Consider the following 71,901-nt stretch of genomic DNA (forward strand, 5'->3'; position numbering starts at 1 on the left):
TTATATGCTGTAAACATGATTAATTTGCTTTTCTGTATAAATGAACCCTGTGATTCATTGCTGTCACGCAACCTGCTGAGACTCTCGGTTCCAATTGAATTTTTAAAAAATGGGTGGAGCAAATTGTTGGTGTTTTCTGACCCATGAGGCAAAACTGTAAAGTCAAAAAAGGGTTAATTTTTGAAACAGCTTCAGAATATTACAGAAGTTGTTATATTACTGCTGCTTGCTGTGCTCTGCTATGGGAGCAGAAGTGGCATCTGTGAGTGATGGCAGGTCACTCCCTCACAGCAGGGGCAGCAGGACCTGTTGAGGCACTGGAACTTGACCCCTGCTCCTCCAGCCTCCATAGCACATCATCTTCAACATGACATCCATGGGCCTGCAGGGACATAGTCTGACAGCCTGTATGTGTGCCCTTGCTCCAGATTTCCTTAGGAAGCTCAGGAAAGAGCTTTTAACTGCCCCTGTTAAAAGCAGATTGTCTCCTCCTGGCAGTCAAGGTGGAATGTAGGGACAGGGAGGGTCTGGTGCCCTTAGCAGCACGGAAACGAGTCCTTTGAGTGCCAGGGTGAAACCAAGGACAAAAGCAATTTCCCAGGGGCATTCTTGTACCACCTTCTAAGTGCCCTGTCTGTTTTATGTACCCTGAATCTCCACATCACACAGATGGTTCTGGATGAAATTGGACCCAGTGAGCTAGACAGATAGAAGAGACCATGGTCTAGATGACAGTCTTGTGGTTTATAAGTTCCAGGTCTCAGCCAGAGAGTGTATCTGCTTAGGCTTCCAAGTGTTTATCTTCTCAATGGCTTTATAGCAGGAAAGTGCAGATGGACAGCAAGGTATTGGGAGCAGAAGTGACCCACCAGCGTTCTGAGGACCTGCTGCAGAGGAAGGAGTTTTGCCAGCTGCTGAACCACTCTTTCAGCCGTGGCTGGGACATTTTCAGGAGAAAGAGTCTTTGGTGGCACTGAGAACAGAGTAGATAATTGCCCCTGCAAAAGTGGCTCAACCACTGCAAGGCCCAGTAGTCAGGGCACTGCCCTGCAGGAAATGCATCAGTGAGCATCTGCTGTGCTGGGGCAGACAGCCTGGCATGTGCCCCATCACCAGGCTGGTATCAGCATGGCTTTTTTTATCAGGATGGTGCTCACAGGTGACAGCCCAAATAGTTGCTCTGTTTTTCCCCAGAAGTGGAAACCCAAACCGCATACTCCCCCACCCTCAGTCACTGTTCATAAGCCAGGTGTTTTTTAGAAAACATGTTGTTGGAGTGTTTGAGAGAATTTTATGGGTTTTTCTGGTACTGTTTTTCACCTCTTGTGGTAATTCAGGTGTGTTAGTACCCACCAAGTATCTAACTGTGACATAGTTAAATGTTGGAAATCCTGGAACATCCCAGAAGCCATTAAAAGCATATTTCTGTGTTTCTAAGGTGGTTTATAAAAAGAGATTGCAATCATACTATGTCATTCCTGACCTGCTCCTCAAACTGGTAATGGGAGCTGAAACAACCTGAGAATGGGAGCAGGAACAACCTGAGAGGGGAGTGAGAAGAGGCGCAGTGCAGTGGTGGGAGGGCTGGGAGCAGCTGAGGAGCCCTTGGTGGGAGCACTGAGGAGACAGAGGGCAGAACCCTCAGGGTGCACCTGGTGTGGGTGAAAGGGCAGAACGTTACCTCGAGAGGTAGGGGCTGGTGCTCCAAAAACTCATCCACTGCCTGGGATGGGATCCTCCCAGAGCCGAGGATGTGCTTCTCGTGGCTCTAGAGGGATGTCTGAGGGAAGGCTGGAATTGCACCCCCTACTTTTCATAGCAGTGGAAACCACTCAGAAAGCCCTGCTTACTCTGGCAGCACTCAGGCTGACCTGGCAAGCAGTGTCCTGCCAAAACCAGGGGCTCGGCGTCAAGTGCACCCTGCCTGGTGCCAAGGCAAGATCCTGAGAGTTCCTCCCTCAAGGATATGTGTACCTGGGAAAAAGGGAAAAGGAAACTCCCTCAAGCTCCAAAGCTGTGTTTTTGCCATTCACAGTCAATGTCAGTCACTCAGATAATCCTTGCATCTAGGTGGGCACTCCCCAGCCAGACTAGAGGCAAATAAGCTGTCTCTCACCCCGTACACTGGCAGAAATAACTGCAGTGACACCAGCCTGCTCCCTTCAGGCTCCACCGAAAGCTCAGGCCAATCCAGGAAGTTTTAAGTGGTTTTTTTTTCCATTGGTAGTTCAAAGGAGTGTACGTAATTCTCTTTCTCCCGTCACTACCATTTTCGTGTGTGCTGGAGCTTCTGGTTTCCAGTTACCACTGAAAGCAGAAGTGAAAAACAGAAAGAAAAGCTGTTCTCAGGGTATTTTAGGTTCAAGCAAAGTCAGGAGGTTTTAGAAACAAAACAGGGGCACTATGAGATAATTTGGCTTGTGCTTAGCTAAAGGCAAATCAAACTTTGACACTTGCCTATCCTGTGAACTAGCCACAAATTCTCCTCCCTCTCAAATATCTGCTCTGTATCAGCACCCACAGCTCAGTCCCAGTTTTGCCTAGCAGGTGTTTATGAATAATAATATTCTGCTCTTCAGCCAGAATTTCTGTCTGAAGTTCTCAAAAGAACTGCAAAATTTACATTTTGCCTAAGTAAGAGCTGAGTAACAGAGTCACTCTTTTGAACAGATTTGTGTTAGCCACCCAGAGCTGCAGTGGCAGAGATGAAAACAATGCTGAACAGCCTCAGCTAGAGGCACAGCTGTGCTTCAGCAGTTCACCCAGCTCTCCTCCCAGTTGTTCTCCCAGTTGTCCTCCTATTACAGACCAAAGATGTGCAGGGGGACCAAGTCTCTTCATACAGCCTCTGGTAACTTCAGTCACTCAAATATTATGGGAAGTGTTGGAATAGATCAGACAGAAAGGCTCTGAATTTTGCTATTGCTCTAAATCAGCCCAGTGTAAAACACTGCCATGCAGTGACAATGGCCTGGACCCAGAAATCAAAGATGGACAAAGATGTTTCATGAAAAAAAGCCCAAAAGAACAACTGGTCAGGATGGAGACATGATACCCAGACCCATGTGTCTGCCTGTACACTTCTTATGAGGGAGGATGACAAGTCTCTGTGCAGAGCAAACATATTTGGCAAGAGGAATGACACCACAAGAAGATTTGAAAGTGCAAAAGTCATCTGAGAGCAGTGAAAGCCTGAGGGTTTTCTTTGTTAGACCAAAGGACTGTTCATACTGGAGTAGGTCAGCACAACTACAGCAGATTCACAGCAAAGAAGTTTAGGTGATGTCCAGTGGAGTTTTCTGGCCACAGAAAGGAGTGTGAAGCCCTGACTACAAAGTGAAAACAAAGAGATATTTCAATACTTCATGCTGTAATGACATTTTGGCAATGTGAGAACTTAAAAGACATTCACAACATGAAATCTGTGTGGCTGAAAGACTAAACTTTAGGGCTGGATCTGCTCTAGGTGATCCTAGTTGATACTTCAAGTTAAAAAAACTAAATAAAACTTTGAAACTTAGATCTGGACAGGGAATTATTCTTGCAGGCTCTGACCTATCATCACAGGAACTTTCCATTCAGCTCCAAATTTAAATTGATGAAAAACTTAATTTGCTGTGCCTACTCTTATTACACAGGAAGAGAATAGTAAGATAGAGGAGTAGGATATACAAGTATAGAGGGTGAGAGAATGTGCATCAAGGAGAAAGGAAGTAGTCATGCTGACAAGGACAACTATTAAGGAAATGGTACAGAAAATGAGAGAATTGTGCCTGTTTCCATTAAGAAATATGGTGATGAAAGAAAGAAGGAGAGAGAGAGAGAGAGAGAGAAAGAGGAAAGGAAAGAAAGAAGAAAGAAAGAGAAAGAAAGAAAGAAAGAAAGAAAGAAAGAAAGAAAGAAAGAAAGAAAGAAAGAAAGAAAGAAAGAAAGAAAGAAAGAAAGAAAGAAAAAAAGAAAGAAAGAAAGAAAGAAAGAAAGAAAGAAAGAAAGAAAGAAAGAAGAAAGAAAGAAAGAAAGAAAATAATCAATCATACATATATGCAGTCAGCCCAGGTAATAAAACAGAGGAGAATCTTGATCTTCCAGTGAAAGGTGTGAAATCAGCTAGTGCAGAGATAGCAGCAAAAATCTGACTTGAAGCTGTAGGGTCAATACTGAGCAGGGAAGAGAATAGTACAGGTAAAGGATGGAAATATTTCCTCACTTTGGGAATGGGAAAGAAAGTTATTTTGATGTGTGTAAAAATCAGTTTGTTGCACTGGTCATAAAGAAGTTCTAGCAGGGCAGTATTAGGAATCTGATATAAATTTCTTAAGGTTAAATTTGCTTTGTGATAGAACACTCTCAAGAAGGGTCTCAATTTTGGAGACCAGCAGGGTTTTTTTCCCTTGTGTATTGGATGTGCCAGGGAGCAGGGCCAGTGTGTGACATCCATCCCTGCTGTAGAACCAGACATGTCATTGCCACAGTTCACCTCTTCTTCTAGGGGAAAGCTGTTGTATGCCCAAGAGGTGTCTCTTTGGATTCACAACAGATGCTCACAGGTCTTGTAGAAGAGAAAAAACGCAAAGCCCTTGGTAGCCAGAGCAGCAGAGAATGGGCTGTGGGCTGGCAGGGCAATTCCCTATCCAGGTGGAAGTGTTGACAAGCTTGCAGGCTATATGCTATCCAAACCTCCAGCAAGCAGAACATGCAGAAGCTGTTTGGAGAAGCACCCCTTCAGAGAAATAAGAAGGTGTGGAAAGATCCAACCCTAATGGGATGAGTTGGTAGCTGAGTGAGAGTTTCAGGTGTAAGCAGGAACCTACAGAGGCAAGGAAAAGGCAGACGAGTTCATGCCTTGGGCAGCTCCCAGTGCAAAGGGAAAGTGAGAGAGGTCGTGAGGCATGCAAGATCAGTCAAAGGATATCAAACAGCAAAGTATGGGTTAAATGAAGCCGAGAAAGAATTCCCTGGTGGGAACTCTTCCTCTTTTGTGCAAGGGCTGCCCTGTGGTGCAGCAGTGCCGGGGGCGTTGCACAAAACCAGCACTACTGCACAGACATTTTCCCTGACAGTATTTTTACTACATCCTCTTAGTTGCTCTGTAGTTCTAGATTTCCTCCAGTTTCTAGGGAAGTCTGAGCATAAAGAAAAAGTAGACATCATTTAGACATGATCAAGGGCTGGCATCAGCTGATCAGATGCTGGACACCAGTTCCTGTGTCCAGGATCTGGCTTCAGACACCTTCCTCCTTTCAGCTCTCAGGAAATCCCCAGGCTATAAGTGTTGAAAATAAAACTAGCCTAGATTTACCAGAGTACAGAAGGACACTTGAAAATATAACACAAAAAAAAACAAAAAACTTTTCTCTGCATTCAGCTAAGTCTGAAAGTGTTTTTAAAGCAAACTTTCCTCACTGTCACCTCATTTCTGCATTCATCTCATGCATAGGAAAACATCAACCTGAAAGAAACTTTTCCAAGAAAATTTTCGAGAAACTGCAAAATGAAAGAATCTCCTTGCTGAAGGATCACCTCCCTTTCTTCCTTCATGTGGTCTCACATTGTCCAAGAAAGGTTGGTGGTCAGGGTGGGCAAGTCACAGGGAAGGTGGGCAGGGGAGTACCAACACTTTGGAGCCCATGAGTGCTCATTCCAGCGGCTGCAAGCACACCAAAACCATCAAGCAGCAGCCTGGGAGAGAAGGCAAAGCCTGGATCTCATTGCTCCATACAGGAGAAGGATAACAGCAGATGGGATCTGGGACTCCAAAGACATGGAGACATGAGACAGATGGAGCCATAGACAGGGATGTGGCTCCTGGAGTGGCCAGCACCATGCTGGGAGGAGCTTGGAGTGGACCTGACACAGGCAACTCCTGAGTCCTTCCAACATAGCACTTCCCACTGCTCATCAGCAGAGGCAGGAGAGGACCTTCTGCTGCTCCTGCCCCAGCCCAGGGGTGCTCACAGTGCCCACACTGCCCAGCCCTGCTCAGTGCAGGTCCTCCTGCATTCCTGTGCCTCTGCAGAGATCCATGTAGCTCATGTCCATGAGGACAGTTCTTACAGCTGGGATCCCTCAGCTGTGGCATTTGGGTCTTCTTGTGTCTCTGAAGTATTTCATCCACTGCTCTCCATCCCTCTTGCTCCAGGGGCAGGGAGCTGAAGGAATTTCTGTGAGGAGTATTTTAGCTTGTCTTATGCAACAGGTTAGACAAAATTATAATTTTTCCTTTCATCTTTTAGTGTTCTGAACCATTTCTTGTCTCTATCTCACACATCTATTCCATTCCTTTTCCCCATGCTAGAGCTTTCTCTTCTGTCCAAACTGCAGCAAGGCCTGATCCCCAGGACATCTCCACCAGCCCTCAGGGACTCCCCAAAACTTCGCTGTGGAAAGCACCTCAGAGGCTGGGGATCCACACTGGGGGGGAGGCACAAGACAGGGAATGTGCCATTGCTGAAATACCCAGCCCAAACTGCCGAGAGCTACATTCCCCCTGGAGTCCTGAGGGCCGGAGCTTTCCTCTCAGTGGGGGAGACCTTTTAGCAAGCAGGACAAATGCAGGAAGATCTCCTGTTCCTGGCAGCAGGCCTGTGCAGTCGGTGGTGTGACACAGGGAGTCAGGGATGCCCCAGGAGTGAGCCTGGGGAGCTGTGGAGGTTCAGAACATTCCTGCATGCACTGCCCGGGATGGGAAGCTGTGAGAAGCTCACCCCCAGCAGCAGCAGCAGCAGCAGCAGCAGCAGCAGCAGCAGCAGCAGCAGCAGCAGCAGCAGCAGCACTCCTCCTTCAGTGCGCGTGGCTGCCTGCTGACGGGGGGCTCTGAGTGGGTTTCTGAGGTGCATGCCCAGGACTGTGCTGCCAGTGCTGGGCAGGAGATCATTGAGAGGGAGGGAGCTGCTGTCCATGGGTGACTCAGGGCTCAAGGAGCTGAGGGACAGCAGGAGCTCAGCTGCACGGCTGGGCTGGGGCAGGAGCAGGAGCAGGCTCACTGAAAGCAGGCAGCTTGCCTGTTCTGCTGCCTAGATTGCTCCATACAGACTGGTGGGATGTGGGCAGGGGCAAGGCAAGGGACATGAAAGCATCACCCTAGGAAAGGTTTATGTGCAGGGTAGCACAAACTGTACTGTTCCCTTCCTTAGAGAAGACGAGGGCTTTAAAGTGAGGAACACCAGCCTGCTCAGCATGGCACAGAGACCTGCTAGCTAGTGTCCTGAAAAGTGAGCAGTGCTAATTAAAGGCCTGAAGAGGTCTTATTTCAAACAAAAAATAAACTTATGTGGCTATTATTAGTAAATGCCCCAGGCAAATAAACAAACTCAGACTACATCCTGTGTCTCTGGTCAGCTTCTGCATCCCCATTTCCCTTTGGTGCATGCATCACCCGATGGCTCTGACTCACATGTTGGCACTGGAACAGCTTTGGATGTACTGTCTCGTGTCCTGAGAGGAAATGAGGTGGAGACACTGACATGGCTTGGAAAGTGGAAATAATCTTTAATCATTCTACTCTGTATTACAGCCATGTGCTGGTGCCCCCACAGGAGACACGCTGGGAGGCACACTCAGCACCAGCTGCAGGGTAGCACAAGACCTGATCCCAAAACCATTGCTTCCCAAAGTGTTTGACACCCAAGCCAGCCCAGCAATGCCAGAGCAGCTGTCTCAGGGCAGGCACAGGGCACAGGTCACTTCTGCCCTTCAGCAGTGCACCTATGCCAAGGACTGTACCTCTACCTAGGGCTTGTATCCTTCCAGGCTTTCTGCCTGCCTCCTCTCCCAGGAAAGCCCTGCAGGGGCTGGCAGGAGAGAGGAGAGTGGCTCTCATACCACAGAGCTATGATGTGGGCTTTACTACTCAGAAAGGCACTGAGGTCCTGGCTGTGCCTCTCCCAGTGACTCTAGGGGAAGAGGGGACAGAAGGTGACAGAGTCAGGCAGAGGAAAGCACGGGGGAGCAGTGCCCCACAGCATGGCAAAACTTTCCTGAGTGGGGGAAACAAATCTCCTTCTGTGGCTTCATTCAGGCACAAGGAAAGTCCTAGGGGAATTGTAGGGACAGAGAATAAAAACCACTGTGTCTTGAGAAGGTGAAATTTATAAAATCCATTCCTGAGATCTTGCAAGGTCAGGTAGGAAGCTGAGGTAATCAAGCACAGAAGAGGAAGGATCCCAATGCTCTGGGGCATCAGACAGAGGCAAGGTTGCAGGCAAATGCTGAAGGGAGACAATGTTTGCCTTTTTGTCCTGCTTTTTTTTTTTTTTTTGTGTGTGCTAACCTCCAGTCTGTCTCCAAAACATGGGTCAGTGGGCAACAGGGTACAGGGTAGCCCAGCTTTCTTCTGCTTCCCCTCAGGGTTCAGGTCCAGGAAGTATCTCTAGTCCAAGCCCTGCTCCACATGGGGCAGACTACAAGGTCACACTCAGTTATTTGGGCTATTCCATTCAAGCTTTGAAATATATGCCCATGCCTGTAACAATAAAGATTTCCAAACTTAAAGTGACCTTATAAATTAGGCTTGAATTTGTGTCTGCAATCTTATGCACACAGTTGTTTGCTTGTACTTTCAAAACTCTGGTGTGAAACTGTTATGTCACTGTCAGTGCATGACTTCAGGTGAATAATCCCTCAAGGGACTTGGGAGAGGAGCACCCGTCCAGCCGGGAATGTTCAGGAGAGGAGTCATCCTCAGCAGGCCCATATTTAAGAGCTGGACATGTTTCCCTGGTGTCTAACCTCTGCCTCATTTCTTAATCTTTCAGGGGCAGAGGTGTTCGTGCTGGGACAACGTTTACAAATACAACACCAAGAGTATCATTTCAGAGAAAATTATCTGTCTTCATGGCTTCTGGTACTAATCACTCCTATGAGAATCTTGACTCTGACATGATGACTTTTCTTATAGCAGCCCTATCCAGTTCAGTAAAACACTTCCTAAAGATGAATAAGAGCCTTTCGGATCAAAAAGGTGCAATGAAGTCCTGTGACCAGAACTATTGCAAAATCTGGAATAGTATCTACTGACATGCAAAGGCTGGGCATGCAAAACATTAGAGTCTAAGGGAAGGCAAAATTCCAGCAGACAACAGCTGGAGTTAGCTGAAGTTTGCAAGGAGTTGAAGTTTGGAAGGAGCACTGTATTTCCCTACATAAATACAGAATTTTCTTCCTTTCCCCATGCAGCTAAATGATGAAAGGTCTCTATTGCTGCCTGTCTCCAGCAGCCTTCCTAACATGCTGGTTTGGTTTCCCATGTGTCCTAACAAGTGGTCTGGAGGAAAAAAAATAGAAGTGGCTCTTGCCCAAGAGCTGCCTATGGAGGGGTTTGCTGGGTGGTCCCTCCTGCCCTCTGGTGTGCCAGAACAAGGGGTGTGCAGGGACAGGCACGTGCACTGATATTGGCTTCAGGGCTATGAATGTGCAATGCTGCCCCAGCAACCACCTGACAAATTAGCTTTGGAAGTCATTGCCCCTTCACCATGGAAGAGGGAATGCCTCTAGCCCCATTTACAAATTTCATGGATGCAGAATGAAATACCACACCTCTTTTTGAGATATGTGTGCTCAGAGACACACCCTGAGGCCTCCTCCTTCCAGGTAATTTCTGACTTCTTATCACATCTGCACTTACCCACACATACTACAGAGAAGGCCAAGAGAAGATGCCACAGTTAATACTAAAGTCTTGCTGCTGGGAAGTACAACCTAACTGGGGTACTGTTTGCCTAAAACAGTGCAGAAAGGGAGACAGATCTTCCCGAACATTTTTGACATTATTTGGCTTATTTTCCTTCCTGGAAATGTTGCTCTTTTGGCAAAATGAGTTGCTGATATGTGGTAGCCAAAGATGTTTTCATATTTCTAAGGAAGAACCAACTTAACCTCAAAGGGTACATGTTGCTTGCTTTAAAATATCCGTTCTTATGCAGAAAATGGTCTGATTTTCCCTGAGACAACCCAGCGTGTGCTTGGAAATGCCATGGTGTTTGGCCAGCCCTGCCTGAGACAGTGATGTCTGGTCTTCTGTTCTTTCAAAACCACCTACACCCAAACCCACAAGCATGCAGGAACGTGTCCCTCCTCAGAGGGTCTGCAGGGTGGGCAGGGAGCCAGTTAGACCAGTCATCCCATGGGATCTTTACACCACTTTTCAAACACATCCGTTAGTGGAAGCCTTTGCTGGCTTCTCCCCATCTCTGTATGCCAGGAAGTACAGCCATGGCCCTCACAGAGCCCAGCCCCAGTGTCCCTGTGCTCCCAGGGGTCCAGATTGTCCTTGGGGCCACCAGCATCTGGGGATGGCAGCACAGTGCCACTGGACTGCTGTCATCCTTGGGGCATGGCAATGCTTCTGGCTCTGCTCAGGACAACAGCTGGATCCAGCCACCTCCAGGCTCTGGCAGGAGCTCAGTGGGAGAAGGAGCCAGGGGTCCCTAGACACCCCCACCTGTGCCACTTCTGGCAGACACCATCCCAGGGGCTGCTGGCCCATGCAGAGGCAGATCCATGTGCCAGCCTCCCACAAGTCCCTCTGCATCCGTGCCACAGGGCCACCAGGCTGGCTGGCAGTGCAGGATGCGCAGTGCAGACAGTGACTTGGGGGACCAGACAGGGCTGCAGAGAGAGCAAGCACTGTGAGGTGGGAGGGAAGCTGCTTGGAAACTTCCAGCAGCCTGATGGGGACACCAGGTCAGGCTTGGAAACTGTCATTACACACAAAACTAAGGAGAAACAGTTAATTTGTTGGAGGGGATCTCTGTCCCACTTTGTGAATAAAAGCTTGTGAAGGAGCATCTGGAGGGATGGTGGGATAGCGGCACAGCCTCTGCTCGGGTCAGCACTGCCATGAGCTCACCTGTACCAGGACCAATGCAGCAGCTCCTGCTCACTTGCCATCTGAACAGGCAAGAGAGGAGTTGACAAAGGGAAAAGACCTACATTGGAAATTCACACAGGTTTTGTAGGCTTCCTCTTTGGGCAAACTGTGTTTGCTTTTCACCTTTTTTTTTTTTTTTTTTTTTTTTTTTTTTTTTTTTTTTTGAATGGGAGTGGTGTTCTTGTTTCAGCTGGAATGGAATTCTTTTTCTTAGAAGAAAACTGGTACTGCTAAGGTCTTCTTAGTGCCATGTTTTGGATTTAAAATGAAATGTGTGCTGATAACACACTGATGTTTTGGCTGTTGCTAGGTAGTGCCTACACAAAGTCAAGGACTTTCCAGCGTCTCATGCTCTGCCAGTGAGGAGGAGCACAAAAAGCTGGGAAAGAGCACAGCCAGGCGAGCTGACCCAAAATGGGCCAAGGGATGCTCCACACCACAGAAAATCATGCTTGGGATATAAACTGGGGGGAGCTGGTCAGAAGGTGTCAACTGCTGCTCAAGGATGGGCTGGGCATTGGCCAGCATGTAGTGAACAATTGAATTATACATCACTCCTTTTTTCTTCATTTTACATTTTCTTTTTTTTTTGTTTTAATTTTAATTGCAATTGTTATTATTATTATCACGTTTTACTTTGTTTCAATTATTAAACTGTTCTTGTCTCAACCCACAAGTTTTGGTTTCTTTTCCTTTTTCTTTTCTGAGTCCCTTGTGTTCTTCCTTTCCCTCCAGGGATGGGGAGGGGCTGAGCAAGCAGCTGCACAATACTTGGGTGCCAGCTGTGGTTAAACAATTAGGGAAGGGGGAGAAAAGTTGACCTTGGCTTACTGTGAGAGGCAGAGAAGAAGGCAACCCTTTGCCCTGCCAGCAGCCTTGATAAGGCCCTGGGCTGAGCACTGACTCTGTGGCACTTCACCTCTGGAGGCCTGAAGGACACCTTCCTGCCACCCTGTCCTCCTGGGCTGCACATTCACCTCGTGGAGTCCCTCCCTGCCTTCTCTCATTTCCATCTCTCGTCCTTCTTTGACTGCATGACACTTCATAGCATGTGACTTGCTATGAACACCAGGAAGGATTTAAACTCTGCAAACATCACTAATTATTTGACTTTTTCATAGTGACAAAGCTATACTTAATGTCACAGCCTGCAAGTGGGGTGTGGTCTCTGTGCAGGGACACCGTGGTAGCATCCCTCCTCTGACAACAGCCCTGCAGGAACAGGATTCACACTCGAGACCAGATCTGAGGCTGCCATTGCATGTAGGTTTGATGAGACCAGATACATCCATTTTCTCTTGCATACCTCACTCTGGGAGCATCCTCCTCCTCACAGCCTCTGTCTGGACCAACCCAGCTGCCCCTGGACATGCTCAGGCTGCCCCTGTGGCCGGGCTAGCTCCGTGCTCAGGTGCCACGTGCTGCTGCCTTGCCAGGAGGTGTGGGTGCAGGTGAGCAAAGCTGTCACAGCAGCTCGCCTCCTTCCTGGTGAGTCACCCCGCCCCAGTATCTGTCAGTGTGGCTTGTCTGGTGACCAGCCTGAAGCAGCGTGCGTGCACCCATGGGACTGTAACCAGCCACTCCCAAAGTCTGCCTGGAATTTTTTTTGGGCGTTGCTGAGTTCGGTCAGCACACAATTTATAAAGACTTGTTTTCACCTTGCCCAAATTGTTAGCTTTGGATGGTAACAGTTTTAGAAATGGATCTTGCTGGCCTTTTCCTGTAAGAAAATAAAGGGCTTTTCTTTTCTTTCAAAGAGTGATTTGGTGCTCTTGTGTTGGGAATTTGCTAAGTCCCTAGACATGGGATGCAAAGCAAAGCATAGGAAGCAAAGTCCTCATGGTGTCTGAGCCTGCCTGGGAAGCTGCTAGTACAGCCCCAAGGGAAGCTGCTCCCAGCCATGCAAATATTCCCAGTTTTTACACAGCACCAGGCTTCTCCCTACGCCCCAGTCCTTCCCAGACAACCAATCTGGCCCTGGCTGTAGCAGGGTCACACCACCAGTGACTCTTCCCCAGCTGCTTCTTTGCTTCTGCCAATTAGCCAGAGCAATGCACTGTTTTCCCCAGGGTCCCAACAAAAGGACTAATGCTTGGCCAGGAACCTCATTCCCCATTCCCGTCTGCTCTGCACATAGGGAGGGCTGGCAAACTGCTCTGTACTTCTCCTGCAGCTTCTGTCAAACTTCCAAACATCAGGCAGCCTTGCTGAGGAGCGTCACAGTGATCTCAGTCCCAGGGCCACAGGCTGAGATAAGAAACCTGCTAAGCCCAGGAGAATAAAAGGCACATTTGACTCCCTAATTTCATCAGCGTTGTGATTTACCCTCAGCAGGCAACCAAATCCTGCACAGCCACTCACTCCCTTCTGGTGGGATGAGGGAGAGGACTGAAATGGTACAAGTGAGAAAACTCATTGATTAGATAAACACAGTCCAAAGGGTAAAACAAATGCTGTGCACACAAGCAAAACAGAACAAGGAATTCATTTACAACTTTCCGTGGGCTGAAAGGTGTTCAGCCATCTCCAGGACAACAGAGCTCCATTGTATATGTGACGGTGACTTGGGAAGACAAACACCATCACTCAGAATGTTTCCCCTTCTTCCCCCAGCTTTATACCCTGAGACTGGCATTGTATGGCCTGGAATATCCCTTGGGTCAGGAGGGATCAGCTGTCCCAGCTGTGTCCCCTCCCAGCTCCTGCTGCATCCCCAGCCTCCTCCCTGGCAAGACGAGAATCAGAAAAGGCCTTGACACTGTGAGCCCCACTCAGCAATAAGAGAAACATCCTTTGTTATCAACACCGTTCCCAGCACAATGCTGGAACAGCCCTGAGCTGGTTACTGTGAAGAAAATTATCTCTACCCCAGCAAAAACCAGCGTAACTTATTATTGTGAGCAGTGTGTTTTCCCATGCACTTGTGTTTTCCTTTGCAGTTTAGCATGAGTCTCAGTATTCCCTCAAGAGAAAATGAAACTACACACCTGAAATCAACATAAACAGAGGAAAACCCGTTGCAAAATCCCATGGCTCGGCACTGACCAGCCAAACCCTGGGAACTGCACTACTAGCACAGGGTTTTCCCACCATCCATTTTCATTCCCTCCCCCTCACCTCCAGCCCCAGTTGCTGTGAGTACACAGCTGCTCAGGCAACCAGATTAGAGGAGTAATCTTCCCCCTCCCAGGATATTTCTAACCCAGTTCATTTCCCTGACCTCATTCCCCAGGTGCTGGTATAAACAAGTGGACCTACACAATGCAGGGATCACTACTGTGGGATATGCTTGAGGGATGTGGGATGTTTGGGATGTGATGTATTGCTCCAGAGAGAAATTCCTGCTATGCTGCAGCCTGAGGCTCACCTGAGAAATAGTCCCCAGCTATTAGAAAGCTGACAGAGCTGGAAGCAATGCTTGGTGTTCAGCATACCTGAACAGCTGCTTGTTGCTTGTGTACCAGTCCTCTGAAGTGATAATTATCCTGAAGCCCTCCTACTGTTCAGACATGTGGATGTATCTATAAAGAGCTATTGGTTCACTCAGCCAAACCTCATTACTTATGTCTGGCAATACATAGACTGCAATTATTTTGGATAACCTGGTCACTTACTACTTTCTTAGTAAGAAGATACATAACAGCCATAACTAAACCCAAATATGAAATAGTGAGCCTATATTAAATGGTGTCTTCATATGCAGATTTATATGCTGAAACATTTAGCTGGGTGGGGGGAAAGAGAACTGCATTACAGAAAAAAAAATAGAAAAAGTCAGTGTAACATTTTTAAAGCAAAGGTAAAAGACCCCTAGCAGGCTGCAATTTTGACATGGACCTCATTGTTGAAGTATACAGGCATTCAATAAGCATTTGCATAACCCTTAGCCAGGTGAGAATAAATACCTTAATTTTATAGAAGGGAAACTGGGGGAGAGATTATAAACCCACCTCCAGTTATGTGAAAAGCTGCTTCCTACTAATTCTATTAATCTCCCTAAAGATCAAAAGCTATCAGCAAAAGATCATAAAACTGAACACAGGTCTCTGAAACCAAAGGTGACCATCCAAACCATTAGGTCACGTTTTCCTTAAGTCAGCCACAGGGAAAGTCTGATCCCTGAATATCCTGATATCACTACAGTCAGTATAAATACTAAGAGGGCTCCCTCATACAGCTCTCCTCGAAGCGCTAGAGCAAGTGGGTTATTCCCAACAGCATTTTTTGCAGCAATTAACATCAGGACTGAAGTGCTCCATACTGCACACAACTGCTGTGCAACATCCAGGCAGTCCATAAGGTATGTTGGCATGTGAGAAGGAGATTTTGCCAGAAATATTTACCATCTGTTACTAGAGTATAAAATCCATCAGCAATCACCTTCACCCTACTTCCTAACAAGTGGAATGGTGCTGTAGTGTACCTGGGCCATGGTAGGGGGTGCTGGCCCAAATGCAGCTGCAGCCCCATGCTGTGTTTGAAGATGAAGGAAGAATGACCACATCTCAAGGCACTGAGCTGGATTTATTCATTTGACCATATCAGTATCAAACTAGAAATCATCTGTTTAAGATCACGTGTTAGAAAGGAGCAGCATTAAATAACAGACATGAAAAAGAGACTGTGCTTCAGAAAAGATTCAGTGTACAACATACACAGTATGCCATTTAACACAAATGCTTATAAAGAGTCATTCTAAGCATCAGAAAGAGTTTTATAAAAGTTTACGTTCTCATCCCATGGGATGTACAGAACTATGCAGTTTACATAGTTTTACTATCATCCAAAACATCACGTTTCAAATGTATGAGGCACAGCAAGAACAATATAATTCCATTTCCATAGGAACATAAACACCGCTTGTCACTAATGACACACTTTCCAAACCGTAGCACTCACAGCAATTATACATGTGTACAATTTTAAAGTATTAAAAAGCAAGAGTTTGGAGCCTGCCCACTGTTACCAATAGGGAATAACATTTCATCTACCCTTGAAAACTATGACAGATACCCTTGCAGCAGTTGTGACATAGGAAGAAGTTGAAGTCACTGTCATACTTTGCCAGGGCCAACTTGCTGTGCAAATCCCAAAGCTAACTGATACTGCCAATGAAAGATTCCCTTGACCCACAGAGAAGTGGACAGCCTCCTCCTTAGCTCCCACTGCCCAGGGAAGATGCAAAGTTAAAACACATCTGCAAACAAGTGATAATCTGACTCCACAGACATTCTTAATTTTCATTAAGAATAGCTAGAGGCTGACCAAATCTTAAAGACCAAGAATGATCAAATCTTAAAGACAGAAAAAGACTGAACCAGTCTTCAACTGGTTAAATCAAGGACATCTTTTTTTTTTTTTTTTTTTTTTTGGGATGGGGGATTGCAGGAAGGTTTTTTCTAAGGACAGCTCAGAGAGACTGAATCTTACAGCCCACATGCTAAATTATATTATATTTTTTTCCTGACATTATTTGCAAGCATATATTATAAGTTTTACAAAAGTGCAAGGCCCAGCACAGGAAGATATCCTGGATTAAGACATTCCCAGCAGCAGTGTTCTTTTTGCCATCTTCTTGTTGGTCAACCAGCAGACACACAAACATCACTGCTTGGGATCAGCTTATCAGAGCCCCTAAGGGTTTAGCTTAATCATCTGTGCAATTAAACACTATTCACATTTGACAGCCTATAATGGCAACAGTTTTATGTACAAATTGGAAAATCAAGTCTTAAAATCAAGTTTTAAGAGGTAGAGGTCCATTTCTGACTCGTCAACATAAAATGTTACTGAGTCAATCATATTCCAAGGCCGGTGGTCCCCTAACAATATTGAAGTAACCAGCTAGAGCTCCAAGGTCTATGTAGAGTGATCTTTGTCTCTTTAGCAGGTCTGACTCTTCCATGCTCCCATTACACAATGAGGAATCTAAAAAGAAAATAGAGAACCATGTAATTACTGCAAAAATAGCTGTATCAGTTAATTTTCATATTTGTCAGTATTACTGGAATATTTTCCCTATTATTTGATATTATTAATCTGTGGTTTAGAAAAATTTTCAGTACAACATAAGTCAAACCTCAAATAAAATAAAATCTAACAAACCAACCCACAGCTCTAGGACAAAGAAAGGGAAGCAGTTTGCAACTGCAAACAGCAAGTGTGTTCAACTACTTTAAAAAATGTCTCCATCAGCTGGGACAGTTAAGCAGTGCTTTCTCATCCTCTGAGCTACAGTGCTGAAGGAGAGTTTGTTGCAAGAAAAAACCTGCTAACTTTCTGCTATCTGAGAATTCTGCTTCCTCATAGGGAAATTTTCATCTAAACAAAGGACATCATCTTTCTCTGGGTGTGACAAAAGATAACAAATACAGGACCATTTTTTATTCCTTTTAAATCAAGGTCTGGAAAGACAGATTGGGTTTGCAATGGCAGAATTCCCCTGAATACTTGTATAATGAGTGTCTTGGAAACTCAAGCAACTACAACGAAGTCCAAGTTTAATGGTCCAATATTCTCTTAATTTTCAAAAGAATTGATTCAGATGGTCTGGGCTGGTCAAAGGATTTTGCACCTCAAGGCAAAATCCAGAAGTACAATGCCATTCTAAATCCAAAAACTGTGACTGATTTTTTCACTGAATTTGTTGCAACAATTACGCATTACAGTGCCCAAAACTTATCACAGATATCTTTTGAAATATTTATCCCAATTAAATAAACCACTTGTTTGGGAAGGGCCTTTCAATGTATTTTGTCAGAACCCTCGTAATGTATTTGGTAAGTAGAAGAAAAGCATTTTGAAGCCTGTTGGCAGGTTGTTGGCAGTAAATCTCGCTTGGGCTTGAAAGGGCAGTTTCCTGCCTAGATAACGTATTATCCTTCATTAAGCACTTACTAATGCACAAGGGCAACAGCATTCTATCCCACAGTCATTTCTAGTTTTAAAACAAAGGGCTTTTACTCCTGACACACAGCAACATTAGTTATGGTTTTGTGTGTGTGTTTTTCCTTAAAAAGGCAAAAAGTGTTGGATTTGCTGGTGGTTGTTGGACTTCGTCGCTATTTACAAATCAAGAGTGTCTATAAAACATCTCTCAAACAGTGTCAAATTGAGTCCATTTGGGACAGCAATCTATACTTCATGAAGTGCCCTGAATGATTGCCATGGCTTTTCCAAGAGCCAGTCCTTCAGGAGCACAAAGTCAGGCTAGGTTCCTCCCCACTGAAGTCAATGTGCATTGTACAGTTCAGTCCATGACCTCGGGGTCTGATCTCATCTGATTGGGATTTTCACCGGTCACTTTCCAGATGTGCTGTGAGTTTCCTTGGTTCCTTACCACTCATTCACATAAAGATTTGACACAATGTAAAGTCTACAAAGTCCAAGGCAGGTGATCCCATTACCTGTGATATTTTCTGGCAGCTGCAGATCCTTCCTGGCGAGCAGTCTTTTCCTTTCAAACAGCGCCGAGTCCAGACTCTGGCACCGCGGCTGCTCCTCTGGGGGTGGGTGTAAGGCCTCGTGTTTCAGCAGGTCTGCTGCAGACAGCCTGTGATTAGGATTCCTGTCCAGAGCTGCTTCTAGCAATTCTCTCATAGAAGTGCTGCAGTCCTCAGCAATATCCTCTAAGGGAGGAGCTTGTTTGTGTATCTGTCAGAATGAAAAAAGACCATGGAAACAGTTATTCCAAAAACAGTGAAAGAGGAAGTCATGGATAACCACATGAGTGGTCTGGGAATTCCCAAATTAGGACTCATCACCTCCCTAAGTAAGGCTGATCAACTGGAACAGAACATGCAATTACACAACATCCACTTTTTAAAAATCAGATTTTATAATAAATTTAAAAACTCAAAGAAACTTCAAGTAAGCTAAAATCCAGTGCAATGCAAATTCACCAGATTTGTATACCACACTGGAAGAGTCAGAGAATCAAATCTGCCAGGCTCCAATTTTTATCTGCAACTTCTAAGGAAAACAGACAAGTAGAAGACAGATGTGCTTGTTTCAACCAAGTCTCACATTGATCTAACCCTGTCCTGTAAACTGAAACACAAATCACAGAGACAACTCCAGCCCAGTCTCTGTCTTCCCCTAAGAGATCAAAACCCACTCTTCCCTCCCTCCCTCCCCTGCCAGGCTCCAATTTTTATCTGCAACTTCTAAGGAAAACAGACAAGTAGAAGACAGATGGGCTTGTTTCAACCAAGTCTCACACTGATCTAACCGTGTCCTTCCAGCAAACTCAAGGCCTGTAAATTGAAACACAAATCACAGAGACAACTCCAGCCCAGTCTCTGTCTTCCCCTAAGAGATCAAAACCCACTCTTCCCTCCCTCCCTCCCACCCCTGAAGCAAAAAGGATGATATCATCTCTCTGACAAATATTTTGAGTTTTTATATGACTGGAGCTTTCCCAACAAGAGTACAGGAAACCCTCCAACGGATTCTGAGCTGGCTCTGCTGAGGACACTCACAATATAGAGGTAGGAGGGATATGCAGAACGAGGGTATCTGTTCACCCAGGGCGGGATGCCCGTTTGCATATGAATAATAGTAGCTCCCATGCTGTAGATGTCTGCTTTTGTTGTGTGGCCTCTGCAAAGGATAACTTCAGGGCTCATGTAGATCTGTGAAAAAGAGTTTAAAAAAAAAAAAAAAAAGATTACTCAACAGGGGAAAACAACAACCAAAGATGACTTAATGGCATTTTGTGATCCTGGAAACCCCGCTTGAAGGGATGCATAGTAGTGTATCTGCAAGCACCATTTGGGAAGTCAGATTGTTCTGCTCTGCATATGAGTACAGCCAAAGAGACAGTACCTGGACAAACTCATATTCCAGGCTTGCCTCCTCAGACAGGCCATAGGTCAGTGGCTATGGGCCTTAGCTGAGCTGTAAGAGGCTGAGCTTCCAGCCATGGCTCTGCCTTGATCAGATGAGAAGCCTCATCCCTCCACAGCAAAAGGAGGTGCCTGAATTGCCAGTTTGTTTTGTGGGGCACTGCTGGGACTGCTCCATTCTGCTTGAATGATGGCTGGGCATGAGCTGAAGAGAGAGGGTGAGCTGTACTGACAGCCACCCAGATGGGGATAGGAGTCCTCCCCTCAGATCCCTGTTACACAGAATACTACAGAACCCTTCTGAGCACAACTGACAGATACATACCTTCCTGTCTTCTTTACTCTTCTTACCCCATCCCTCTTATCAACTAACCTGCACGATGGAGCATTATCCTGAGAAATGGGATGATGAGGAACAAGCCAGGTCTAGGCAGTGCACAAATTAAAAGTTAGGTGCCCTTTCCACCAGAGCAGCTATGAAGACAAGAATCCCTCTTCTACCCTTTTTCCAAACCAAAAATTCTAATCTTTCTTGTTGGAAATCAAAATAGTTTCCATCCAAACATTTCACTGAAACTTTTGAATTTGCCAAGAGTCTAAAGAAGGATCTTGGAAGCTCCTGCCAGCAACAGGCAGCTCAGACTGTAGCTGGAGGAGAACCAGACAGGCAGGATGCAGGAGGCACACCCTGCACAGCTCTGCCACTGGTCTGGGGAGCAGGTTTCAACACCACAGGGACACAGCCCACAGCACACCGGGTTAGCAAGCTACCATATTTGCTTCTGGTTCCTACTTTTCCCTCATCCAATTTCCCTCTAAAGGATTCAAACAAACTTTAATTAGTTCAAGTCATCCTTGACACAAAGAATCACATTAAAAGACATTAAATGACACAAGGGCAGGAAGTTAAGTCATCACCACATGGTTTGACTGCTTATTACCACAGAGTGAGAACATCTGTAGGGCCCACCAAATTCCAAGGAAAACTTTCCAGTAAATTACATTCCCTATCTGCAAATAGAGCTTGTGATAGGAAGTGTGTGTAAAGGCTCAGCAGGTGTCTGCAGCTGCTACTGACTTATCCATTGCTTTCCTCATGGCTAAGAGAGAACCAGTACATCTGCACCCTCCACCTTTAAGTCTCATAAGGAGAAAAGAACAGAAGGTCTAATTTTGCAAAAATAAGCCTTTGGCAAATACAGTGCAACTTCAGTGAAATCTACATAAGCAACTAGCAGCTGCCTTCAAAAAAGAATGCTGGTACAAGAACCTGTCAGCAGCTAAGGTGAGATAATGGTCAAGATGCAGCTTGACTGCACTGTGACAAAAATCAAAAATGAGCTCCAAAGCTCTGATTTCAGACTCATCTAAGAGTCTGTTTTCACCAAAGCAGACAGCTCAAGCCATGGATAACTTCCCTTTCTCATTCCTTCTGACTGGTGGGCTGGCACTTGCCTGCCAGTCAGACCAGTCACAGCCCAGCAAAAAACCAGTCCTTTCTTCATGCTGCACTAGTTTTAGTTTAGCATTCCCAAAAATGGATCATACCTTCCACACTGGATAAACTTTAGCAGACTTTTTACCCTCAAATGGTTGTAACTGAAGCTTACATATTTTAACAAAGTGACAGAAGCATAACAGAAAGTGTAGCAACTGCCTAGAAAAAGTATTTCCTGCACAGCAGTTTCATAACCACAGTTTAATGTCCTGCATGACTTGTACACAAAAGCAGTAACACCAGTTCTCTTTCACACTACACCATCTAAATAAAATTTAACTATCTTTCAATCCCGCTGCCCCGAATTGTAACTACTAATTTTTTATCAACACAAAGAAGATTCACTACATTCAGACTTCCTGTGCTGTAGAAGTGAATAGAAATCCTAACTCCCAGAGAACATGCACAGGACAAAGCTTACTCCACCTGCCACTTCCCACAAGGACATAAGTCCCTGCCAATACCAGATGTAAGAGAAGCCAGCCAGCTCACTGGCACAATGCTGCTTGGCAGCGACAGAGCCCCAGCCAGGGGTTGCACAATTACATTCAGGAACAGCAGGACAACTGCACCACTGCTTAAGGCTGCATAATACAGGGTGCAAAACTCAAGAGGACTTTGGAGAGTTAAGATCTCACTTTGAAAAAAAAATCATCAAGAAAGCCAGACTACAGAGGGTCTTTGTGGGTGACAGGATTAGGCACTGTGGAGAGGAAGATGCCTAGAATGAAGACTGTGAGCAGAAAAACCTATAGAAGCATCAGGAACATTAGCTGTAAGTCTTTCATGGTATCTGAAAATCTCCTTTCCCAGTGCTGCCTTTCCAACCTCATTTCTGGCTGCAATGCTGCAGCAGGATTGCTGCTCACCTGAGGCAGCAAACACCAAACATGGCCATATTTCAGGGTTGGGGGGATTAGCTTTCTGAGAACAGGACTGCAGATGTTAAGGTGTGTGGAATTTTCCTCCTATCAAATGAAGAACTAAGTGTTTTTCACTTGACAAACACTGAAGTGTTTTCACTTTTCACTTGTTCTTACTAACACAACCTTGGCCTGTCCTTCAAGACCCAGAAGTGGATCCTCTCTAGTCTGCTCCACAATCATGGAAATGTCCTGTTTACACACATCTCAATCATTGGGAAATACCCTACCAACTCATACCCACCACTGTTCTTATTAACAGCACACAAAACCCCCTTGAACAAGTAAAAAGCCCCAAACCAAAGTAAAAACCCCACAAAGCTCATGCATGAAGTGCCAGAAAGCATGCTCCTTCCAGTTCAACAAACATTTTAAGCTCTTAACTGCCCTGACTAGAAAGACAGTGAAAACAAACATTCAAGTGTTTTCTCAATCATCTTGAAAAAAAATAAACAAACCTGACCTTCTGTGAAATCTTGATTTATCCACCCCTTCTAAAAAGTGAAATGTTTTTTGACAGTTACACAGGGATTTCCTCTTTACACATGTGGAAGACTATTAAAAGGGTAAGTGCCAACATCTCAGCTAAAGCATTTCCTGCAAACAATCTCCTCCAGCAACAGAGAGCACAAATGCCACATCTGCAGCAGCTATCCAAGCTAATTGTTGGTGCTTGGTTGTTTGCTAAAACTCCAGCCCTGCAAGCACCTCGGCAGGAATGCAGCCCAAGTGGTGTGCAGAATCTCAAAGTCACTGAGATCATTTAAAAGGACCCCACCTCCATCACTGTAATGTCTAAGCAATTTTACCAGATAATCATGAACTTTGCCATGCACAACCTCTGCAGAACCAAAGGGTTACATGTAGATGGGGAACAGAGCTTAGAAGGGTTAAGAGACGAAACCCAGACATCTGTAATTTCTGTGGTTTTGGAGGAGGACTCCAAGTACAGTGTTGAACAGGTCACCCCAGCCCATAGTAAGTATCTCAGAAGAAATCTTTGCTAGAGCAAAGAACAAATTCCTATTTGAAGTGTCTCTGATCAGCAGCTGAAACACTGCAAACAACCCTCCTCAGAGTACTGTTTGACTCCAGTGAACAATTGCTAACAAATGAGACTGCAGAGAAAGTGACACGGCTTTCAAAGCATTCCGTTCAGCAAGTTGAAAATAAAAATATAATTGAGACTCTATTAATGTTTGTTAAGTTTTTTTTAGGTTTTATAGTAACTATTTTACCCATGTTTTTAACCCTCCAACTTCAAATTTGAGCCTAAACACCACAACCATAGGACTAATGCAATATAAGGACTTTTGTCCCTTCAGCTTCTTACCTCTGTTCCTCTAAGATCTTTGGGATAGTAAATGTCTTCAGTCATTTGAACACTTAGGCCAAAATCCACCAAAACAGCCTTAGTTGACATAAAGACAATGTTGCTTGCTAAAAGAAAACCAAAAATTACATAATTTAAATGTCTGGCATGTTTGGTATTTATTTTACAACATTCTTTTTTCATTCAAATGCCTTCCTGAAAGGGGAGAGAGATTTGCACAACCACTCTCTACAGTTAATATCCCTTCAGCCAAAATAGGTGTGGTAATGATTTGGTTCAATTTTAAATTGTATCTTAAAAGACAAACTGGTCTGATTTATGTAAAATGTTTTGTCATCTTCTTAGCTTAAAATTAAAAAAAAAGACAAAGATTAAATAGCTGAGGGTAGAGGAAGAAGGTAGAAGACTGCTAGGCACCACAGCACAGTGTTCTGAAGATGTTTAAGGGTCTCCAAGGTGGAGATCATGCTGTGCAGCTCTGGCTAGAAACAGCACAACTGTTGCTCACCAAGAAGTTTTTCTAGAGTAACAATCTAAGTGAAGGCAGAAACAGAGAATATCCAGGGCCCCTCCACAGAAGCCACACCAGTCACCTGCACTGGTCCATGAGGGCAGCTCAGCATGACAACAGAGGACAGACAATGGCTGTAAAATTAATAGAAGACTGAGCATTTCAAACTCCCTCAGAATTGCAGCAGTATCTAGGAGCTTAATTTACTTTCCTTCATAAAACTCTGCCTGAGGCACAACTTTGTACTCAGAGGCTTTGTTTGCACCTGTATTTCTGATCAAATATTTAAGAATGTAGTGCTCGGTGTGAGCCTTTAGAAATTCTTGTTCACTGTTTCAGAAGATGGGGTAAAATGAAGCCTCCAAGTTACACAACAGAAACACATTTCCCTTACAGGAAACTGTGGGCCATTTTCTGTCTTGACAGTGCCTACCATGACCACCCAGTGGGAGGGCAGACTTGATTTCAGCAGTACTGATTCCTGGAGCAATGCTTCACACAGCTGCCTCCTTACCAGCACTACAGACTATGTAAATCTGTCATTTTAGGGATAACTTTGAAGATATAGATTTGAAACAGTCCATCATCCAAAGGGCCACACTGCCACAGTGCAGCAGGATCTGTTTCCTGCCTGGGACCATACCCAGCCCCAGCTGCAGCTGATTTTGGACTGAAGCTCCCCAGACCAAACAGCTTGATGGTTTAACTATTCTCCAGCCGAGGAGGCAGCACTGAACACCTCCCAAGAACCAGAATGTCTTCCTCCCCTTCCTTGTTCAGGGCATTTTTTTACTCTCAATAAAATCCCCATCTTCTGTATCAGCAGACTAGACTCAACTGCAGCTCAAAAGCAGCAGAAAGAGTGAGGAAAAAAAATCAGAGGTTTTGGGAAAGAGTCTTTTCTATTGATTCCACCTGGGGAGGGAAAACACACACTGCTCCCTGCATGGAGGCTGCCTTGCCAGGCAGTAGGGCATGGCTCCACCTCAGGCCTGGAGTACCCAGCTCACCCTGGCACCAAACAGGCAGGAGCATGGTCAGGGCTCACCCCAGGCCCCTCTGGGCAACCACATCTGCCCCAGGCAATCTCTGCCCCAACATCTGCCCTGCATCCACCAACACAGGGAAAGGCTGGAAAAAGCAAAACACACTCATATCCACCACATTCACAATGGGCTGGCTCTCCTATCCACTACCTAGATGTAGTAGGCTTTGGAATGGTTTGGTTTTTAGATTGTTTAATTAATGTCTTCGTTACTGCTAATTAAAATAAATCTATAGGAAAGACTCTTACTACAAATGAGAAAGAAAAATAAAGGGGAAAAATAAGCAGTTTTGTAGACCTGTCAGAATCTCAAAGACTTAAATCTAAAGTACTGACCCATACTAAATTTAAAAAACCCAAAAACCAAAAATGCAAAACTGAGATAAAAAAAATTAGCAATTCCTAATAGTTCACTTCTGTGAACTACTGTAATGCTTCAGTCTGAATACTTCTACTTTAAACCCTCAAGTTTAGCTACACAAACTCAGAGATGCATCTGTCTGCAGGCCAAGGTGATCTGGGAGAAACAGCATTTAATACTAATTTAAATGCAACACATTAAAATTGAATTTTAAACCATTTCAGTACCAGTGTATTTAATTTGGCCTTAACATCAATATGTTTGTTTATTTATAGATATTAATATCCAGAGTTTTTGAAAGCAAACATTTATTAAAATTTGCTGTACTTGTTAAAAAAAAAACAAAAAAACAGCACAAATTATGTATTTACTTCCAAGTGTCTCAAACTGAGGAAGAGCAGTGTAGAACTGTAACACCTAAAAGAAGGTGCAAGTTGAAGGTGAGCATGGAAACATTCAGGATGAATTTATATTAAAAGCAGGAAACTTCTGGCTGAACACAGGCTGATAACTTCACTCTTTAGGTTTTTATTTAAATTGAGTTGCTCTTGAATGGCATAGGATCTGACTTTCTAATTACCCTCTCTGCTGGAGTGAATTAATAAATAGTGTAAGTAACTATTACCTCCAGAACCTGTCCTTGCCATTTGTTAAGCATTATCCATCCCTCCCACTCAGAGCTGATAAGGCTGTGTGCCCCAGCTCAGTCCCAGGGACTCCACGAGGGCCCCAGCCCAGCCAGGACCAGAAAGCACCCCAAGGAATCACAGACGTACGTTTGATGTCATGGTGGATAATCCTCTTCGAGTGGAGAAAGTCAAGTCCTTTCAGAATATGCTTTGTCACCCAAATTATTTCAAACTCTCTCATAGGCCCACAGCTCTCCAGCTTTTCCATGACAGATCCTCCCTCTCCAGCTTCCATGAAGAGATGGATCGTCTCATCCCACAAAATAGCGCCGTATAATTCAGCAATGTTTTCATGACGGAAACATGCCTGTATTTCAACATCTGATGGTTTGAACTGCTCCACTGGGACCTAGGACATTGAAACAAAACCACAGTTATCCATAACAAAAACAAGTTAGCCACGTGCAGACTAATTATCCTATAGATTAGCAGAAAAGACGGAAGTAGAGCACTTGTATACACTTGTTAAAATACTGAGCTTTACTTTGCTCCTGTAACTTTTCTTCCTTTGCAGCTGAGAGACATCCTGTTAAAAGTTGAGAGACATTTTGGAATCATGCCCAAATAAAAAGTGCAGTCTTCCAGAAAAAGCAATGTAGCAAGAGTTATTCCCGTCAAAATCCAGTGATTACGCAAAAGCTTTATGCAAACTTCCTGGTGAAGGAGATAAAATTCCCACTGCTTTTTCCATTAGCTTTGTGCACCCATCTGCACTAGCAGAACTACACACCCACCTGACAGGTGGATCAGTGCTTGCAGTGCTCAGGCCCATTACTGACCTCAATTCAGTCCTTATCAGCACTGGTTTATGGCTTACAAGAAATGAAAGCAGCTTTGAAGGGAGCGCCAGCAGCACGATATTTCTTTAAAAAGTACTGATGGCAGATTGCTGAGACAATAAAAGCAGTGTTTGCTTACATACAGAAAAGCTACTACTACTCTGTTTAGTTTTCTTTCCTTGGACTCGTGTCTTTGAACCAAACAAGAGGGTCATTTATTTCAATGAGAAATACTGTTTGTATTTTCAGAAATATTAGGATACTTTAATTCTGCAGTGGGTTATGCAGGAGCAGCTAACACAGCTAACAATCTGTCCCCATGTGGACACACAGGCTGCAGGGGAGGGACACACAGCTGCCTGCCCAACTCTTTGACACACACAATTAATACAGGTACTTATTCAGGATGGGATATACGGGGATATAGACCAATGTCCCAACTGAGCTTTTACTGGTCCTGGTCAATACAAAATAGTATGTTAAAAGGCACAGCTGAAAGAAAATGTTGGCTTGCATAAAAGTTGGACAGCGCTCAGCAGTTCTTTTGAGGCACCTCACAACCCCAACCCAGTCAGTGCCCACAACACAGTAAGAGTTGCACATACTGAGTTCTCAGGGACTTTAATAGCACTGGAGGAAAGAAAACTGAAATCTGAGCACCTCAGTTAAAGGACAAGAGCTTCAGCAGGGACAGGATCTCACTCTGATATTTTACCCCGGGAAAAAAACCCTGCTGTTTCAGCAGGACAAGTAGAAAATCCACTCTGCACAACAGGCCATGTGCCAGTTCCACACACTTCTAGATACTTTCAAAATGCTGAAACATTTGCAGCTTTAGAGCAAAAAAATTTAAACAAGCTAACAGAAGTGTACATTTTCCCCACCTTGTTAAGGCCAACAAAATCAAGATGATCATCAGCCAATAGTGGAATTTGATGCAGACATCTTTGAAAATAGACTGTATGTAGTAGGTTATACAATATTTGCTCAGAGATAAAGCTACTGAACTAACATACCAATTTGCATGCCATTCGTTTCTTGGTTTCTCTGTCTTGGGCTAAGTACACTTTCCCAAAAGCTCCCCGAGGAATAAAATCAGAACCAATATTCCTGTAAGTCAACTTCCATGGAAACAGGAGCACATCCGAGTCAATCTGATAGCGCCCGTTCTTGGGTGTGATCTGTGGAGTTAAATGAATAACAAAAAATCACAGTGAAGTTAAAATCACTAAAATCTAATTAATTGTATACATATAGTGGGAAAACCCCCATATCACTAATGTGTATGATGCACATGATCTGGTTAGCAGTCTTTATTTAGTAACACCAAATGGGAACAGCATGTGAGGTGTGGCATTCATTCACAGCCTAGGCATCCATGTTTCTCTCCAGTGACTAACTTATGAAGTGTAAGTTGCAATTAATTGTCTTGAAATAACAACAACAGCAGCTGGGTTAATGAAATTACCCACCTCTCGTTATTAGATTTACCTGCACATGTTTGTCCTTCCTGTAATCTGTTAACTTGTTATGCCACATACCTGTTACTCATAGGTTATCTTATACAATGTGAGCAAGAGTTTCAGCATTTCCTAATATCACATGGACTGCAAGGAGTTTAATTTCCCATCTTGTACTGGAGTTTCTGCTGCTTAGTAAAAGGTCAAAGAAGTCTCCCTTGATTTTACCAGCCACTTTCCTCTAGTTTTATACCATAGTTTAAAAAAAAAGGGAGTAATATTGCCTCCTCTAGGTGGGTAATGCTGGGAGCTTTGCTTCTTCTGTATCACCAGCTAGGCAAGGAGGGGATTCAGGCACCTAAGACAATATCTTGCTCTAAATCTTTTTCCCAAACAGTTCCCTCCCTCTGCACGTGACAGAGAGAGACTAAGTGCTCAACTACAGACATGTGAGTATTGCTTGGTCCCTGATGCTACTTCTTCAGTCTCTCAGCTACAAAAATAATAATATTTCCTACGAATACGCTTCTAATCATTTCAGCCAGTATCTGGAATATCATTAATCTCCTTACTGCTACTTTATCAAGATTCTTGAAGAGATGTTAAATCACATGAAGGATACTTCTCATTTCATGTCTGTCACAGGGCCTCAAATACTCAGCTCTTCAGCCAGTCTGCCTTGATTTTACCAGCCACTTTCCTCTAGTTTTATACCATAGTTTAAAAAACAAGAGAGGGAGTAATATTGCCTCCTCTAGGTGGGTAATGCTGGGAGCTTTGCTTCTTCTGTATCACCAGCTAGGCAAGGAGGGGATTCAGGGCACCTAAGACAATATCTTGCTCTAAATCTTTTTCCCAAACAGTTCCCTCCCTCTGCACGTGACAGAGAGAGACTAAGTGCTCAACTACAGACATGTGAGTATTGCTTGGTCCCTGATGCTACTTCTTCAGTCTCTCAGCTACAAAAATAATAATATTTCCTACGGATACGCTTCTAATCATTTCAGCCAGTATCTGGAATATCATTAATCTCCTTACTGCTACTTTATCAAGATTCTTGAAGAGATGTTAAATCACATGAAGGATACTTCTCATTTCATGTCTGTCACAGGGCCTCAAATACTCAGCTCTTCAGCCACTCTTTTTAAGATAACAGCATATCAGGAAGATTACTTGGTTTAGATTTCTATTTAAGATGTAACATATAATCTTCCACTCTTAATCCACCACCATGCTTTTCAATTAGGAAAGCACCTTCTTGACTGCTAAAATTGTCATTTATGATTTGTGCTACATGAAATAAATTAATTCTTCTAAGTTCCTAAATCTGGAACTTTGGTCAAGGGGGCATGGGGGGCTGTCCTTCAATAAAAAGTATTCTGCTTAGGATAGAGAAAACATGCCTTCCCTCTACTTATTAGAGTCAGGGTAAAGCAATCTGTACATGTCTAACAATCTGTACATCTTGCTTGCCTACTTCTGCACTTCAAAGAGTTGAGACTAATCCATATGGGTTACACCTTATCCTGGAAAGGAAGTGACGATGAGCAGAGTTGATTTGGAGAGCAAGACATCGACAACCACCACACTACTCATGTTTTCTGGAGGCTTTTAGGATTAGCTCCTAGCCTGACCCTGTGAACATTTGTCTCTGGCTGCAATGCATCTTTCAGTTCAGTTTTAACTAAAAGAAATCCAGCTTGTGCACTTCAAGACCCCTTGTGATGCAAGCCACAGTGCAGCCAGTGAGGGTCACCAGGCAGTCAGAAATACCCCTGAGCCCGGCCAAAATGCTGTAGATATTTACAGAGCAGTGCCCCTGCTGAAGTGCATGCACAGGTAATACCCTGACTCCAACGCTCAGTTGCATAATGGGATCACGTGCACCTAATAGTACTGGGTTCATACCAATTGTATGCATCTGTAGAAACAATATGCAAGCAAAACAACCACAAGTACATAGAACAGTGTCTACCCTAAGCATAGGAAACATTTAATATTACTAAGTGTCATTTCAATGTTACCGAGTTGAAAAGTGATTGTTTTGCAAAACTGCAGTGCTCCCTCCAAATCAGAATAAAGCAATACCCTGTGGTATTTCACACATAAGTAACCAGTAAGCCTCAAGCAACCAGTTCACATATAAAATATATTATATGCAGGACATTTAAGATGATAGATGTAGAGCATCTTAAGAAAATACAGCAGCAACACCAACATACATGAGTAGAATTCCACTGCAACACTGTTTCCAGAGCAACTGATCTTAAATGAAAGTTTAATGACACTAATATCCAGAGCTGCTTGTAGAACACAAACAATTTTAGGAAAAAAAATAACATCTCAAAACAACACATCTATATACTTGAATTTAGCAGTGTGAGATATTACATAATATTGTAACTCTTAAAATCACACCTGATAGTATGTGCTTTTTTCTCCTTACATTACTACTACTGACATTTTGTGCAGATAGAGCAAATTTAGGAACTATATTGTCAGATCCTAGATCTTTATTTTTGGGAGTTTGCACAATGAATGTTTTACAGCATGAACACAAGGCACTAGAAGACTCTTACTGTCTCCCAGACCTGTAAACCATCATAGTTCATAGAATCATAGACAGGCTTTGGTTGGAAGGGGTCTTAAAGATCATCTAGTTGTAACTCCTCTACTATGGGAAGGGATGTCACTCACTAGGTCAGGTTGCTTAGGGCTTCATCCAGCCTTGCCTTGAACACTTCCAGGGATAGGGTATCCACAATTTCTCTGAACAGTATGTTGCAGGGCCTTACCACCCTCAGAGTAAAGAAATCACTACACTTTTAGTTTAAAATCATTCCTCCTTGTCTTATCACTACACACTCTTCTAAAAAGTCACTCTCCCTCTTTTTTATGCAAGGTGTGGATTTCATAAGCCCCATTTAAGTACTGAAAGGACAAAATGAGTGTTAGATTTTGCTTTTTAAATGCTTGTCTCAAGTTTGTATTCAACAGTGGGAAATGTTTTCTAACCTCCAGGGATACTAGGAGATAACAGAGTGGATCCTTCTGAAAAACAGACCTTTCTCCATAGCTGCCTGAGACTGCAGGGGCTAGACTTGATAGGCTCAGAGACCCCTTCCAGCCCCAGGGCTGCACAGGAAGCCACAGCCTGTTACTTCTGGAACTAAGCTTTATTTAGAATCATTAAAAACTTCTAATTCCTATGGTCTGTGAAATGCCAAGTAAAAGGAAAAGAGCCGTACATACCATATTCAAGAGGATTCCAGATTCCTGTTGTCTGCATCCTTTAAATTGTTTTGCAGTGTTAGACACCTGATTGGCAAAAGCAAGCAGGTCTTCCACAGTCCCATATTTGACAGAGGACATCAAAGAGACCTCCCCTTCACAAAACAGTAATGATTCTGCACGTTCATCATTTTGATTTGCCTCTTCGCACATGGTAATTAAGCTGTCTTCATAGACTGCAATGTCTTCGCCTGGATAATGGTTTTCCATGATGGCTATCACCTCAGACATATTTAGATCAGCTAGCAACAAGTCAATCTCCTCTTTGCTATCACTACCCGTGCTCATATACTCCATTACTGTCCACTTTGCAAAATCACTCCTGGAAAAAAAAAGAAACAAACTTGAAAACATTTTTCAACTAAATTTATTTTAGCAAAGTAAGAAAGAAAAGGAGTTATCAGAAGTGATCAGCAGCTCATCATTATACAGATTTAACATTAATAACTTGTATTAAGACAAAAATCATAATTAGGAACCTGGGTGAAGGCAAAATGGAGAAGTATTTGCTAGTGAAATTTATTTAGAAGTTACTAGTTAACCTCCCCTGTCACTCACTCTCAGAATTTTTTATGCTGAAGCTTTCCCTGAGAGGAACAGGTACAGTAATACACCACTATGATAGATATGCAAAAATGAAGGAGCACCCTCAATACAAACAAAGGAATTCATTGTTTGGAAAAGAATGACAAAGAGAGATATTAACATTCTCAATTAGTTTATGTCTAAGTTTGTATTGACATTTAAGTGATGTATCCAGAAAGAAGGAAAGGCCACAAAGCAAGGTCATTCCACTAGTAATAAGCATCTGTTAGCATCACTGTACAAAGCACAAGTGTCACCACCTGAGATACAAAATCCGTATTTCTTTTTGCAATTAACTGGTCAGAACAAGACTTAAACTGAAATTTTCACCCTTACTTTCAGAAGAAATTCAGAAACTGAGCTATCATAAAAGCAATGAGCTTTTGAAGTGGTTTCCAACAGTTTGTTCTGTTCCCACTAATCCTAACAATAACTTTTTAGGCTACTATTGCAACTAGTTTGCTGGAATGGATTTACAAGCTGGGTTCAACTTCCCAAAAAGTCCCTTTCTATTCCAGAGCATTACATATTCAACTTAAAAACGTATGCATTGTCAGTCATTAAAATACTGACACAAATACTTTCCAACACATAAATGTCTAGAGCACTTACCTTGTATTTAACCTGATTACATCACTCAAAACCATTTAAAAACATCTCAATAGAATCCCTGAAGTCATCACGTTTTTCTGAACCCGTATTTACCACTGATGATAATTTCACAGTGTTCTGTGGCGGTCTATTAAAAAAAGCAAAACAAATAAAGCCATTGGATATTAGCTCAAGCAGAAGGACTGGTTTGTACTCATATAGATCATTTGGTTCATGGAAAGAAGAGCTAGTAATCACAAGGCTGAGACAACAGGGGATTTTTCTGCAGAAAAAAATGACAACTCAATAAAGAATCAAGCTACTGTATCATCCAGATTTCCAAGCAGTAGTGAAAAAATAGTTTTTCCATGGTTAGGTCTCGAGTTTTATTCTCTTTGTCTCATGCTTGCTTAAGCAAAAAGTAGGACCTCCTTTTCCTTTAGCAGAACTGACTACAGCATGCCCTCTTTAGAGAGCTCTCACTTCCCTTTTTCATAATCCACTGCACCATCTATTTTGGGCAAAAGATAACAAGATAACAACTAGGCAAAAAGAAACTTAAAAAAAAAAAAAAGAGAAAACGAAAAGCAGCAAACAAAACCTTATCTCAAGGACAGGCAGCAGACTCTCCCCTGAGGACATGGAGCAATGTGTTTACCCAGGTACAGTTTCTGGTTATGATCACTATCTTTCTTACCCTCACCACAAGGACGTAGAAGCTTTGTGGCACATATTTCTCATTGGTTAGAGTATTTACGTCAGCTCTAATGTGAAGAAAACCAAGTAAAATGACGTGTCTGAGTTGGCAAAGTAGTCAGACCACGTGCTGAAAATTCAAAAGGCAGGATAGGACAGCAGATTCAGCATCAGAAAAGGGAAATGGAGTGCCTGTTCCTTTTCAAACTGAGACCTAAACCCTGGGAGTGATGGTGGCACAGCAGAGCTCTGCCAGCCCCCATTCCCCAGGACGGGCACAGTGACTTTCACCAGCACTCTACAGCAGTTCACCCATCCCTAACCCACACCCCCAGCATCAGGGCTGCCAGGTTGGAAACTTTGTGGTCACTAGCACTGCTTGATCGGGGAGGCCCCAGGCTTTGTATCCTGGGTGCTCAGAGAGATCACAAAAAGGAAAAGATGCTGTGGCTGTTTTCTAGCCCCTATTACCTCAACTTGCTCCATGACCAAGCTATAGGCTGTTAACAAAGCCTGAATGTGGTTACTTTTTAATAGAATGAGATTTCCATTTTTTCCAAGAGCAGGACTTCTATTCATTAGTTTGTTGGTTTTGGGGTTCCTTTTTTGGTCTGGGTTTTTTCTGTTTTTTTTGGTTTTTGGTGCTGAATTAGTGGGGTTCAAAAGAAAAGAAACAGTGATGTTACAAAAGGAACCAAGAGACCTTATGTGTAAAGTTACAAACTAGTCCTGAGGGACTTTCTGAAGAAAAACATGAGCCTCTAGATGCTCTGGTCTTTTGTGGATAAAGACAAATGCATGCCACAGTTAAACTAATTTACTCTCTGAGAGCATTTTCATGCACAAAGCATCTGTACAGATTAGACCAAATGTAGCTTTCTGGAAGTGCCAGCTCTGCTTCATTCCTCAAAATGTTCCCAAACTGGAGCACAATACTAATAATACTCTTGGCAGTTTCATGACTACCCAAAAAGTTCTGAATAACACGAAGAAGTGACTATAACCTGCACATTCTCAGTTCTTTTAGTGCTTGAGAAAAGCTGCAAACCCTCCACCTTTACAATTGCCTGAAAGAAAGAGGTAGTGAGGTGGGAGCTGGTCTCTTATCTCAAATAACAAATGATGGAACAAGGGGAAATGGCTTCAAGTTGTGCCAGGAGAAGTTGGATATTAGGAAGATTTCTTCACTGAAAGAGTTGTCAAACACTGGAACAGGCTGCCCAGGGAAGTGGTGGAATCACCATCCCAGGGGGGATTTAAAAGACATATATGTAGATGTGACTCAGTTTAGTGGTGGGCTTGATAGTGCTGGGTTGGACTTTAAAAAAGCGTATTTTTTAAATTATGCAGCAATTTAGTACTACCCTTACAGACAAAAAAAAAGGGTCCATTTTCCAATGGAGAATTCACTCCTTCTATTTATCCCTAAAATCCTGTACTAGTATCAGTAATGGGCACTCATGTAGTATTCTAAATCATCCTATATAATCTAGATTCATGAAGAAATAATAACACTAAGTATGCTTTACTTAGATTCTCAGCTAAAAAACTGGGTTTACCGGCAGTGGAAAAATTAAACTGCATGCAAACACTTAAGTCAGTTGCTAAAGAACAAGACTCTTTCTCCAGTTTTGCCAATATTTCAACATCATCACATGAGTAATTTGTAAGTCAAAGGTTTATTTCTCTATCCTCTGTGCATCTATTCTCTCTATCCCTTTTGCCTAAGAAGTGTGCTGCCAGAGACCACTCTTTTATCCGTCATATTAAATAAGAGTAACTGGATACCAGACTTCTGAGCCCCTGTGAGACTTTTTGTATGTCAAGGGTCAACGATGGAAAAAACTGAACAAAATCTACAATAAAAATAAAATTTAAAAACCAACTCCACACAGACAAATAACCTGAACACACCTTGCCTCCCCAAAAAAGCTAGCCACAAACTGCATAGACTGGCTCAACACAATCATACACCCATAACAAAGATCTCTTTTGCTGCTTTTAGAGAATAATTTTCTGGTCTAAGTGACAAGTGACTGCCCACTAGAAATGAAAAAAAGTCCTTATTTACTTTTAAGAAAACTTATCGACAGGACTTGAAAAACAATCCCTCTTAAAAAAAAACCCAAAAGGAAACAAAAAAAAAAAAAACCAAACCAAACCCCCCCCCCCCCCCAAAAAAAAAACCAAAAAAAAAACTTCTACCGTTAAGGAACAAGAAATAGCAACAATTTCAGTAACATTTCACATATTCACTTGGAACAACAAACCCCGCGACTCTCCCAGCGCTGGCAGCAGCAGAGCCCAGCCCCAGCCCCTCCCGCCCTGCAGCCCCCGGGGCCAGCGCAGGTGCCGCAGCCCCGGCTGCTCCCCCGGAGGCCGAGGGCAGCCGGGAGCCCGAGCCGCGTCCGCCCGGCAGCGCAGCCCCGTCCCGCTCCGCTCCGCGCCCCTCTCGCCGGGTGCCGCGGAGCGCCGGGGCGGGGAAGGGCGCAGGTAGCACCGCCCGCCCCGGGCCGAGGGCGGGGGACCGGCGCCGGTTTCTATTTCGGTTTCCCGGCAGGAGCAAGCGCTGCGCTGTCCCAGCCCGGCCTCAAGCCCGCCTCCTGCTCCAGCCGCGGCATCGCCCGGCGGCAATGGCTTGTCCCCGGCGGTGGCACCGGGAAACCCCTTTCCTACCGCCTCATGTTTCCGTGCGCACCTAGAGGGCGTCCACCAGCGTCCTACGAGGCTAAACATTATCTGAATTAAAATTCAGCTGACACGCGGGTGGAATTTAGGACAACAACGTGAAGAATTTGTTAGTGGCGGTAGTATTAAAATACTCCGGGACACACTAATGTGAGTTGGGTAATTGCTAAAATTGGGTACGACTACTTTTTATTTCTTATCCATAAGGAAGTAATTCTTGCCAAACTGTGCTGTCCAATAGCTCCCCTTCGGTCAGTTCGTTTTTAAGGAGACAAGTAGCAGAAAAACCAGCTAACACAGTTAACAAAACCAGCAGCCACAGCACTAGGAGCTGATGAGTTGAATCTGTCTCAAGGTGTCAAGAGACCCAAGATGGATTTTTGGTTCATTATCTGCAGTGTAATGACTATTTGCTTACTGAAGTCAATGGCAAAACCATCATTATAAAGTTTCAGGACAAACATTCACCTTAGGCTTCGGTGTTTATTAGTAGCTCATACAACTCCTTTTCTCTTTATATTGACAAGGTAGCCTGACTCCCTTGTTTAAATGGTTTATGTTTGCTGCCTCTCCTGGCACATTCACAATTGTCCAAAGTGTGTCACAAATGACATTCTGAAATGTGCAAGGGTTTAGACTCACTATAGGATTTTTTTTCCTTAGCATCATAACTATGTATATGGAACTCTGCTAGCAGGGTTAACCTTCGCTCATACATGGTTTCTTTTCCAGATTATACAGATGTTAAATACATTGGCAAGCCTCCGTAAGGAAAGAGGCATCTTCTTTGTTGAGTTTGACTTTGTTCAATTGCACCACCCAGTGCATTTGCTAAAAAAAAAAAAAAAAGAAAAAAGAAAAAAAAGGCACGAAAGCTGAAGATGATTATAGAAAGAAAAAAGAGAGGAAAGACTGAAGCATAAATTAGGCTATAGGAGAAGCCTGACCAAGGAGAGGGCGGAATTGGCAGCACCCTGAAAGTGGGAGGTTAAGGAGGCTGAGTAACACATCCTTAACGTGCAGCAGCTCTCACACTAGGGTACTTTGAGTATACTCTTTCAGAAACTTGCTTGTGCTATTAGTTTTTCCAAACCCACAATTAATTTTAATGAAACCCTTTTCTATTTTTAGACCAGCTTCAAAGAGGGAAAGAGGAGGAGGTCCTCTCTCCACATCAATAAATTTAGGCAGGACAAGTCTTAGGATTCCAGAGGAAACTCGCCATGGAGAGATGGAGGAAACACAAGTTTGTACTCCATGGTATGCACAAGCCATGGAGTACATTTTAAAAGCAATCTACTCTCTGTCTTAATTATCATCCTAGAATACAAAACCAAAATAATTAGGTCATAGCAATTACTTACAGACCCTGATTTACTGGGAGGCTGCCACAAATATATACAGCACTGCACTGAAGAGCTACTAACACACAAAGTGCCCTAACATATGCTACAGATGTGACCACACGTTTTACATTAATGTTTTCAAAAACCAAAGAAAATGATGTTTTCTTCAGTACATGCCTGGGGAACCATGCTGCAGACCAATGACTGCTTGCTGGGTGCCCTGCAGCTCTCTGCCCCAACCACGTCATTTCTGATCCCACATGCTGCCTTCACTGCAGTATCTCTGCCTTCACAGCCCTGGCCCAGGACCAGACAAACTGAATCACAAAATCAGTTAAGTTGGAAAAGACCTCTGAGATCATCAAGTCCAGCCTATAACCAAGCACTACCATATTGACTCGACCGTGGCACTGACTGCCATGTCCAGATTTTCCTTAAATACCTTCAGGGACGGTGACTCCACCATCTCCCTGGGCAGCCCATTACAATGTCTAATAACTCCTTCTGTGAATAAATTCTTCCTAATGTCCAATCTAAAACTACTCTGCCCCATCTCAAGACTATGTCCTCTGCACTGTCACTGGTTACCTGAGGGAAGAGGCTGAAACTCATCTGGCTACAGCCTCCTTTTCTTCAAGCTAAACAACCCAGTTCCATCAGCCATTCCTCAAATGGCTCATTCTGCAGAAGCTTTCTCAGTTCTACTGCCCTTCTCTGGACTCACTCCAGCACCTCAATGTCCTTCCTGAATTGAGGGGCCCAGAACTCAACACACTGAGGCACACTCAAGGTGTGGCCTCACCAGTGCAAAGTACACTTCCCTAGCCCCACTGGACAACATCACGGATACAGGCCAAAGGTTTTACTTCCCTTTTTAACGTCAGTCTGCCAAAACCTACACTAGACCCCCATCACCTTAGCTATCTGACCCTTCAGGTTCACTCCCATGCCCACCCTGACCCTCCTGCTCTTGGCTGACAGGGCTCATGCAGGGTTTGCTGGTCAGCCCTGGCCTGGCTGCTGGGTGCTTCCTCACACAGGGCAGGCAGCAGCTCACACCCACGCCTCAAGCCTGACCTGGGAAGCTCACAAAATCACAGAATATGCTGAGTTGAAAAGGACCCGCAAGGATCATTGAAGTCCAACTCCTGACCCTCTGCACAGGACAACACCAAGAATCACACCATGAGCCTGAAAGTGTTGCCCAAAAGTTTTTTGAACTCTCAGGCTTTCTGCTGGGAGCACTTCCTTGGAGAGCTGTTCCAGTGCCCGACCACCCTCCGGGTGAAGAAACTTTTCCTAATATTCAGCCCAAACCTTCCCTGAAACTTCAGGCCGTTTCCTTGGGTTCTGTCACTGGACACCACAGAGATCATGCCCCCCTCTCCTCTTCTCATGAGGGAGCTGTTGACTTCTATGAGGTCTCCCCTCCATCTCCTCCAGGCTGAACAGTCCAAGTGACCTCAACTGCTCCTTTTAAGTCTTCCCCTCAAGGCCCTTCATCATCTTCGTTACCCTCCTTCGGATGCTCACTAAAAGCTTTATATCCTTCTTACATTGTGGTGCCCAAAACGGCACACAGGCCTCAATGTGAGGCTGCCCCAGGGCAGAGCAGAGCAGGACAATCCCCTGCCTTGCCCGGCTGGCCATGCTGTACCTGATGCCCCCCAGGACAGACCTGGCCCTCCTGGCCCCAGAGCACCCTGCTGACAGCCGTTTGTTCCGTCTGCCCGGCGCAGGCAGCTGCCCACACCCTGGGCTGGCCGGTCAGCTTCGCTCCCTCCCGCCAGAGCGCCCAAACGCCGCGGGCACCACCGGCCCTCCCCAGCGCACGCGGAGCGGGCTGAGCCCCGCCGGCCGCCGTGGAAGGCGGCGCCTGCGCAGAGCGGGCGCGGCCGTGCCGGCCATGGCGCTCCGCGCGGGAGGGCCGGCGCTGGCGCTGCTGCTGCTGCGGGGCCGCCTGCGCCTATCGTGGTTATTATTTACAACAGTAAATAATGCTGTGAGAGCTCAGTAAAGTTATAAAATGAAAGTTTTTTTAAAAAGACATACTATCAAGTAATACTAACAACTATCATGTGATGATACATAAAGGTTTTGTTGAGGCCACAATATCCCATGGGTTTTTCAAAACCAAAAACGCAGAATAAAGAGCTCTGCTGAATATCCCTGTGGCAGATGGGAGCTGCTGGGAAATGCTCCCCAGCTTCCCAATCCGAATGACAAAAGGGAAATATTAACAGGCAACAGCTTCACAGGCTCTGCTCATGTGATGTGGTCGGTGGATTAGTTTGAAAGCTATGCAGGGAAGGGATCATGGTTTCAGATTTGGGAGATGGCCCCTTTGCGTGTATGCAAAGAGGGAAGATGTTCCATGTTTCTGGATGCTCAGCATGTCTCGATTGCATGTGCATTCTGGAGGCTGTCAGCAGCAGTACAGCTTGCCAGTAGTGTGATGAGATATGACTGGTCTGTGGGTTTATTGTACTGGAGTAGATGAAAGTGTATTATTAAGTGAAAATTTTGAGTAGGCGTTTACCGTAAAGGAAGGTGCTGAGTTGTAAAAATAGCAAGTGTTGAATTGTTCCAAAGTGCTGGTTTTGTGGTAGTTAAGAGAGACTATCATTCCAGTGAAGCTTGCCAAAGGTCTAGACCTGCCTCACAGCCTAGCTGGCATTTCCTAACTCTTATGTGTGTGCTAAGTTTTTTGATGGTGAGCAGCAAATTAAGCAACAAAAGATTCCTTGTATTATGAAGCTTCCTGTGCACCAAAGAAAGTCAGTTTTGTTTTCTTCCTACCTTTCCTATTCCTTGTTATTGCAAATGTATGCATTTGTGAGAGAAATACGCTTACATTTCTTTCATTCATTTTCATTCATTCTTCATTCGTTCTTCATTATTTTCATCTTTGCTGTCATAATCTTGGAGAGCCAGGACAAACCTTTGTTCAGTTGTTCAATCCAGAGGAAGAGATTAAGTGTACTAAAACCAGCCATACATCTTTCTGTTTACATAGAAAAGCCTTGATGTTTGTTTCTTCTCACAGATGCTGAAGTCAGTACCAGAAAGAAGACATTTGCTGAAGTCCAGACAGAACGACTGGATCAAGCTGAACGGACTGTTTTAATTAAGTGCCCATCAAAACTTAATGAAAAAAAATTATTGCAGTACTTAGCCAGTCATGGAAAAGTTAAGAGTCATTTCTTTTTTGAAAATCGTGTAAGTAATTAATGATGTCAACTAAAATCTAGACTTAGATGAAAATGAATACCAGAAAGAAAATTTGGTTAAGGACTCATACATAAGTTAAGCAAATTATATACATTTAGTGTATTAAATCTGTTTTTATCTGTGCTAATGTTCACAGGTTGCTGAGCACTTGATTTTTATTCTTAAGTCAGTTAAGCAAAACCTCTAAGAAATAGCCAGCAACCTGTTTTGCACTAAATCTTTGAAACTTTCACATAGCACCATTCATTGTGCTGACAATAGAGATAGCTCTTTTTTATGAGTTTCTTGAGTATTTCAGTTGTGAAGATGAATACAGTTCAGAAATTTTATGTTTAGTGCTTGCTTCCTAGAATAGCACATCTTAAATACTTTTAATCTCTTATGGAAAAGCATCTAAAGTGTTTTGAGATATGGAACCTAGCATTTGGCTTCAGGGCTGTCATATTAATCTGTCTCAGGAGCCCCAGGAACATCTGAATAATATCAGCACAATGAGTTCAAGCATTGTATGCATTTATCTCACCCTGTATTTCCATTCTTAATATTTTAGGGCATCAGTGCTTTAATAGAGTTTTCAGAAAAGAGCAGTATAGCATCGTTGCAGGATGCTGTTGGGATCCCAAGTGCTTCAGAGCATCATGTTGTTCCATTTAAATCAAGACTTTTTACTTTCACACTGAAAAACCCAGTGAGTCAACACCTTGAAGAGACACCACTTCACCTCTCTCCTCAGTGTCACATTCCAGTAAAAGATCTCATTGAAAAGCTTTGTCTTGCAGACAGCGTAAGTAGAGGTTTCTAGATCTCTCTTAATTAAAAATAAGACATGTTCATTTCAGATTCATTGCAAGTGGTCATGTGAAACTTATAAAGCTATTTATTTTTATTAAAATGGTAACATATTAGCATTTTATGTGAGTGGTTCTCCTACACTGAAGTAAATAAATGAAATTATTCATTTTAATTATGAAAACAATTTCTCTGTATGAAAGAAACCTTTTTTAAGTTTTGAAAAATAACCTTCTAATTGCATTGATTTTGAATAGATGAAAGTATATGTTAATAGAAGATGGGTCATTGTATTTTTACAGTGTTTATTTTCTGAACTAGATAAGCAGTCAGATGTACATTCTACTGAACGAGTACCAGCTTACAGAAGAAAACATCAAGCTGCGATTTCTGGCCTGTTCTTTGGTGCGGGATTTTGCACGTGCATATTTCCCTGACAGCACGGTAAAGCCTTTTGGCTCTTCAGTCAACACTTTTGGCAAGCTGGGATCTGATGTGGACATGTTTTTGGATTTCCGTGATACAGGAAAGCACGCTGCAAAAACGGTAAGATTGTGCTGTGCATCTTCAGTTTGTTGGATTTCTTCAACAGAGCAGTTGATTTGCTGTTTCACACACAGGAATCAGTTTATTTTTATTTAGGTTTTAAGGGGGTTCATACTATAGAGTGTGAACAAGTTTATTTGAATGTTTGGATCTGAAGACTTTCAAAAACTGAATGTGACGTGGACGAGATGTTCTTTGCAATAGGAAGAAAGTGATTTGGTGTTTACATGAACTTTGCACTATTAGGGTGAATTTCACTATGAAGAAAACCCTCATCCTCCAAAACTGTTTCAGCAAAGTCTTCTGAAAAGCCCTTCCCATTCTATTGTCATGTTTTCTTCCCTGTAGCTTCTGTGCTTCAGCCATGCTCTGTTAAAGCTTGGCTTTGTTTTTTAGGGTCCTCCATGTGCTAAAGCAAAGTAAATTTGTGCGTGTGCACATCTGCATTTTGGGAGGATTGTCATGCTCTTTTCCTTACCTTAAAGAGATTACTTTATTCTCCAGGGAAAGTTATTGGATTATGTACTGGGGTGTATATGTATTTATAGGCACATATTGAGTGTGTGCAGGTGTGAAAGCTCAGGATGTGGAATAGTCATGGCGAATACTTACAGGTCACACATTCTGAATGAATAATCAAGTAAGTGATTCTCGTGTTGTGAAAACTTTTCTTTTTACTTGTGTGGTAAAAGCTGTTTGGGAAAAGCTGTTGGGAAAAACTGTGGAAGTTTGGGAAAAAAGTTTAAGCCCGTTGTCTTGTAAGTTTTCCTTAGAAGACAATGGGCTTAAACTTTTGAAGATTGAAAATTCTCTCAGCTTTTCTGTACAATTTGTATATTGCCGTGTAAGTCACTTTTAAAGAAATAATCCTTCAAATGTTTGTAGTTTTTAGTATTACTGCAGTGATAAATCACAATGAAAGCAAATATGTCAGCTGAAGAGAAGGATCATCGTGTGTGTGAAGTGTGTTAAAATCTTTTTGTTTAATCAGTGAACTTGCCTCTTAAATTTTGAAGGAATAACTTTCAAGTATAAAATGTCTATTTTCAAAGTATGTTTGGTAGCTCTAGCTGTTTTCTTTAATATATATCCTTTGTGGAGATAGAAGTTCTATTGTGAAATGCAGAGTATTTGATGATGCATGAGTTTACTGGCAGCTGTGATTACCTGTGACTGGCCGAGAGACTTATTACCTGGGGAGATAAAGGGGAGCTAGCTTTAGTTACAAGGTGATTTAGCGGCAGTGGAAAAGCTATGTTCTGATTTGTTCACTTCTGTAGTCTTTCAGGAGGTGCCAGCAATGAGGAGGATCAGGCATTTCAGCACCTATTTACAGGAAATAACTGGTTTTGAGCCTTATGGCAAACTTATTACTAACTGCAATTTAAGAAAAGGGAGTGGGAGTGGGAACATTCTTTACCAAGAATGAATGCTAGACCACAGATCAGGGCATTTTTAACCTCTGGGCAGTTTAGGAGATTAGTGAATGACTTTAAGCAGGGCTCTGTGATACTCTAGAGTAGCAGGTTTTGTTAAACTGTTGTGCTGCTTCCTTACGTTACTGTATCAGTTTACTGAAAAGTAACTTTATTTTTAATAATAGTAATAGTTTCATATTTGCTGTTTCCATCTACATGACAAGAACTGGGGAAGAACCACAGGGTTGGAGCAAGTGTATCAGTACTTCATACCCCCAGCCAGCACCAAAGCTGTATGTGCAGGTTCATTTAATTGCTTAGAATGTCTACTTAATCATTATAAAACAGACTTCATTCAGTTTTCGAGAAATAGTGAGGTGCTGTCTGGAAAGGCCCATTGTGGTTTTTGTCACAAATATAAATATCAACACCAGCCCACCTACAGGTCAGCTGAGTACCCATCTTCATCTTTCTTGTTAGCTGCCTCATGCTGATAGTTCCAGGCTCCTTTCACTCGGAGCCAGCCCTACTGCAGCATGCAGCCACACAGCCAGGTGGGATTAGGGACTGCCCTCCTGGCATGTTCCACCACACGTGGTGCTGACTGGAGAGCTGCTCCAGGAGGGGAGCGGGAACAGTCACCTCAGGGATTGCCAGGGAGACTCAGAAATTCAGCCCCTGAACTGACCTTATGGGAAGGGCTGCAAGGTCCACAACTTCTGAATTGTTTCACTTGTCTGTTGTCAATTTGTGGACAACAAAAGTAATGTACTCGGTATCTCAGTTACTGTTACGTCGCTGGAATTTTATTTGTACAGTATGCATTCACCCATGACATGTTCCAAGGGGAAGGATGAGTCAGTGTCAAGTATAGGATTAACAAAAAAAACTAGATGATGTCTAAAAAACACAAGACTATAAAGGAAACAGAGATTTCACAACTATTTTATTGAGGTAAAAACTACAAATATAACAAATCAAAATACAAAGACCTACAGAGAAGTTAATTTCTCATGTTAGAATATATCTTCACAATATTTTTGTCTTTCAAGGAAACTATATGAGATAAAGTATTTTTTTAAAGTCTTACAGAATCATATCTTAATTTGGAACGATTTAAGTAATTTGCTAATTTTTTTAAGTTTTTTAAATAAAAAGGCTTTTTCCTTACACTGCTACTTGATTTACAAATAATGTGTTGTTCTTTGAGGATTTGACATGGAATTACCAATAGTTTGAAATTATTGGTAGTTTGGTTGTGTTACCCCTCTGTAATTGTATGCTCCTCTGTGCAGTCAGAGCATTTATGCTCTCCAGGCAATTCCAGAATTACATTTTTTAGCCAGTAATGAGATGTAGTACTATTACACTTCTGTTTGAACATGTAGATTTATAGTAAGTTGATCACTATTAGCCTGGAAAAATTGAATCACCAGAAAAGAATATAAAAGAGAGAGCAATATGGTTTTACCTATTTTAAGTTCTGTGAACTGCTTTGAATAATTCTTGTCTTTCAGTTCTAGCTGTACAAACTGTTTGCAAATTGCGGTGGTCTTTCAGAAGTATTTTTAAATGTCACTTTTGTTTGAGAGCTAACAGCTTGCTTTTAAAATTCTGTGTTAGAAAAAAGGTCCCTTTGAAATGGAGTATCAGATGAAAAGATTGCCATCGGAAAGATTAGCAACTCAGAGGATTCTTTCTGTGATTGGGGACTGCCTTGATAATTTTGGTCCTGGGTGTGTGAATGTACAGAAGATCCTCAATGCCCGCTGCCCTCTGGTGAAATTTTCCCATCAGCCAACAGGATTCCAATGTGATCTGTCAGTGAGCAACAGGTGAGACCTGGTTTTTAAAAGTTTGCAGAGAATTCTGATGTACTTAAAGTGTTCTGAAAAGCTGTAATGTCAATTTTTTTTTCTGTGTTCATAACTGTTCTTAACAAATGTGAATGTTGGCTCTCAAAGTCAAAAGGATATTTTTTGACTTCTAGAGGTTAGAATTTGATGTCCTTAAGTTGTCTTTCTCCAGCATAGGAAATACTTGCTAGCTGAAGACTCAAAAACCAGTCTGTGGAAGAAGGTTGGCTTATAAAACAGGAAGAAAGCAGCCAGTGTTCATTAGTCATTACTTCCCTTCCGTGTACGCGCAGCCTTTCTTGACTGCTTTCAGATTGAGCAACTCCAGAATGTTAATTTTTAGGGATTTTGCTTCTAGTTATTTTGGCCTCCTTCCCTTCTTCTTAAGGGCCTGCATACCCCTGTTTGCTGGGAAGCTGCCCTGGATGCCGAGGGAATTCCCGCAGGGAAGGGAGGGCAGCCTGCGGCGTTCCCGCCGTGCGCAGCGCTGCCCGCTAGGGGGCGCCGGCGGCCCAGAAATGCCCTCAGGGCCCGTGGGTGACAGCCCGGCCCGGACACGGCCCCTTGTGTGCTGCTGCGGGCCCCTGCTTTCGCCAGAAATAGCGCCCTCACTCCAGCAAACAGCGCTGGAATAAGTGTACATAGCCGAAAATGAGTTACTGACCCTTTTCGTTGTTGTTGGGGAATATAAAAATATGAGTGATTATTCTTCAGGATAAAAGTGACAGGACATGAGGTAATGGCCTGAAGTGTCTGGGGAGATCCAGGTTGGATATTAGGAAGAGGTTTTTCAGAGGCTGGTTGAGCCCTGGAACAGGCTCTCCAGGGAAGTGGTCACAGCACCAAGCCTGACAGAGTTCAAGAAGCTTTTTGACAAAGCTCTCTGCACAGGCTGTGACTCCTGGGGCTGTCCTGTGCAGGGCCAGGAGCTGGACTTTGATGATCCTTGTGGGTCCCTTCCAACTCAGATTATTTTATGTTTCTGTGATACGAGTTTTAGTGCAGTTTTGTGACTTGTCTGCGTCAGATACAGTCAGATCAGATACACTCAGTTTTCTGAATTACCCAAAATTCTGTTTCAGAATATGCAGGAATTGTTAAGGCAATACTGAACAAGTTACTTACAGTGAAATTACTTCTGTATATGCAGCCACAGTGAAAGTCAGCATGTAGTTCTGTACAAGCTTCCTTGTGACTCACTGGTGATAGTTTGGCTGGTTGGGACTGCGTGTCTTGTCATTGTCGTTTTTACTAGAAACAGATCTCTCTGGACACCATAAAACCTCTCACAGCTGAAATTTAAGAAGATCAGGTGTTACAAAATTTTGACCTAGTAAATGTCCTCAAAAGGCTATGCTGAATTTTTAGAACACCTTTTAGCACTTCAGGCTAAAACTGAACCAGGGTTTTGCTCTCATACTGTACTTCCATTTTTTTTCTACTTTTTCTTGCCCTCCCATTTGTACAATACATGAATGGTTGTGTAACAGTGTGATAAAGGAGATCAAAAACTGATCCATCTGAAAACCTTTATCCTTCCAGATTAGTTGTTTTTTTCAGCTGGACTAAGCAGTAATCATTTGAAAATTACCATACTGACTTGTTTTGCGGATTTCATTGTGTCTCTGCACTTAGATTATTTTTCAGTGCAGCATTTTACTACCTTTTAGATAAAAGCAGTAAAAGAACTTCTAGTTGTATTTTATTATATGTTAGGATAGAGATATTATCTAACCTACCAAAGGCAATTGTAGCTGAATTATGTTTTTTCACCTCAGTTCTGCACAGTTTGACTCCACAGTACTTGATGGTGTTTTCTTTAATTTGGGGGTTTTTTCCTCCCCCTGTGATGTGGATTGAGGAAACAGGAAACAGTGCAAATGCATATTATTTACCCAGAACTGTATAATTCTTGCTATGAAAAACTACCAGGTATTTAATCCTTGATAATTCCAGGCATTCCTACCCAAACCATTATACTATTCTACGATTCTCTTCTATTTTTTAAAATGTATAAATTTTTTTAATGAAAGTCCCCTTCTCTTATAATAAATAATGAATACTGCATCTGATGCTTTATAATTTTCTCATCATTTACATGTCACCCATTTCTTCTTCAGCATTGCAATAAGAAGCTCAGAGCTGTTGTATATCTATGGCTGCCTGGATTCCCGAGTACGAGCACTTGTGTTCACTGTGCGGTGCTGGGCCCGTGTTCATGGGCTCACCAACAGTGCTCCTGGCACCTGGATTACCAACTTCTCCCTGACCATGATGGTCATGTTTTTTCTGCAGAGGAGATCGCCACCTATCATTCCAACACTAGACCAGCTTAAAGAACTGGCAGGTGAGCACAGATGTTTGTGTTTATTGCACATTTGTTTTGTCTAAAGTGATCAACAAACCCAAGCAATTTCTTTTTGCGAATAGTATGAATATTATTTGTGTTTTAAGTTTGAGGGAATACACAAGTTCTACATGTTTTTTTTTAGTGAAAATAATACATCGTTAAAGGCAAAATAAATCCCTTTTCAATACAATACTAATTAGATTTAGAGGGGTTAGACTTATTCTGTCCCTTAGATAATTAAATGTAATTTACTTGTTCAGTGCTCCTATGCTGATTTTTTTTTTTATTTAATTTTTTTTATTTTGTTATTTAGAAGACTTGTAGGGTCTTGAACATTTCTGGAATTAAGGATTTTGTGCAGACTTAACTGCACAGAATATGATGATATGATGTGTATTGTTTTATAGCTACCAAATGCTTAAAAGAAAGGCTGTGTTTTCTCCATCTAATATGTAATCTCCTTGGGACTGTTCAGGCCCTTTGCAAGTAATTCTTGTATCTCCACAAACAAGCTGTTCTGGAGGTTTCTTACACAGCATTCAGGGTGTGTTATCTTCAATGAACTGTATGACAGCATAGAGAATGACACCCCAAGTTCTTGATTCCTTACTCATGTGTTCTGCTTATTGACATGATTCTTTGACAGCTTTGAGTGCTTGAAGTGGAGGAAAAGGTCTGTGTTCAGTTGCTTTAAAATAATTTTAAACATTTCCATCAGAATTCTGTAGAAATATTTACACATAAAACATGTGTTCTCATATTTACAAGTGTTCCTGATTCTGTGAAGTTTTTCATAAAAAGACAGTGAATGCTCTGGGTCTGATTTTTTTTAAACCCTCATGTAGGTAGTAACCTCAAGGAGTTGTGCTGTTAATGTGAAATACAGCCCTCTGTGCAGAGATACCCTGCTTGTTACTTAGAAGAAGTTTCCAGAGATACGAAGATGTCATTTATCTTAGACCTGCAGGATTTTTAAAATGTGCCATTTGCTCACGATGCTTTTCCTTTGCCCATCTGTGGACTTTTTTCTTTTAAATCTTTTACCACTTAATTTGAATCTTAACCTAAAAGTTCACTTGTGAATTCCTAATTTGATTTGTGTAGTACGGTAGCATTGATTTGAGTTTGTTATCTGAATTTTATAAATACAGTGGTATTTTACTGTTTATTACTTCAAAATATGTCCACAATTTTTCTTTCAGGTGAAAAAGACAAGCATATAATTGGAGGATATGATTGCTCATTTGTTAGTGATTTAACGAAGATTAAACCTACAAAAAACACAGAAACACTTGGTAGGTAGATCTTCATAATTTTTGTCTATTTTATGACCATATTGAAAACAAACTTTTCCTTAATGTTACTGATGGCTCTTGTTTTTCTTTCCCCTTAGATGTATTGTTGGGTGAGTTTTTTGAATATTTTGGAAACTTTGATTTCAGAAAGAATTCCATAAATCTTCGAAAGGTAAATGGATTTTAATTGCTCATCATTATCAACTGAATCTCTCTGTCTGCCATTTGACAAACTGCATATGTTAAGCAACAATTTCTGTCATCCTTAATTATACATAAAAAACCATTTACATGGAAACAGAGTTCTTTCTGTGAAGGAGTGTTTTCCTCTTGGAGCCCAGTAACTTACAATACCATTGAGAACATTTATAGTGTCATTGCTTGGGTATGCTGGAAAGCAGAAACTGATGCAAAGCTAGTGTGATTTTAATGAAAAGCCCTGTAATAAAAGTGGCAGTTTTAAAAAGTTGAAGCTCTTTTGCTTCTGTGGGAGTAAAACTTTTCAAATGTCATGATGTCTGTCATAGCAAAAGTCTGTGACAAACCCTGTGAGCTGACACGATTCGTGTTTAAAGTTGGGAGTCCAGACCCAACCAGAGCCTACATTCAAACTTACAGCTGAGTTTTGGGTATGCTTTTGACACTGCAGTTTTCTACTGCAGTTTGTATCAGCTACAGTAACTGTACTTGCAGCTCAGTTAGCATTGCCATAGCACTGCCAAGCACTGCCATAGCATGACCATTCTGTGCTAGCACTTCGGTTTGCTTTACATGCTTTAGTCATCCTATTGATCTGTGTGTGCATGCAGGTATAATAGAAATACATGAAAATGTTACCTCCATAACTCACACCTCTTCCTGCTGGGCTGCTTCCAGAGCATAGTGGGGGTTCAGTGCCACGTTGCTGTGTGGATGCTCATTTGTTCTCTTTCCTATTTGGGCATTGTAGATTACTGGCTAAAGAGCCCTTTTTGTAGATTGGTCCTAGAAACTGATTTATTTAGGTGGAGAACTTCAGCAAAAACACATTTGGAGCCTGAGCTAGTCAAGGGAGGTATCTGGGCTGCTGCTGTTCCTCTTGGCCCTGGGGCAAGTGTATGCAACATGTACATAGACACTTCCTGGACCAACAGGAGCTGGTGGATTCCTGCTAGAGCTTGTGGCAGAGGTTCTGCTATACAGAACCAGTCAGCTAAGAAACACTGATAAGCACTGAGATGGAAGTGCATTTAAATAACAAACGACATAGTTGTCAGCTATTTGTGTTGTGCTATACCAGGTGCCTCACAATGGACCATGACCTGAATAGCTCTGTGCTTAAAAGACAGACCAAACTGGGAGGAATTTCAGCCAACAAAGCAATCTTGTTCACTTACACCAGCACTGTGACCTCTTTGAACAGTGTGGGAGGAATGGTTTGAACAGTTTAAGTGCATGCAGTATTTTATCAAACTGAGCTGTGCAGGTTAATATGACACACTGATGCTGTCCGTAAGAAGTGGAGATGAAGAGTAGGAGGTTGCAGTAGGTGAGCTCTGAGGTTTGTTGGACAGCAAATGAGAAAATGGCCAAAAAGATAGGTTAAGCTGTAGTTGTGTGTTCTTTACCTTGAAGGATGTCTGAGTTGAATGTGGCAAAGAAAACCACCACTGAGAGGATCAGAGAACAGGAATAATACAGTCAAGTTGACAGGAAAATTAACTTGATTAGTAATGACTGGGTGTTTTGTAAAATGTTCTCTAATAGGTCAAAACACTCTTAATTCTAATGTAATAATTCAAGTGATTCGTTATTTGTTCAGCCTATAATGTACATATGCAACTTTGGCTTTTTCTTTATGCTGTCTGCAGGGAAAGGAAGTAAATAAGCCTGAGTCGTCTCCTCTTTATATCTGGAATCCCTTTGAACAAGACCTTAATATCAGCAAGAATGTTAATCAGCCACAGCTGGAGAAATTTATAGCTATGGCCAGAGAAAGTGCCTGGATTTTACAGAAGGAAGATAAAACTCAGCAAATGATCAATAAAGAACCTTGGGGACTGGCAGCTCTACTGATACCATTTGGAAAAAATAATTCCAGCAAGATGAAGAATAGGATGAAAGGAATAGGAAGTGAAACAATCAGAAGCCTTTTGGACTCTTTAAAGTTAAATAATGCAAGCAGTCAACAAAAAGCAGTGGGAAAATGACTTTAAGCAGAGAAACACAATAGCTGATATTCTGTTTTAGGAATTGAATGTGACAAGCAGTCCAAAGAACATTAATTTTAATATTTTTATTATGGGGAATGGAGAATCAAGCAATCTCTGTTTTTCATCCTAATGATTTTTTGTACAGATCTGCATTCTTTCTGTACATTTTTCTTGTCCTTACTCCTCACTTTTCCATCTGTTTTATGAATGAAGAGTATTCAAATGTAAGTTTTACAGATGCATTTTGGAAGTAGCCTCCAGTTGGGCACTCTTCTGTAAAAAAGGCTGACAGGAGCAGTATGGGAAAAAGCCTCTGGGAATTCTCTTGGCTAGCATACAAATGATATGCTAATTAAAAGCTTAAGAAACAACCACCTTTCCCTGAAACCACAGTCTGAAAGAAGATAAATGTGTTGGAACCATTGTTTCCAATCCAGTCGTGTTTTGGAAGCCAGTAAAACCGAGGTGCATGTATCTATTTTTGCAGTTGTTTTCCATTCGTGTAGATAGCGCCAAGACAAAATAAAGAGAATGGAATTAGATAGATGGGTGTGCAGTTTCATAAAGCATTGCACCACCACAGCTCTCCAAGGATAGTGCCACTGGTTTGTGTTGGAAAAGTGGGTTTGCTCTTGTGTTTACCACCTGATTAAAAATGTCTTTAGTTAACTCGCCTTTGTTTTCTCTACCCAGGACTGGTCTCCACCCACACTTGTTTCTTATTTTGCTTTCAGCTTTACTTTAAACCTGTATTTCAGGTTCAGGCAGGGGTTCTCGGATGCCCTTCTTGCTTCATCACTCTCCCCAAAGCTGCTGCCTACCAGGTGACATCAAAGCATTCCTACAGAGGGATCTGTCCTATGCAGAGATCCAGAGAATCACCCCAGTCTTGCCTTGGTTTTCACATATTCAGGAGAACAGTGACTGTCCCCCTTCCAGATCAGTTGGGCCAGCAGAGTCAGTGCTTTTTATTGACTTGAAACATTGAGTGCTCTCTGCATCTACTCAAAAAGAAGTCTTTTCAGAGGAAGAGGGAGAGGGGAGGGAAGGATGGAAATGGGAGATGGAGAGGAGGTAAATATCAAACTTTAAAAGCACATTTGTGAGTATTTCACCTGTCCAGTTTGAAAGCCACTCATGCATTAGACTAAATGGTAGCACTGTTAGCAATTCCACAGAGTGTTTTCTTTATTCTTAACAGAAATTCCGTAAAGGAAATTACTGTATTCAGAGATAATCATATAGATGAAACATTAATTTTATAATTACGGTTTCATTTTCAGTACTTTTAGACTCTTTCATGTTGCACTGGTATACAATCTTGTGTAGACTTTTTTCTAATGGTGTCGTCTGAACAATTTATAAGTGTGTTTTTCTCTTTTCTCTGATATATTATTCATTGGAAATACTGTGGGCAATAATAATGCATACTTCCAAATACTTGTAAAAACTGGGCAAGGAAAAGTATCTTCTAGCAGTTGGCAAACGAAAGGGTTAGTCTTTCAGGTCAATTCCATAATAGTTTATTCAAAAATAATACTTATACTTATGAATCCATTTATGAATACTTATGAATCCATTTCTGATTCATAAATGTTTTCTTAAGTAATGACTCAGATATTCATGATCTTTGTTGCTGAAATTAACTTCTTCAAGATTGAGCCTTGATTTTGAAACTTAGTTTTCTACCTAAATCCTGGTATTATAACTTCTTTTTGGAGGCTAGTATGAAGTTTATTGTAACTTGCTATTGATGCAAACACAAAAGCTTTGATAGCAAGCTTGACACAGATTCTGTAAGGAGCCTGCTGCTCCCTTAATCTTTACAGAACCTAGATGTACATTGCCTGCAGTTTACCCAGGAATAGACTATGTAGCTTTTTGAAGATTAGGGCAGTACTCAAGTACTTTGGAATTTTCTGGTTTTTAGATTAACCAAATGGGTAATCATGTAATAATAAGAATATGGGTTACCAGGGACAGAAGCATGCAGCAGAACTGTGGCAGTGTATCTAATTGCATTATATTCACAGGGATCCACTGACATAGGTAGGAAAAATTTTATAGGAATTTTGACACATACGTACAGGACAACTGTAGACAAATAACAGTGAATTTTGTATTTTGGTTATATGGTTGAGCCATGCTGAAACACAAACTTCATTTGTAAATGGTTATAGATGTTCAAGCCCCTTAGCATTCCTTGAAAGGCAGAGCAGACCATGGTTACTGTACATGCAGCGCCTTTCAGCATCACTTTTCTGTTTAGACTGCCTGTCCCTTTTGGGAATAGTTCTGAATCCTTGTCATGGCTGCAGGCCAATTTCTGAAAAGACGAGAAAGAAGCCAAAAGCAGAGTTGTAGCAGTGGAATGCACAGGTTATTTTTTCAGATACCTACTAGTCGAGGGAGCTGGTGAGCAGGGAGCTGAAGCCTAGAGGCTGCAAGGATCAGCTCTCATTGGTGAGGTAAATAAGCTCAGCAGGCAGCTTTCCTAGAAGAGGCTGTAGCTGGAGGAGGTGGAGGGCTGACCATGAGCTTCCCTAAAGTAGGAGTTATATCTGGGGAAGAGCTGAGTGAAACAGAAGCCACCTGTGGGAAGAGAACCAAGACTTGAGGGGGTGTGTTTATGAAATCAAGAGAGATGGTATGATTGTCATTTCCTGAGGGCAGCAGTCTTACATTGAAGATATTTAGGAACCATCAATATGGTTCTGTCACTGAAAACAAGAGCTGGATGTATGTCAAGAAAGGACTATGATTATGATCTAGATTTGAAAGCTCATTCATATGCTCCAGAAACATCTAAACAATGTCTCTGCAACAGCAAGGCAGTAAGTTTTAGTTACTTCTCACACTTGGTGCTGATCTGCTGTATTATAAGGTGGGGCTGATTGGGAGATCACAGGTAAGGAACACCACTGAACTGAAGACAGTTTTGCCCCTCTGCCCTTTTCCCTCACTGAAAATACTTTTTAGTGCAAGTCTCATATTTCCTTGCTCTTAAATGGTAAGGGAAACTGAAAACTTTTGGAAGTTCCTTGTCCTGAGAAAATACACTTTGGGATATTAACTTCAAAGTTAATGTTTGTTGCCAGGGATTTTTATTTTTATTTCCCTAGATGTTTGGTACTCATAAGTGTTGCAGGAATAGGTTCTGCTGCAATTGCCACTGTTCCTCATTCCTCTCTAACTTCCAGGGAATCTGCAGCCTTGGCCTACAGTTGACTCCTGGGTGAGCATCCTAGTGCCATGCTTGTGAAGACACAGTCACAAAACAGACTTCTTGCTACATTTCCTGTCTCGGGTTCTGGTCTTGGAATCATAGTATATTTCAGGTTGGGAGAGAACTCTGAACCTAGTCCAGTTGCCTTAAGTGGTATCAGCTGTGAGATCAGACCAGGACTTTTTATCTAGTCAGGCCTTGAAAATCTCCAAGGATGGAGACTGCACAGCCTGTTCTAGTGCTTGACGTCTCCCTTACTGTGGTGGGCTGGGTTGAAATATGCTGCTCCACCATTGTCACTCTTAGTGGCTTTTTTTCTGACCCTCGAACATGCTGTCAATCAAAATGCTGTCTACTACAAGTATTCAACCTGCTCTTTCACTTAGAAAGCCCCAAGTATTCCCTTTTTTCTGTCTTTCCAGAGGAACTCGTATCCATCCATCATATGTAAGCCCTCCTACCATAGCTGTTCCCACAGCACAAGTAGTAGTAACACCACAAGGAGCTCTAGCTCCTCCTGCTTGTTCCCATTTGTATCTGTACATTTTAGGTGCGTACCTGTTCATAATATTTTATTATTCTTGAGGTCCCTTTGTTCCTGTCATCCTGTATACTATTGTCTCAATCCATGTCCACAAGCATGGCATACCTGGGGGTTATAGTTGTCCTCTTCATTGTTCAAACTGATTGTTTTGTTATGGCCACTGTGCATATCCAACTTACAAAGTCCTCATGACACTAAATCCTGAGTAAAACTTAATTCCTAAAAGGCTCTGCAGGAAAATAAGAGGCCTTGAGTAGCAGACTGCTGTATTGCACTGGCAGAAAAGCCCCAGAAAATATGGTGCCATGCAGAGATGGTGATGCAGGTGCAGAATCACCTTGGGAGCTTGTTGCTTCCACAAGTGCAGTAGTGTGATACAGGATGCTGCTGCGCAGCAGAACTTGTCCCGCTTGGATCTGACATGCCTGTGGTACTGTGTCACTTCTAGGTCTAGAGCAGTCAGGCTCTCAGCCACAACCTCACTCTGCTCCATGCTTGTGCTGCTCTTTGAGGAATTGCGTTCTTAGAGCAGAAAATCTTCCCTCATAAAAACAAATTTGCAAGTTCAAATTTTTTTTACACTCTCCAGAGGTACAGGCTATGTTTTTGCAAAACAAAATTTTGTACCTTTGGAGAAAGAAAAGGTAGACAAAGAACCTCTATGTAAATAATTTTGCAAACAAACTAGTGAAAGCTCTGTGCCATGTTCAACTGAAGAAAGTTTAAGAATTTTCAGCCTGGGCTGCTTTGGAATGATCATGAATCAACAATTAGGAACGTTTTCAAAGTATCTTCATGTTGTTCACTGGAAAGTTCTCTTCCAAATGCTTTCCCTTGCTTATCACAATATTACCACCAAGGTTCTCTTCTAGTACTAAATTCTTGTAAACATCATGGGTAACTTAGGGTCAGTTTGTTTAAAACAAGGGTTAGGATTTATTTGAGGCTAACCTGTGCCTGGAGATAAAATCTCCTTCTCCATAAATCCTCTTAGTTGAAAGTCTTGATCCACTGCTTTTGCAGACCTGTTTCTCATACTTTCTTTAAGAAGAGGATTGGTTTGCTTTCTTTTGCAGGACCTTCCTGCTTCTTTTAACTCTTCCCATTGTCTTTTCATTGTATCTGACCTGTAAAAAAATAGTATTCCACTTCCCCTAGTATTTTGTGAAGAAATAATGAATACAGCTGTATTCAAAAAACAGGTGGTTTTCAAAGGGTGGTTCTCACATTGCAGTGTAATTTTTTTTACTGCTTCATTTCTTGTGTAGACTGAATCTCCATACTGCATTTCCCATGGCACGTAGAGGGATGAATTAGCTGGACTTGATGGCTCTCACCTTTATTGAACATGTATTTTTGGGAAGTCTCCTCAGTAAAGAGACTTGTTTAACACAGTCTGTTGTATTAGAAAGCAGAAGCTCCTTGCAAATTTTTTTGCAGGGAAGTGCTCTACCCTTCAGGATTCATTCTATTTTCCCTTGTTATGGGGAAAAACCGTGTTTGATTTGTTTCACAGAATGACTTCAGAGATAGGTTTTTGTTCCCATGCTGAGCTTTCTTGTGCATACAGATTTGTAGTCAATGTAAACAGTGCAGCCCTGTACAGGAATTTTGTATGGAACAACTCCCAGAATATGTCTTGTAGGTATTATGCTCACAGCCCAACAGGGGAGGTAAAAGCCCCAGAAATTACTAAGGCATAGCCTCTCATTTGTGGTGCTGACTCCATGAGATGCAACAATTTCCATAGTTCTGTATTTCTTTTTGTCGTGTTGGACAGAGGAAAGACATTGCTTTCCTGCAGAGAAAAAGTAAACATGTTAGAAGTTGGATTGTTGGGGTAAAGAGCTATAGTACTTACATTCTTTCTGAATATTTTTATCTGAAGTTTGGTTTCCTAAAGCCCTTCTCTTGGAGTGATTTCTAGAGATTTTCAGAACGATAGAAAAAACTGGGAGAATACATAGAGCCTTTGTAGTTCAGGCAATCAGATAAATGGTACTTACTATTAGATTAATTATCAAAAGTAATTGCATAGGGGACAATAACACCTATAACAGTCTGACAATAACAAGTATGACTGCCTCATCTCTTTGAACCAATTTTCCTGCCTTAATTTTCTGTAGTCCAGTGGTGCACTACTTTTATAGAGGGATGGGATTTCAGAGAGCATACTGAATGGAAACTATAGTATCCAATACATGGGAGGCTGAGTACTTAGCCATTGCACTAGATAAAAAGAAGCATTACCAACTCCAAACTGAAATAAGATTCAGAGATTATTTTTTTATTCCAAAATGAAAATATATAGGATTTTCATTTGTGTTCTGTGAATCTTTAGGGGATTCATAGTTCTTCCTTTTGAAAATTATCTTTGGACACCAATCAAAAGAGGGTTTGCTGTAATTGCATGATGTCTGAGCTTGCAAAGTAAGGTCTCATTTGAAATGACCATGATCTGTTTTGTTGAGACATTAAAGACCTTAGTGATTACAGTTCTGCTCAAAACCCCATGTTTAAGAGGGTTTGCATTGCAGTAGGCTTATGAATCTGGAATATTATCATTTTCAGTTATCCTAAGAATGCAAATGCTTACAGTTAGCAACAGACTTAAACACTTCTGCCTGTTATGACTAGGCTGTTACGATTTTAGTCCTTCTTTTTACTGTAGACAATATTTTCAATCTTTGAATCATGTTACAGCAATTAATTTTATATTTCTTCTATTAGATAAATAATAAAGAAAAACATGTCCTCTATTTGTTCAGTAAGTTACTGTTCCACTGTGCTGTTGAAATCTTTTATAAGATAAAGAAAAGAATAACATATCTGGTGCTTTCCTTCCTCAGATGCAGGCAGAGATTACTGAAATGAGGACGCATTTCAAAGAGCAATGGTTTTGAAGGGCTGGTCTCTAAATGCCCCAGTCTACAGAGCTCACCAAAGAAGTAAGAAAACAAACCCCTGAAAAAGCCAGCCTCATTGTCAGCCAACTTCAACTCACCCAACAAACATTTTTAACTTTGGGGATTTTCCAAACAGAAAAATTGTCAAACCAAATGCTGTCAAGTCACGGCTGCAGATGGAGCACTTCTTGCCTTCCAGAATCACTTTATGATTAATAATTTGTTTAAGTAAATGGTGGTCTGTGAAGAGTATGTCTCTGTCACTTACAAGACATGGTTTCTAATGAAGAGAACATAAATAACACTTTGGATATCTGACAAACTCTGTGAGGTATCTCTTAATGGGAAGAGAAGAATTTTTTTCTAGCTAGATATCTAAAGTTCCTGAACCCTATCCTGGCAAAAAAACTGCTTTTTGTCCTTATAATTTATAAAGAGGGAATACAGGCATATCTGTTTGTCTTGATTTAATTTTATCCCACATGTATAGGGTTACAAGTATGTGGCAGTTAGGCATAAGTGATAGAATTTTATGCTCCAAATGCTGGTAAGAGAGACGCTTCAGATCACATAGATGAATGCAGGCTTGATTCAAAGACACCTAGTCCAAATCTCCTACACTTTTTTAGATCCTATCCACCATTGCAGCAGAAGACCATGAATATTAACAACTGCCAGCTGCTCACTCCTGGTAGGGATGACTTCCCCGGGGTTAATCTTTGTAAGCCAATAGCAACCTCTAATTGCCAAGCTGACCTAGGGACTTCTGAAGCCTGAGAATGCAAAGAATGGTTTGGCATCTTCATAGCCCATTCCTAGCAAGACTTCTTCCTCCTGAGTCTCGTAACAGCAGGACATATCCCTGATATTTTTTCTCAGATGCAGAAATAGTGAACAATGATGCTATAGCATGGCCATTTCTATTCCTCAGACTTGTGCAATGTATGGGTTTGCGTGTGTTTTTATCTAGCATCTTTATTCTGTTTTTCAAAAAAGATTGATGAAATATTTTGTTGTTTTTGTTGTCCTTGGAGTTTAATAAGCTAGAGCTTTCAGAGCTGTGCTTCACTTGTTCCCATGTTTTTCCTGGCAAAGAGTAAAATTCAAAGTTGAGCCTTTTTCTGCTGGATGTTTTTCTTTTCTGTGATAAACACAAAGTATGCAGTTGGTGTCATGAGAGCAGTAGGTGCAGGATTCAGCTGACACTTCCCAGCAGAAAAGTCCAGGCCTTTGAGGAGACATGACAATGATTCATTTTGGTGATAACACAGTAGGAACACAAGTCCAATTGTTTGCTATGTAGGTCAGAGTGGGATATATTGGCATCTCTGTTTGCAGACTTTACAAAGATGTCTGGGAATGGGAAGCATGACAGCAAAGAACCTATTCTGATATAACTTAAATTGTTCTGCTGATGGAAGTAATCTATGAACAGTTTGCTGTCAAATACCTGCTGTCTAGCTAGCAGAGCTGGATATTGTCTATATATGAGGAGGTTTAATTTTTCACATTAAACAGCTCATTTACTCTTTACCCAAGCTCTGCAATTAAAGTCTGTCTCTGTGCCAAGGAGAAGGCCTTTAGAAATACTCAGTCTTGCTGTTCCAGTATGAGTTGCTTACAGTAGCTGATGTACATGTACACAATGTACTTAAAAATCAGAGGAAATTGACAGCTAACTTGGTTAGCTCAGGACTTTTCTTTCAGCCTTGTGCCTTTTAATGTCTGTGCTTCAGAAACTTGTTCAGCAGTCACTTTGGGTTTTGCTTGTTCAGTCAAAACTGAACAAGCTTTGGGAACATAGTTTTTTGTAACACATTAAAACATTTTGCTGCACACTCTATCATGCAGGAAAATGACATGCCTCTTTATGGGAGTCTACCAGTTCTCTCCTGATGTCTGTTCCTTCTAGGAGAGCCTCTGGCTATTGAAGAACAAAGCTTTTCCCTCTTTCCCTATGTGAGTGCTCCAGTGGAGGGCCCTGGGACTGCTTTTGTTTGGTATGTTTGGATGGTGTCATGCTCTGTGTGGACCAGGTGTGTGCCCTGGCTTGTGCCTTTGCAAACACCTCATGTTGTCACTTCCAGGTTTGTCCCTCTGATCCTCTGTGCTCATCACCTATATAAACAGCAGCATTACTGCTAATTCTGCTCTACAGCTAGGAGAAGCTGAGGTACCTTCCTATTTTGGGGAGAACAACTCTTTCCCAAATGATAAATCTCCATTAAATTAACTGTCAGTTTCTTCTCATACCAGTGGGAGAAATGTGAAATACCTTACAACATTGATCAAATATATGTTGTGACAAAATTACAGCCAAAACCATAATTTTTTTTTTTAGGTTCTTAACCACACACATTCAAGGAAAAATATTCTGTCTTTGTGACATGTCTTGAAAGCTGAATAGATTTTTGAAGCAGTTGGAGGTAGAGTTCCAAGATCAGAGATCAGACCATGTACTATTTTTTCTTTTTGAAAGAAGGAAATAAATCCTAATGGTTGCACATAATGTTGTCTGTGATCATACTTTGTCTTGGCATGTTTATTAGCACAATGCAGACTTTTATGAAACTGTTCTCCTCCCTCCACCAGTCCTAAGCATTTATAACAATCACTTTCCCTAGGGTTCTGTTGGTTATCTTACAAAAATCTGTCTCATACAGGAAGGACACCCAGTCAGGTGATAATAAGTTTGAAATAACAATATGAGCAATGATTTGAGCTTGCAACACAGTTCAGAAGGGAAGTAGGAGGTAACTGATATTTTTATTTCAGCCTCATCAAAAGAATTCAATTGAATCTATTTTTTTAAATTGGTGGTGAGGCTTATTTCAAAATAAAATCATCCCAACAGGGAAGTTCTGCATACCTGCCCAAAGGTGAGGTTTCTCTTCGAGGAGGGTTAAAGCCCCAGAGAGTGTTTGTGGAAGTATCTGTAGCTTAATGCCTTTCCACAGTAGTCCCTAGCTGAGCATCTTGATTGTTCTTGATTATGAAGAAAGACACAAAGAATAATTATGGGAGGGGATCTTGATTCCTTTTGCTGCACTCTTATGTGAAATGCATGCCAACACAGACCAGAGCACCACATTCTGATACACAGAAGCATCTGTATGTAAATGAACTTGAGTTTTCAAAGGGCTCCAATGTTGAGTCCCAAATCTTTTCAGCAACTTTGAAAATTCACTAAAAAAATCAATTGCAGACTAGTTTATGCAGGGAAGAGGAAACGGAGCATGTCCTCTGCTGAAGCATCACGCTGTGATGAACGCCCAGTAGGTCTGGTGAGCCAGTTGTCTGTTCCAGTTCTGTCTTTGTTCCTGTAAATGAGCCAGTGTATATCTGGAAGAACGGGAAGTTGTCTGGAAACTTGACCCAACTGATGCAACAAATAGCTTCGTTGTTGCTACGATAAAAGCATAGGATGGCTATTTCAAATGTTTAAATAATGGTGGTATTTTTAATTAAATAAGTTATTATAGCCTTCTTTAACACTGCCATTACTGTTTGTTGCTGAAATAAGTAAAAAAAAAAGGAGTATAGATCATGTGCTACACTCTAATCTTTCCATATAAACATCTCTAAAACCAGAGTAAGAAGTAGCACAATAGGATAAAAAACCCATCTTTTGCTAAATCATTATCACACACATTTTGACTGCCAAGCATAAAGATTGTATTTAGTTTTGAATGGTGTAATAATTGCTGTTATATTAGGCTATTTTTATATGCAATTATTTAATACACTAATTTAAATAAAGCTACTTTTAAGAAGGGCTAGGTTTGATCTAATTCCTATAAAAATTAAGAGAAATGGAATCCCCCTTGATTTTCTCCTTTGGCGGGAATTGTGCTGCTGAGAAGATGCTCAAAATCCTGACCTTGTTGAAAGCTGGATTTCTCAGTTGGTCATGAAAATTTTCTTGTTCCTCTGTCACGTTTATGAGACATTTTATACACATCTACATACAAGATTTTTTTTTTTTTTTTGCATAGTTAATCAGTGGAGGTAGAGTAGGGAAATTTTTCCATTACCAGTAAAAAATAAATCTGCTGTGGTCTAACACCATGCAATTCTAGCACTACCACAGAGTGACTGTGGCTATACCACTTCACCCTCGAGTGAAACCTTCCAACAGCAAAATGCACATGTTCTTTGGTGGATCAGGCTAAGACAAAAAAATGCAGCAGACTTTTCCCCATGCCTCTGGAGAGAAACTTGTGCTGCACCTTCTTGAGCCACTTCTGGCTGGAGCTGCTCGAAGGCAGCAGCTTTGCCACCCCATTAGATGAGGTTCGCACACCCCATCACCTGAGTTTTGTACACCCCTTCAGCTGGGTTTTGCACACCCCTTCAGCTGAGTTCTGCACACCTTCTAGCTGAGTTTCGCACACCTTCTAGCTGAGCTTTGCACACCTTTCAGCTGTTTGGCACACCTTCCACCTGAGTTTTGCACACCTTTTTTGCCAAGGTTCGCACACCTTTCAGCTGAGTTCCGCACACCTTTCGCTGAGTTCCGCACACCTTTCAGCTGAGTTTCGCACACTTTTCAGCTGAGTTTTGCACACCTTTCAGCTGAGTTCCGCACACCTTTCAGCTGAGTTTCGCACACTTTTCAGCTGAGTTCCGCACACCTTTCAGCTAAGTTTCGCACACTTTTCAGCTGAGTTCCGCACCCCTTTCAGCTGAGTTTCGCACACTTTTCAGCTGAGTTTTGCACACCTTTCAGCTGAGTTTTGCACACCTTCCAGCTGAGTTCCGCACACCCTTCAGGCGAGCTCGGCACGTCCCAGCCGCGCTGTCCCGCTGCCGCAGTCGCGCCCGCACAACCGCGCAGCGCTGGCCCTGCAGGAGCGGCCCCAAAAGCGTCCGGGACACAGCCCACATTCCCTGCTCCTCCGCCTCCCTAATGAACGCAGCAAGCTACAAACTTGCTTTTCTTCTGCTTTTTTTGAGCTCCTGCAGCCTGCCGGCAGTAAATACAGGCCAGTTTCTAATGACTCGTGTTCCCTCTGTGTTAATCCGAAGGCTGGCGTGGGCTGTGTTCCTGCGGCAGTTCCCAGCCGGGCTGCACCGCCCGGGCCCGCACAGCCGCCGCGACAAAGAGAGCGGCTCGCAGCGCTGCCCTCCTGGGGAAACTCCCCTGTGTAAAGGAGTCCTTGAGCAATAGCACGGACCTTGCAGCTTCCGCCCCTCGAGCTCTAGAAGAGGTGAGGTGAAAAGCTCTGTCTTCGTCCAACATGATTTTGGAGCTGGGAATAATTATGCTTTGATGCTTGAACAAGCTGCAGCTCTAATCGGGGTAGTTCAGGGTAGATGTATGGCTCACAGAGACCTTCTCAGCATCCTCCCCACTGCCCCTTCTCAGGGATTCCCTGGGAAGTTGCATTCCTCATATCATCTGAAGTCCCTAGGGATGGGAGTGATGACTCCTCTGCTTTCTGTTGGCAGTGAAAATCACCTCCAACCTTCCAAAAAGAGAGAGAGGAAACCCTTCACACCTGGGTTTTACTCCAATCCTGAAACCCTGGGCAAAGTGCTCTATTTTTTCCTGGAAATTAAAATTCCAGCTGAGGGAAGTTAATAAATCTGGTAACATGGAAAGGGCCCAATTCCCTCCTTTGCCTATCTCATCTGCAAAGTTCATGGGAGCGTTTGCAGGCTGCTCAACTCTGTCAGAGACACAATGCACAGCACGTTTTCTCTTGATATAACACTGGAGGGAGAAGGTGTTTTCTACATAGCATGAAAAGTGTGTTAATTCTATTTTCTCCCATTTAGGGTTTACACATCTTGGAAGAACTTTCACTTGTATTTTACAACCAGAGAGCAAAGGCAGGCAGATGGCTGCTGTCAGCATGTGAGTGGCGCTGTACTGCACCAAGCCTGAGAGCAGGCACTGCTGATGGACTTTGGGTGAGAACCAGCTTGCTACAAGCACCTGGATTACAAAACAGGCACCAGTGAGTCAACTTTCTCATCATCCACTTCAATTCAAAACAGGAGAACTTTTTCTGTCATGGAAATGGTTGCTTCTTGAGTGGTAAAGTCCACAAGATAAACCCCCTCTCCCTTTCAGAGAGACACTTTTTGATATGTAATTCTTGGGACAGTTTTTGAGACTGTCATGTGCAAATATGAAGTTTAATATTTGTAAGCAACTAGCTTCAAATTGGATAAACACACACCTTTTGCCCATCACCCATCTGAAACACCAGTATATTTCAAGCTGGAGCTCCATTTTTCCCTGGGTGGAGATCTCTGGGATCCTCAGGGGTTTGCTCTCTCCCTGTGCTGTCACTGCTCTGCCCCAAGTGCATGTACAGGTGCTGTGCCCGTGCCAGCAGCTGCTGCACATGTTCCTTGTGTGATGTGTGCCCAAGTGAGTGCCCACAGCAGCAGTCAGCTGCCCCCATCACCCTTTGTCACCTAGCCTCAGCTGGCAGTGCCACTGCAAGCCCCCAGCACCCTGCATATCACCTCTCATTTTCTGGGAGCCTGGCAGGGAGGTAGGGATACACCAAATGGTGAGGTGCATCCATGGCTTCCTCTGCAGCTGGGGACAGAGCATCCCACTGTGAGCCCTCTGCAGTTCCCCTGGAACTCAGGTGCCCAGCCATAGCCCAGGACAGGTACTGCCTTGTGACCTCTTGTGCTTCTCTGCCTTTTAATTCACATTTCATCATGTTAAAATCACACAAGTCAGAGCCTGGGCCGTGTGCCATCCCCCCTCTTCTGGCCTGCTCATACCTATCTCTGAAATTTACTTTCCTCTCTCCCTTGTGCTGGGAAAAGCCCCAGGTAGGCTCTTTATTGAGATAAATAATTCCTGCTCTCTGTATACTTTCTCACCTGCCAGCTTAGTCAGTGCTGGACAGCTGCCCCATTTATACCTTTCTGGTGCTAAGTCCACATTCTGGATAAATGTTGTCTCTCTTCTGTACATTCAACAACTGGGAAAAGGGCAGGTCCTGACAATCAGAAGGCAGCAAAACATCCTCTCCTGTTTAGATTTTGGGTTTATCCCTAGCATTAACAGAAAAAAACTTTTATCTGCATGGAGTTTAAACATAACCAGTCCTGGTTGATGGTGAATGGTTTGTTGGAAAGCTCTCCACCCCACAGTGTGCAGGGACAACATGGACAGGGCCTTGCAGTAGCCTGTAAAGCACTGAGAGAGAGAGTTTGGGTGGTCTGCTCCCAGGAGTAGCGACTCAGTGGGTGGGGTGGTGCTGTAGATCATAATTTTGGATGACTTCAGTGCAGCACAGAAGACTGAACTTCACACTGCTGTTCCTTGTCAAAAAACATTTACTGCTTAGCTGAACCACAGCCAAGCCTCCCCGTCGCTGCTCTTGGAGTTCCACGTGGCACCACAGGGTGCAGGTTGTCCTGCTCTCGGGCACATGGCCCTGCACCAGCAGAGCTGCAAGGGGTGGCAAAGCTGAGCACTTCTCCCCACCAGGCATTTGCTCCCAGCCATGCAATCACTGAGCTGATGGGCTCCACTTGAGGGTGTTTAGAAAAGTTCCACCACAAGTGCTTGGGAAACTATGAAAAGCAAAGAAGATGTCTGGCTCTGCCAGCAAAAACATCTCCTAAAAGATGATAAACTACTTTTTCTATGTGGTAGGCTCACTTTCTAGAAAGAAAAATGCCACCACAAGTGGTGGGAGGGATAAAGGAGGCAGCTTGTATAAGGAGGTGATTTCTTTCAGCATGAAATTATGCATCTGTTCTGCCTGCCACAGACCTAGCAGCATCAGCCCTCCCTCCCTTGGCTCAGCTTCTTTCTCTCAGCATGAGGCTGCAAGCTGCTGTGCTAAAAATACATATTTTTAGCATGAAATAGCTGCTTCTGCAGGATCACATGTCAGAGCACCAAAGCACTCCTTGCAAGCTCTGAACCAACCTGCTTGGACTTCTCTCCTGAGGGTGGAGCATGGGGCCATTGACTAGAAAGGACTTTGCTGACACCCCAGGTGAACTGGGAAATCTTTTCCATCCCTCCATGGATTTCTCCATGTCCTGGGTTTGCCTTAATTGAATCTTTTTAGGTAAGGAAACCGAATTTGAAAAAGAGTCTTCCCAGAAGGTTTGTTCACAGTCCTAGAAGCATGAACCTGTAAGAATGAACATGTGAGAATAATGTTCCTATTTGTTCTGTGACATTTTCCTACAAATTTCTCATTATTCCAGGGTAATTCTTTCAAGACTTGTTGTTTACATGTAGTAGCTGCAGTGTTAATTCCCTGTGAAGAGCTGTAGACTTTGCTGTTTGGGCTGAGAGCTGACAAAGTCTGGTTTATCACATGCTTACCAACAAAAACTGCAATTCATTAAAAAAGTCGTTCTATCAATTACTGAATGAAGAGATACAAATAATGACAAATTGAAGCCAGGTAACATTGGAATCACAGACTGACAAGGCTGGATAAGACTGGTGGGGACCTCTGGAAATCATCCTGTCCAACTCCTACTCAGAGAAGGTTAGCTAGAACAGCTTGCCCAGGGCCATGTCCAGTTGATGTTGAATGTCTCCAAGGATGTGGCAGTTTTTTCCATTTACCTCTCTGGGCAGCCTGCTGCAGTGCTTGACCACCCTCACAGTAGAGCATGTTCTTCTTGTGTTTAAATACAATTCTTGCATTTCAGCTTCGGCTCATTGCCTCTTGTCCTATCACTGGGAACCACTGAAAAGGACCTCTTGTCCTATCACTGGGAACCACTGAAAAGGACTTGCCTCCATGTCCCGTAAATCCTTTCTTCAGATATTTATACATAAGGCTGAGATCCTCCCTGAGCCTTCTCAGCCTGACTGGTCCCAGCTCTCTCAACTTCCCCTCTATAAGAGGTGGCTCCAGTCCTGTTATCAACTTCATGATCCTTCACTGGACTCTCTCCAGTGTCTCCATGTCCCTCTGGTACTGGTGAACCCTGAACTGGACAAAGCACTCCAGGCATGAGAGGGGACCTGCTGGCAAAGCTTTGTCTCATGCAGCCCATGACACTGTTGCGTTTCCCAGATCTTATTTTTGGCTCTCCTGAAAGAGGAGGACTATTTTCTTTCTTCCAGTCTTCAGGTATCTCTCGTGATTGCCAAGGTTACAGAGTGACCTTGCAATGACATTGGCTAGCCCCTCAGCACTCATGGGTACATCCCATGAAGTCTCATGGGCCTGCATATGTCCAGTTTGTTTAAATGTTCCCTAACATGACCACTGAAAGCAAGTCTTTCTTGCTCTGATCTCAGGGTAAATATAGCATTGTACAGTAAGGATGCAATTTTCTCTTAATTCTCTGAAGTGTTCACAGCATGTTGTGGTTTTTTCCCTGTTGAGTTCTGCAGTATTCTCCAGAAAAGAAAATTACCTCAACAGCAGGTTTTCATGTAATTATAACCTCTGTATCTACCTTCCTTCCCTCCCTTTTCCTCCCACTCACCTCCAGCACCTTATTTCTAAATCCTCCTCCTCCCTCAGTACCTATGAGAGAACACCAGCAGCCTAGCATGTCCATGGACTCACATTGACTACTCTGAGGGGCACAAGAGTTGCATGCTTAAACCCTTGTGGTGGATGCTTGAAAATTTCAGCTTCAGTTTGCAGAGGAGGTGAAGATTTTCCATTTGCCTCATCCTGTCCCCAACGCTGACATTATCAAATCCCCAGCAAGCAGTACTGTTGCTGCATCTTCACTGTGAAAAGGTGAAAAAACTCTGTTTAAGCATACAAATTTAACTTGCTACCCAGGGTGTGCTGTAGAACACTGCAGAATTTTCCTGAAAGATTAATGATGTTAAAATGTGCTAATGGCAGGCGAGAGCAGTGCTGTAGATCCATCAGAGGTGGTGCAGGCTGTGGAGCTGCTCCCTGGGGACCCTCTCCCAGCTGCCCCATGCATGGGATGGCACAGCATGGCATGGCAGCCCACCTGCCCCACCACTGTGAGCCTGGCCTGAGTTGATTGTGCTCTTGACAAGCCTTGGACAGGCTTGGGGAAGAGTTCCCTGTGGTTGCTGTCAAGCGTGCTGGTCCTCACGCTTCCAGAGAGCAGGCGTACTCTGAAATGACAGGTTTTTTCCAAAGTGCTTGTCTGTCTTTTATGTTTGCCTCCTCAAGCAGAAGAACACCCTCTGCATTAATACACCACTGCAGCCTTTTCAGAAATATTGGCCTGGCCTTTGCCTGTCCATCTGCAGAGCCCCTCAGCTGACTTGTGGAAAGGATGAGCCCTGCTCCATTTCTTTGAGTATGTGCCCACATCACCCCAGCAACCCGCCTTGGCCCCAGCCTGCTCCCCATCTTCCTGTCTGGTCTAGATGCCAAAACCTGCCTCCTGCTCCACATGGATACTTTTCTCCTTCTTAGTTCTTTCAGTGAGACAGGATCCTTCTGTAGTTTCCACCATGGTGTGACAGTTGGATTTTGGACGCTGCTAGCTGAGAAGATCTTCTATCCAAGAAAACATTACCCATGCTACAGGACAAAAAAAAAGGAGAAAAAATGTAGCAGCTTACACTCCCACCCTGGGAGATCTGTTTACAGCGAGTGTGGAGAGCCAGGCTTCATCTCCAGTTTATTCCTGCACACACAGATCGTGTTTGCAAGCCCAGAGCAGGTTGCATTTGGCATAAACCAGATGTCTAAAGGCAAGTCTGGGCACACTGAACCCCTAAACAGACAGAACTGATGGTCTGACTTTAAGCCCATTCCCCTGCCAGTTTGGGATTCTTCTGAAAAGATTTCAATTCCACATTCTAGTGCATGAACTTGGAGGGAGGGAAATCCTACCCACAGGCTTGGTTAGAAAATGAGATGCATCCCATAAAGCACTTTCATTTTGTGCATGTAACAAAAAAATATTACCTGGTGTCCTTCTCTATTAATTTGCATATGGCCAGCGAGTGATTTCTACAGGACCTGATGGGGTAATCCCATTGCCAAGGCATGCCCTGCACAACGCCTGTTAAATGAGTCACCAGAAACTGCTGTGGAGGACACTGATAGGGTAGAAACCAAATTAAATATGTAGCTGCCTGCTACTGGAGGAGCCTCACCATGCTGAGCCAGACTGCTCTATGGCACTGCTTCCAGAGGAACAGACTGGATCCACTCAGCCTCTGTTCTGCCTCTGACGTGACAAAGGAGAAGCACTGCAGCCATCGCTTGTGCTCTGAGGTTGATCACATCTGACTTTCTGCAACCACACTCAATGGATGGAGATGATTAGACTGAATTCTGGTGCTCTTTGTGTCTCTCCCGTGCTGGGATGTTGATGAGCAGTGACACTTGCACGCCTGCTGTCCTTTTCCATGGTGGATATTGGAGATGGAAGGATCGAGACATGGTGGTACATGCTGCTTCTTGCAACCCTGTTCTGGGAAGCTTCTGTCCCTGAAGATCCTTACAGGACCAGCAGAATATTTATGTGGATCCATAGACATATATATATCAGTATATTTTTCTGTATTTCTCCAAGAAGATGTAAAGATTGGTCGTTTGCTTAGGGGAGGGGAGGGAAGGTCAGAGTGGACACCTTACCTAATTGCACCAGGAACCAGGTCATACTGTGCTTACTGCATGAAACAATCTCTCTTCAGGTCTGTGTCACACTCTAAATGCCACCAGAACCAAACTGCTCCCTGGTAACTCACATCACCCTGGTTCCGCCCTCCCTGATCTTCTCCCTGTGCAATCCCTTCACTTACCTAATGGAGCTCCATTTAGTGAGCTCCATTACCATTTATCATTAGCATTTAGTGAGCTCCATTACCATTCAGAAATTCAATAAAAACATAGCAGCCCTCAAAAAGCTGTGAAACCAAAGAGTCTGTGTGCGTTGGAGCAGTTTGTGAAGGATGCTGTGTACAGTCCATGTACCAGGGAGATGCCTGGAGAGCAGCACGTGCTGCTGCAAGGTGAGCAGAGGCACCTGAGCAGCGCTGTCAGCACGCTGGTGTCCTGGCTGAGGTAACCCACTGCAAGGGACACCAGTGCTGGCAGCACAAAGCAGCGTTCCCACCTCTCTGAGTTCTGATTACAGAGCTTAGCCTCAGCTGGCAGCAGCCACGCTGACATGGCCAGGGGGAAGGTGGTTGTATTCCAGACTTCAGAAAAAATGATGGCATTTCCCTGTCTTCAAAGCCACTGAGCTGTGTAGCCAGTGTGTTTGCAGATGCTCCCTCTTTAGGGAAGAGAGCTTTTAGAGCAATAACCTCTCATCTGGCATCAGTGTTGTGAGGGACACTAAGCACCAAAAGGACAGTGGGACACCAAAGTGAAGAACAGTACATTTTGCTTTGAAGTTTCTGTAGCTGGTTATAGAGAGAAAATAGTTTTAATATAAAGTCCAGCTTGTCCAGATTTGTCAGTAGAAAGTGTCCTGTGGAGTTTTAGCTGTTTTACATATTTAAGAACAGATGTGAAGCTGAAGTTCTGTTATTCCTGCACATTTCTCAGCTATTCTTTGCCATGAGACATCATATGTTTTATACCTCAATGCACTTCCCCTCCCATTGCTGCAGTCCTGAAGTATTTAAATCATAACTTTGTAATTTCACTTCACTTCACTGGAAAAAGAAAATATATTACTGCCTCTCACACACAAAGTAATTATCCCAAAGGCTGTTCTGGTGTCTCTCTTGGTCTTTGTCATGCATGAGGTGGAGTCGTGATGCTGAATTTTTTAGTTCCAGCAGAAATCATGGTCATTCCCACTGTCCACTTCAGTTGAGTCAATGCAACTCTTTTAGAGGGCTGTAGCATAAACTAAATCCGTGACATGATTTGGGTTAAGAAGCAACAAGCCAAAGGGGGAAAGCTGCATCTGTTTAATATATCTTCAAGAAGAGCCAATAGTTTACTTTCCTTACCCATTCTCAGAAGTATAGTAACTTTCTGCTGGCAAGTGAGGTGAGATGCTGGGCTAGCTGTGCCAGCAGCTGTGCAGCCTCAGGGCACAGGGGTTCCATGCTGGAACTTCCACTGAGATTCCCAGGCAGGTCTTGGAACAGGGGCTGGCTCTGCTGATGTGGTAATGAGCCTATGTCCCTGTCCCAGGACATGCCAGGACCTAACAAGGGACAAGCTGGAAGTCACCAACTCCAGAAAATCCACCAGAAACACAGTGTTGGGAAATGTGAGGCAAATACAGAATAAAGCCATGAAAATAAATGGCCCAAAGGAAGAGGGGCATCATGGGGCATTTTTTCTCCTTCCAATGTGCTCCATTTACAGACCAGGACCTTGTGCTATATCCTCCACTCAGCTCCTTTCTTATGCATCACCAAGGGGTTCTGTGCCTGGCCATGCTGTCAGCCACTGCCACAGCAGTGCCTTTGTAGTGCCTCTTTCTTCCCCCTGATCTAAGACTCTCTTCAAGCATTGCCAGCTACATGATCCCACTGTCATGAAAAAAAACAACAAAAAGAAGTCTTTTTCAGCAGCCAGGAAGCTGGCATGTTTCTAGCTACAACAAAGAAAGTGGACATAGCCTGTTTTGTACAGATGACTTCCTTTAGTTAGGCCAAAAAATGTGACTATTTCAAAGCTGATTTATGTTTCTAGCTGAAGTCCAGAATCTTAATCTCTCTTACTGCTCCCTCTGTCTGAACTGTGCTTGGCTGTGTGCAGAGCAAGGAATTAGGGTTAGAGGTGGAAGTCCGAAGGAAGAAGGATCAATTGTTCCTATTGCAAAAGTAAACAGCAGTAAGTGCTTAATTGTTTCTGTATTTTCTAATCAAGTGGATTTTTTAGACAGCTGCAAAGAGCCCTCAGTGTGTGCAAGCAGCACAGACTGAAATCAAATCAATCAATCCATGTCTGCCTCTCCTCTTGAGGTACTTGCTTTTCTTGCCATTGGTCCAGGGCAAGGACAGGCTCCTCCAGTGCTCCAGCCTCTGCACAGGACAGAACAGCAAAAATCCCAAAATGGTGGTATCCAGACCAAAACTGGGACAAGTCTAGAGAAATATCTGCAAATCTTACTGGGTCACCTTCTGAGTGCAGCAGGGCAATGATCAGCCCTGAAAGCTGAGC

The 71,901-nt window shown here is 43.0% G+C and overlaps 2 protein-coding genes across 2 annotated transcripts; one reads left to right on the forward strand and one right to left on the reverse strand.

Moving 5' to 3' along the window:
- Positions 1-15,372: 15,372 nt before the first annotated feature.
- On the reverse strand, positions 15,373-32,928 carry MAP3K8 (mitogen-activated protein kinase kinase kinase 8). The gene is made up of 8 exons (XM_041408593.1): positions 32,801-32,928; positions 31,565-31,925; positions 27,869-28,033; positions 26,161-26,422; positions 23,468-23,574; positions 19,348-19,500; positions 18,274-18,520; positions 15,373-16,795 (listed from the first exon to the last, which is right to left on the reverse strand). Exons 1-8 carry the CDS (start codon positions 32,833-32,835, stop codon positions 16,662-16,664), a joined length of 1,464 nt encoding a protein of 487 aa, XP_041264527.1. The 5' UTR covers positions 32,836-32,928; the 3' UTR covers positions 15,373-16,661.
- An 8,463-nt stretch (positions 32,929-41,391) lies between these two features.
- LOC121338152 (mitochondrial poly(A) polymerase) lies at positions 41,392-51,855 on the forward strand. Its single transcript, XM_041408828.1, is given in 8 exon segments — positions 41,392-41,524; positions 41,851-42,075; positions 45,117-45,328; positions 47,470-47,696; positions 48,902-48,994; positions 49,093-49,166; positions 50,845-51,148; positions 51,151-51,855. Coding segments are annotated over 7 exon segments (1,179 nt in total). The 5' UTR covers positions 41,392-41,524; positions 41,851-41,862; the 3' UTR covers positions 51,207-51,855.
- The last annotated feature ends 20,046 nt before the right edge of the window (positions 51,856-71,901 follow it).

This window comes from Onychostruthus taczanowskii, unplaced genomic scaffold (genome assembly GCF_017590055.1).
Source record: "Onychostruthus taczanowskii isolate IOZ18803 unplaced genomic scaffold, ASM1759005v1 scaffold3, whole genome shotgun sequence".
Classification (NCBI taxonomy): Eukaryota; Metazoa; Chordata; class Aves; order Passeriformes; family Passeridae; genus Onychostruthus; species Onychostruthus taczanowskii.

Excerpts from the sequence above, each read along its gene's own strand:
- MAP3K8 (XM_041408593.1), bottom strand. The coding sequence starts at position 32,835 with ATGGTTTTGAGTGATGTAATCAGGTTAAATACAAG. Across the intron at positions 23,575-26,160 it reads TATCCACCATGACATCAAAC|CAAGCAACATTGTCTTTATG; the intron begins GTACGTCTGTGA and ends GTTTTCTTTTAG. Across the intron at positions 18,521-19,347 it reads ATCCCTCCTACCTCTATATT|ATACACAAACAAGCTCCTCC; the intron begins GTGAGTGTCCTC and ends TCATTCTGACAG.